This window comes from Hippopotamus amphibius, chromosome 8, assembly GCF_030028045.1.
Source record: "Hippopotamus amphibius kiboko isolate mHipAmp2 chromosome 8, mHipAmp2.hap2, whole genome shotgun sequence".
In the NCBI taxonomy this organism is placed as follows: domain Eukaryota; kingdom Metazoa; phylum Chordata; class Mammalia; order Artiodactyla; family Hippopotamidae; genus Hippopotamus; species Hippopotamus amphibius.
This window is the reverse complement of record NC_080193.1, coordinates 115,993,289-116,047,778: the sequence shown is the minus strand read 5'-3', so window position 1 is coordinate 116,047,778 and position 54,490 is coordinate 115,993,289. Positions and strand designations below refer to the sequence as shown.

The 54,490-nt window shown below is 35.3% G+C and overlaps 1 protein-coding gene and 1 non-coding gene across 2 annotated transcripts; both read right to left on the bottom strand.

Moving 5' to 3' along the window:
• Positions 1–22,531: 22,531 nt before the first annotated feature.
• LOC130859786 (U6 spliceosomal RNA) lies at positions 22,532–22,638 on the bottom strand. The gene has a single exon (XR_009055327.1). It is a non-coding gene; the product is annotated as a U6 spliceosomal RNA (small nuclear RNA).
• Positions 22,639–25,726: 3,088 nt separating this feature from the next.
• Positions 25,727–45,268, bottom strand: ZSWIM2 (zinc finger SWIM-type containing 2). Its single transcript, XM_057747222.1, has 9 exons — positions 45,104–45,268; positions 43,888–43,964; positions 42,327–42,367; positions 36,853–37,063; positions 35,556–35,807; positions 32,588–32,672; positions 31,776–31,888; positions 27,472–27,625; positions 25,727–26,539 (listed from the first exon to the last, which is right to left on the bottom strand). Exons 1-9 carry the CDS (start codon positions 45,266–45,268, stop codon positions 25,727–25,729), a joined length of 1,911 nt encoding a protein of 636 aa, XP_057603205.1.
• Positions 45,269–54,490: the final 9,222 nt, after the last annotated feature.

Here is a 54,490-nt window from a genome sequence, read left to right as displayed (position 1 = left end):
TAGCAGGGTATTTTTAAATTAAGGTATGTACTTTTTTTGACATAATGCTATCATACACTTAATAGACTACAGTAGAGTGTAAACATAACTTTAAAAAAATTTTATTGGACTATGTTGATTTACAATGTTGGGTTAGTTTTAGGTGCACAGCAAAGTGATCCAATTATATATATACATATATCTGTTCTTTTTCAGACTTTTTTCTCATATAGGTTATCCCAGAATATTGAGTAGAGTTCCTTGTGCTATACAGTAGATCCTTGTTGGTTTCCTATCATATATGTAGTAGTGTGTGTATGTTCATCCCAAGCTCCTGAGTTATCCCCACCCCCCACATTTCCCTTTTGGTAACTATAAGTTCATTTTCAATATCTGTAAGTCTGTTTCTCTCATGTAAATAAGTTCATTTGTATCATTAAAAAAATTAGATTCCACATATGAGTGATATCATATGATATTTGTCTTTTTCTGACTTACTTCACTTAGTATGATAATTTCAAGGTCTATTCATGTTGTTGCAAATGGCATTATTTTATTCTTTTTTATGGCTGAGTAATATTCCATTGTATATATGTACAACATCTTCTTTATCTATTCCTCCATCAATGGACACTTATGTTGCTTCCTTGTCTTGGCTATTATAAATAGTCCTGAAATGAACATTGGTGTGCATATATCTTTTTGAACCATGTTATTCTCCAGATATATGCCCAGGAGTGGGATTGCTTGATCATAATCATAACTTTTATATGTATTGGGAAACAAAAATATTTGTGTGATTTGCTTATTGTAATATTTGCCTTATTGCAATGATCTGGAACCAAATCTGCAATATCTCTGGGATATGCCTATATCTGATAAGGGCTTAATATCCAAAATATAAAAAGAATTTATGTAACTCAACAGCAAAAATCCCCCAAATAATCCAATTTTAAAATGGACAAAGAAGGTGAATTGATATTTTTCCAAATAAGATATACGAATGGCCAATGGATACATGAAAAGATGCTCAACATCACTTAAAATTAGGGAAATGCAAATTCAGAACCACAGTGAGATATCACCTCATGCCTGTTAGAATGGATAACATCAAAAAGGCAAGAGATAACACTGCTGGTGGGGATGGGGAAGAAAGGGACCACTTATGCCTGTTGGAGGGATTGTAAAGTGGCATAGCCACTATGGAAAGCAGCATGGAAGTTAGTTAAATTATTAAAAATAGAGCTACCATATGATCCAGCAATTCTGTTTCTGGATGTACTTGAAGGAAATAAAAACACTTTGTTGAAGAGATATCTGCACCTCCATGTTCATAGGAAAATTCTTTTCAATTTTCAAGACATGAAACCATCCTAAGTGTTTTGACAAATGAGTGGTTAAAGAGACTGTGGGGTGTGTGTGTGTGTATATATACACACACATATATAAATATATATATGGCAGAATATTAATCCAACATAAACATAAGAGAAAATCCTGGAATTTGTGACAACATGGATGAACATAGAAGGCATTATGCCAAGTGAAACAAGTCAGACAGAGAAAGACACATACGGGGTCATCTCACTTATGTGTATAATCTAAAAAAACCCAAAACCCAAACTCATAAAAAGAGATCAGACTTGTAGTTACCAGAGGTGGGAGGAAGGGGAACTGGATGAAAGGAGTCTAAAGGTATGAATTTCCAGTTATAAGATTAAAAAGTACTAGAGATGTAATGTACAACATGATGACTAAAGTTAACCCTGTTGTATGGTATATATGAAAAATGTTAAGAGAGTAAATTCTGAGTTTTCATCACAAGGCACAAAATATTTTTTCTTTTTCTTTCCTTTATTGTATCTGAGATAATGAATGTTATCAAAAGTTTTTGTGGTAATCATTTCACCATATATGTAAGTCAAATCATTTATGCTGTACACCCTAAACTTACACATTGTTGTATGTCAGTTCTATCTCAGTAAAACTGGAAAAAAGACTTACAAATTTCTCAACAAAATATTAAGAAACTGAATTCAACAGTACATTAGAAGGATCATATATCATGATCAAGTGTGTTTATTCTAGGGATGCAAGATTGGTTCAACATCCATAAAATCAATGTGATATATCACATTAACAAAATGAAAGATAAATGACACCAAAGACGAGGCAACAAAAGCAAAAATAAGCAAGTGGGATTACACCAAACTAAATGCTTCTGCACACCAAAGGAAACCATCAATAAAATGAAAAGGCAACCTATCAAAGAGGAGAAAATATTTGTAAATCACATATCTGATAAGGGGTTAATATTCAAAATATATAAAGAACTCACAAAACTCAAGAATAAAACAAAACATAGGATTAAAAATGGGCAGAGGATCTGAATAGACATTTTTCCAAAGAAAACACAGATGACCAATAGGTACATGAAAAGGGGCTCAACATCAATAATGACCAGGGAAAAGGCAAATCAATACTATAATGAGAGATCACCTCACACCTATTAGAATGGCTGTCACTAAAAAGAGAACAAGTCTTAGCAAGGATGTGGCAAAAAGGGAACCCCTATGCACTGTTTTCAGATTAAACTGGTACAGTCCCTATGGAAAACAGTTTGGAGTTTCCTCAAAAGTAATGTTATGGTGACTATAGTTGATAACACTGTATTATATAATTGAAATTTGCTGAGAGAGTAGAACTTAAATGTTTATATATATGTATGTTTATATGTATTATATATATATATATATGCTTATGTGTTTATATATATACATACATATATATGTATATAACCCTAGATGGGAGAAATCATTTCACGATGTATATGTCTGTCAAATCATCATGATGTACACTTTAAATATCATATAATTTTACTTGTTAATTATACCTCAATAAAGCTGGAAAAAATAAGAAAGTTAATCTTTAGTGAATTGTGTGGAAAATTATTAGGATTGTATAGCCAAATTCTCATCTAAAACATTAGAGACGTGTTTTTTCATATTCCTTTGATTATATTTTTCTCTAGACAACATTCTTTCCCATTAAATTATGTAATACACTCTCATTAAAGTATAGGACTCCCTGGCTTCTCAGAAATCAGATACTGTCATTTTTATACCATCCTTTAAAAATACTTAAGGTATTTGGATAGCTAGAGTATACATGTAGATATAATGCATTTCAGATTTAATTTTAAAATGTTTTAAAGATCAGATAAAATACTAATTGTCCAGAGGTAATTTGAGTGAATTTACACTGGTTACAACATAAAGTTAATATATTTTAGGGGAGGAGATTAAGATGGCAGAGTAGGAGGATGCTGAGCTCACCTTCCCCCACGACCACATCAAAAATATATCTACATGTGGAGCAATTCTTACTGAAAACAAACTGGAAACTGAGAGAAAGACTCTTACATAATCAAAGCTGTAAAGAAAGATCCACTTGGAGTCAGGTAGGAAGGGAAGAGAAATGATCACATAGGAACCTGCAACTCTAGGAGGGGACACAAAAAGGGGGGATTACACAAGCTCTGATATCCTCCTTGGGAAGTGACAGTTTGAACCTCATATGGGGTACCCAAGCCCTGGGGTTCAACACTAGGAAACTAGTTCCTTTGGCTAGTTTGAAGACCAGTGGGATTGTCAGGGGGGCTTGAGCAACATAAACTTCATTCATAAAGAGCATACACATGCTTGTTTGCTCCTGAAACAAGGTGGAGGAAGCAGACTGAGAGTGCCTGGAACTCTGGCCAGTTTCCTGGTCCCAGTGCATGCTTTTGGCCATGCTAAGTGCTCGGTCTTGCCCTTTTTGCTCTATGGTGCAGGTCTCCACTAGGGCAAAGTTTGTCATTGCTGATGAGTGTGCTCAGTTATGAGGAACAGAGCTGTCTAGGACCTGTCACGACATCTGAAGGGGGCAGGGGTGGCCATTGCTGGCATGTTAGGAGGCAGCAGATCAGGAGCAGTCTGCAATTCAGACTGGTGTGCTGGGACCACCCCAGCATGCACAGTAGCATGCACTGGGTGTCTGATCTAGCCCCTCCTTCTCCAGATGTTGCTCTCTTCTGGGGCAAAGGTGCCAATGCTGGGATGGGAGAGAGCACATACCTAGAGGGAACAGAGCCAGCTCCTGACCCTCAGGGCTTCTGCTTCAGCACCTTCGGACCTGACCTTGTCCTCAGTAGGATGGTGTCAGCCACTAAACATAGGAGAAGTCCTTACTCATGCTTGGTTCTGGCTCTAGCCCCTCCATCTCCAGCCCCACTTCCCAGCAAGGTGATAGCCACTAGCACACCCTGGGGGAAGACATCTCTTATACTCACTTCAGATCCAGCTCTCCCACCAAAGACACTGGGCACTTTCAGACTGTATAGGGATGTACCCACCTAAGGACATCCTTTTGATACTGGGATGGGTAACTGTTTCACCTAATCTCACAGAGAGAGAGAGAAGGTGGAGCAAAATGAGAAGACAAAGGAGTTTGTTTCAAATAAAAGAAAAAAAAAAAAAAAAACCCTGAAAAACAAACAATGAAACAGAGATAATCTACCAGATAAAGAGTTGAAAACATTAGTAATAAGAATGCTAACTGAACCAGGGAAAAGAATAGATAAATACAGTGAGAATTTTAATCAGGAACCAGAAAATATGTTAAAGAATCAGAGCTGAAGAACAAAATAACCAAAAATGAAAAACACACCAGAAGAAATAAACAGCAGACTAGGTGGTACAAAAAAACACATAAGTTCTCTGGAAGACAGAATAGTGGATATCACCCAATCAGAATAGCAAAAATAAAAACAAATTTAAAAGATGAGAACAGTTTAAGGGATATCTGAGACAACATCAAGCATACCAACACTTGTATTACAAGGGTTCCAGGAGAAAAGAGAGAGGAAAGGGTCAAAAATATATTTGATAAAATTCTGATTGAAAACTTCCTGAATCTGAAGAAGGAAACAGATATGCAGATACAGGAAGCAGAGAGAGATCCAAACAAGATGAAATCAAAGAGATCCATACCAAGACATTTCATAATTAAAATGGCTAAGTTAAAGTTAAAGAGAAAGAGGCAGCAAGAAAAAAACAATGAGTTACATACAAGGGAACCCCTAGAAGGCTATTGGCTGATTTTTCTGCAGAAACTTTGAAGGCCAGGAGGGAGTGGCATGATATATTTAAAGTGAAAAAGGGAAAATATTACAATCTACAATACTCACCTGGCAAGATTATCATTCAGAATTGAAGGAGAGATAAGAAAAACTTCTCAGAGAAGAGAAAACTAAGAGTTCATCAACAGTAAACAGACCCTAAAAGAAAGGTTAGAGGGTTTTACCTAAGTGGAAAAAAAAAGGCTACAACAAGAAGTAAGAAGCTATAGAAGGGGTAAAATCCCTCTAAAAAAGGCAAATATACAGCAAAGGCTGTGATCAACTACTTAAATAAGCTAGTATAAATATTAAAAGGCAAAAAATTTGAAAGTCAACTATAACTACATTAAACAGTGAAGGGACAAAGGTGAAGATGTAAAATATGACATCAAAACCACAAAATATGGGGGAAGGGAGTAAAAACATGTAGATCTTTTAGAATATGCTTGAAGTTAAATGACTACCAGTTTAAAACAAATATAGTTATATGTCAACATATATAGACCCCACATTAACCACATCAAAAAATTAAAATAGATATACCAAAACTAGAGAGAAAGGAGCAGAATCATACCACTAAAGAAAATAATCAAACCACAAGGGAAGAAACTAAAAGAAGAAGGGAAGAACAGAGAAGAACTACAAAAACAGGAGAACAAGTAAATGCTCCATTCAAAAGACATAGGGTGGCTGATTGGATAAGAGAACAAGACCCATCTATATGCTGCTTACAAGAGACTAACTTCAGAGAGAAAGACACACAGAGACTGAAAGTAAGGGGACAGAAAAATATTTTATGCAAATGAAAACAAGAAAGCAGGAATAGCAATATTCATATTAGACAAAACATACTTCAAAACAAAAGCTATGAAAAAAGACAAAGAAGGGCATTCTATAATGATAAAGTGATCAAAGAAGAGGATACAACACATTAACATATATGCACCTAATATAGGAGCACTTAAATATATAAAGCAAATGTTAACAGACATAAAGGGAGACACTGACAATAATACAACAATATAGGAAACTTTAACATCCCACTGACAATGGACAGATCATCCGGCCAGAAAATCAACAAGGAAACAGTAGTCTTAAATGACACATTAAGCCAGTTGGACTTAAAGATATCTACAGGATATTCCACTGCAAAACAACAGAATATACACTCTTCAAGTGCATATGGATCTTCCCAAGGATAGATCACATGCGAGGTCACAAAACAAGTCTCAAAAAATTTCAGAGGATAGAAATTATATCAAGCATTTTTTCCCACCCACAATGGTACGAAACTAGAAATCAGTTACAGAAAGAAAAATGGGAAAAACAAACATGTTGAGACTAAACAATATGCCACTAAAAAACTCATGGGTTAATGAAGAAATCAAAATATAATTTGAGACAATGAAAATAAAAATGCAACTTTCCAATATCTACGGTATGTGAAAAAATCAGTTCTAAGAGGGAAATTTATAATGATACAAGCCTTCCTCAAGAAATAAGAAAAATGTCAAATGAGCAACCTAACATACAATCTAACGGAATTAGAAAAAGAAGAATAAACAAAGCCCAAAGTCAGCAGAAGGACAGAAATAATAAAGATTAAAGAGGAAATGAATAAAATAAAGACCCTCCTTCCCCTCTCCCCCCCAAAAAAAAGAACAATAGAAAAGATCAATGAAACCAAGGGCTGTTTTTTAAAAAGATAAACAAAATTGATTAGCTATTAACCAGGATCATCAAGAAAAAAAGAGGCCCAAAGTAAACAAAATAGAAAAAAGAAAGAGGAGAAATAACTTATATCACAGAAATACAAAAAATTATAAGAGAATAAAACAAATAGTTATATGCCAAACAAACTGGACAGACTAGAAGACATAGACAAATTTCTAGAATATATAACCCTCCAAGAATGAATCAGGAAGAAAGAGATAATCTGAACAGACCAATCACTAGTAGTGAAATTGAATTAGTAATAAAAAATTCCCAGTAAACAGAAGTCCAGGTTTGGATGGCTTCACAGGGGAATTCTACCAAACATATAAAAAAGAGCTAATATTTACCCTTCTCAAATTATTCTAAAAAATTGAAGAGGAGGGAAGACCCCCAAATTCATTCTACAAGGCCACAATTACCCTGATACCAAAACTAGACAAAGACACTACAAAAAAAGAAAATCACAGGCAAATATCTCTGATGAATATAGATGCAAAAATCCTCAACAAAATATTAGTAAACTTAATTCAACAATATATAAAAAGGATCATACACTATATTCAAGTGGGATTTATCTCAGGGATGCAAGGATGGTTCAGTATACTCAAATCAATCAATGTGATACACCTCATTAAAAAAGGAATGATGAAGATCACATGATCCTCTCAATAGATGAAGAAAAATCATTTGACAAAATTCAACACCCATTTATGATAAAAACTGTCACCAAAGAGGGATAGAGGGAATATATCTTAACATAATAAAGGCCACGTATGGCAAATGCACAGCTAACATCATATTCTATGGTAAAAAGTTGAAAGCTTTTCCTCTTAAATCAGGAAGAAGCAAGGATGCCCACTCTTGCCACTTCTATTTAACATAGTATTGGAAGTCCTAGTCACAGCAATCAGACAAGAAAAAGAAATAAAATATATCAAAATTGGAAGGGAAGAAGTAAAACTGTCACTATTTGCAGGTGACATGATACTACATATAGAAAACCCTAATGTCTCCACCCCAAAACTAATAGAATCAATGAATTCAATAAAGTTTCAGGATACAAAATTAATATACAGAAATTTGTTGCTTTTCTATACACTAATAATGAATTATCAGACAGAGAAAGAAAAAAATCCTGTTTAAAATTGCATCGAAAAGAATAAAATACCTAGTAATAAACTTAATCAAGTAGATGAAAGGCTTATACTCCAAAAACTATAAAACATTGGTGAAGGAAACTGAAGATGATACAAAGAAATGGAAACATATTCCATACTCTTAGATTGGAAGAATATTATTAAAATGGCCACATACCCAAAGCCATCTACATATTTAATGCAATCCCTATCAAAATACCCATGACATTTTTCACAGAACTAAAACAAATAGTCCTACAATCTACATGGAACCACAAAAGGCCCCAAATTGCCAAAGCAATTTTGAGAAAAAAGGACAAAGCTGGAGGTATCATGCTCCTTGACTTCAAAGTAATCAAATCAGGATGTTACTGGCAGAAAAACTCATAAATCAGTGGAACAGAATAGACAACTCAGAAATAAACCCAGGCACTTATGGCCAATTAATCTATGATAAAGGAGGCAAGAATATATAATAGAGTAAAGACAGTCTCTTCAGCAAGTGTCGTGCAGAAAACTGGAGAGCTACATGTAAAAGGATGAAGTTAGAATATTTGTTCAATCATATAAAAAAAACCTTAAAATGGATTAAAGGCCTAAATGTAAGATTGGAAAACATAAAACTCCTAGAAGAAAACATAGGCAGAACAGTCTTTCACATAAATTGTAGCAAATTTTTTTGGATGTTTCCTAAGGTAAAGGAAACAAAAACAAAAATAAACAAATATGATCTAATTAAATTTAAAAGCTTTTGCGCAGCAAAGGGAATCATAAACAAAAAGACAACCTACAGAATGGGAAAAAATATTTGCAAACAATGCGACTAACAAGGGATTAATCTCTAAAATATACGAACAGCTCATACAGCTCTATCAAAAAAAAAAAAAAAACCCCAATCAAAAAGTGGGGAGAAGATCTAAAAAGACATTTCTCCAAAGAAGACATACAGCTGGCCAAAAGACACATGGAAGTATGCTCATTGTCACTAATTATTAGAGAAATGCAAATCAAAACTAGAATGAGGTACCACCTCACACCAGTCAGGATGGCCATCATCAAAAAGTCTACAAATAGTAAATGCTGGAAAGGATGTGGAGAAAAAGGACCCCTCCTACACTGTCGGTGGCAATGTATATTGATGCTGCTACTATGGGGAATAGTATGGAGGTTCCTTAAAAAAGTAAAAATAGAGCTAGCATATGATCCAGCAATCCTACTCCTGGGCATATATCTGTCGAAAACTGTGATGTGAAAAAAATACATGCACCTCGATGTTCATAGCAACACTATTTACAATAGCCAAGATATGGAAGCAACATAAGCATTCATCAACAGATGAATGTATAATGAAGATGTGGTGTATCTACACAATGGAATATTACTCAGCCATAAAAAAACATGAAGTAATGCCATTTGCAGTGACATGGATGGACCTAGAGATTTTCATACTAAGTGAAGTAAGCAGGCAGACAAAGACAAATATCATATGATATTGCTTATATGTAGAATTTAAAAAAAGGATACAAATAAACTTATTTACAAAACAGAAATAGACTCACAGGCACAGAAAGCAAACTAGGGTTACCAAAGGGGAGGTAGAAAGTGTTAATTTAGGAGTTTGGGATTAAAATATGCCCACAAAACAAAAAGAACAGTGAAAATCCTGGAGAGTAAAACACGCTAAAAAAATGAACAATGAATATTTGGAAATATTAAGATGTTAAACAGGAGTGGAATAAAGGCTGATTGAGAAAATGAGTGATGGGAAAGTAGGCAGAACAAGTGGCTTAAGGTCAGATTATAAAATGACAGATTATATATCATATGGTTGTGAAGAACTCACAGACATAGAAAACAAACTTATGGTTACCAAAATGGGGGGTTAAATTAGGAGTTTGGGATTAAAATACACATGCTATCTAGAAAGTAAATAATCAACAAAGGACCTACTGTATAGCACAGGAAACTACACTAAATATCTTATAATAACCTATAATGAAAAAGAATGTAAAAAAGTATATATTTACATATATTTGTATCATTGAATCACTTTACTATATACCTGAAACTAACAAAACATTATAAATCAACTATATTTCAATAAAAATTTTGAAAAAACTTTGCATGGGAAAGGAAACCATTGACAAAATGAAAAGACAATCTATTTAATGGGAGAAAAGATTTGCAAATGATATGACTGATATAGGGTTAATATCCACAATATATAAACAGATAACACAACTCAATATCAAAAAAACAATCAATCAAAATATGGGCAGAAGACCTGACTAGACACTTTTTCAAGACATATAGGTGACTAAAAGGCACATGAAAAGATGCTCAACACTGCTAATCATCAGAGAAATGCAAATCAAACGACAACGAGAGATCACTTCACACTTGTCAGAATGGCTATCATCAAGAACACGAATAACGAATGTTGGTGAAGATGTAGAGAAAAGGGAACCCTAGTACACTGTTGGCAGGAATATAAATTGGTGCAGCCACTATGGAAAATATTATGGAGATTCCTCAAAAAACTAAAAGTAGAACTACAACATAATCCAGAAATTTCACTCCTAGGTATATATATGAGTAAAATGAAAACACTAATTTGAAAAGATACATACATCCTAATATTCATAGCAGCATTATTTATAACAGCCAAGCTTAGATATGGAAACAACTTCAGTGTCCATCAACAGATGAATGGATAAAGATACACACACACTGGCACAGGTTCACAATGGAAAATTAGTCATAAAAACCAAAGAAATTTTTCCATTTGCAACAAAGTGGGTGGACCTGGAGAGTATTATGCTTAGTGAAATAAGTCAGACAGCGAAAGACACAAAAAAATACTGTATGTTATCACTTATATGTGGAATCTAAAAAACAAATGAATGAATAGAACAAGGGACAAACTCATAGACACAGAGAATGAAATGGCAGTTACCAGTGGGGAGAGGAAAACAGGGGACAGGCATGATAATGGCAGGGGATTAAGAAGTACAAATTACTAGGTATAAAATAAATAAGGTACAGGGATATATTGTATAGCACAGGGAATATAGCCAACATTTTATAACTTTAAAAGGTTTATAATTTATAAAAATATTGAATCACTCTACTGTATACCTGAAACTAATATAATATTGTAAATCAATCAACTATACTTCAAACAAAAGTAATACATTTTAAAACTCCCTATTTGCCAAAATAATCAACGGAAGGTTAAATATTAGATTTGAGAATTATCACAATCATTTTCTTGTTTTATATTTTTTTAATGCACTATCCCTTAGCAGTCTATAGTAAAATCAGAAAATTGAAAGTTTTCTTATAAACAAGTCTACAAATTAGTGCTGTTTCCATATTTTATTTTCAAAACCCATGTCACATTTATAATGGTTTTATTATTTTATTTTAAAGTAACTATGTAATTAGTACTACAAATTGAAATGATCAGGATCTAGTCATTTTAATAATTTTCATTTGTTCAAAATAACTGATTTTATGAAATTTTGCATTTGAAAATTTTGACTATTAGATTCTTACTTCTATTTTTCTTCTGTAACGAACATTTAGAATTTTAGCACTTTAAAATTACTCAATAATGAGAAAAAACTAATAAGCAAATTATATCTATTTTAATTAACCAGTGACAGGCATGTCAATTTTTGGAAAATTAACTATTATATTCTAGTATAAAAGGAACCTATTTTTTTATTTCTAGCTTGAACATATTTCTCCTAAATTTATGACTCATATGGTGGTATTTTTTGGAGAGAGGAATTTTTTTGGAGAGAGGAATACTTTGATTGATTTATTCAGATATTATTGAAATATCATTGAAACATACCTCTAGTTCATGGTTGGCATTTTTCAAATAAAAGCAACTACTTAAAAAATATTAGCATTTTATTTCTTATCTTGCTCCTTTATACTATAAGAATAATATACCAGTACATAACTACTATGTTAAAGTTGCATCTGAAGCACAATTTGATCTTTAATATTACATCTTCTAGTCCTTATTCTCAGGATTTTAATGTTTGAAGAAGTATACATCTTAGAAATGTATTTTAATTATGAAACAGATGGCTGCAAAACAGTACAATTTATTTAGAAACTGAAATCCAACTTTTAAACACTAGAGCCTTTCCAGTGATTTAAACCTCTGTGGTATGCAAGACTGTCTTTTATATGAATCAATGTTTTCTATTCAAGTTGAAAAATGCTTCCTCTACTCCAGAGAGATCAGTCACTCACCCAATGACATTTTAACTTAAAAGAAATTGGTCATCCTCTTTAGAGAGCACATTAAAAAGAACTCGTTTCACAGTAGTCATCACTTAGAAAAAAGCATTTCCATCAGTTTTTAATCCTCTAATTGCTTTTGGAAATGTTCCTGCAATCATGTGTCACCGAATATTTCATTATAATGGCTTATTTGAATAAAATATTTATTACCATATGTACAAGCAACACACTTTATATACGTAGTTATTAATCATGATAATACTCATGAAGGTATTTATTCAGTATAATATTGACTCTATAAAAGTTAACTACACCCCACTGTTAAGAACAAAATTTTGCCTTTACAAACTCCAGAAAACATTCTCTAGCCATAATAAGAAAGATAGGTTTAAAATGGGTTAATACAACACTCCCTCAATTAAAAGCTGAGAGAGACTGAAAGGGGGAGAAGGAAGGAGAGGTTGAGAGAGAGAATGTCAAATTAGGAGCAAGAAAATTGTGGATTTTTTTGGCTGTAGTTTTGGCCCCTTATTTTGGGTGAAACATTAAAGCCCGTTAAACTTCATTTTCCTCATAAAGAAAAGAGGATCTCCAAAAATTCTTTCAGCTCTTAAAATCTGTGGCTCTGACGAAAGGCTAAGGGAAATTAGGAGGCCAGAGAAAAGGGTTTGAGCCAGCTGCTGGCCTCCAGTCTCCTTGAACCCACGTCTCCCACTGTGATCCGCTCTTGGCCCTGGTTATTTTTTTTACCATCGCACAGCCCTGCTAACCACCAGCCTCCTGCTGACTTAGGCTCCTGCTGCCTCTCTATATGCTTTTCTGCCACAACACTGATAACACGATTGGGCCTCAAATTTGCCACCGAGAAACCGAGGGACAGGAGCAGACAGTGCTGAAGTTCACATCCACCTGTGGACCTCTCCACCCGGCCACACCCCAGCGCGGACTAAAACTTTTAATAATCTTGGAAATGATCTGTTCTCTCTGCCTCAAATATCCATTTCTTGGTCACTTCTCAAGTTAAGTCCCACCTTCTTTCCTTTTACTTCAGGTCACAGCTCCAGACATTCTTATAAAAATGCCAGTCTCCTTGAGGGGTTTACCATTTTTTATGTTTCTCCGTTTATATCCCCTCATCTGCAGACCTTGTAGACACTCCCTCATTGAGGATTTTTGGCAACAGGTTTACAAACTTTCTTTCCTCCCTAACTCCTGTTATCAAGAAAAATGCAGTGTCCAAGAGGCTGACCCAGTTATCACCATTGCTGCTCAGTTTCCTTCATGTTCTCACCCTTGCAGCCCTCTCTTTACCACCTCCACCAACCCACGGCCACACCTGGGACCTCATTCAAACTTGCACCGCTGAAATCTCTTCTTCAGGTGTTACCTTCGTCTGATCCAGACTTCGTATTTTTGCACCTCGTCTAAGTACTCTTCTTTGACCACTCTAATTCATTTACTCATATATTGTACCTATGGGTCAGCCTTCTTCTGCGTTCTCTTCTAATCCAGTTTAGATTTTGAGTCTCTCTTCAATCATTTCCTTGTTAAGGCCCCAAACTTTCTTATCCATTTTCCTTTAATTTCAACTGCCTACCAAAAACTGCAACCATGATGGAATGCAACTCTTCAACTTCTCCTTGCTTGCATATAGATTGCTTTGGGCAGCTAAAAATCATCCAATTAAGTCAGATTGGTAACAGTATATAAATTCATAGCCAACAAACTTAAAAGGACCTTAAAATTGCCTGAATTTCTGTCATGTGTCAGTAGTCAGTTCACTTTCTATTTCTCTGAGGAAAATAAAAGGTTCTTTAATCTTTTTCAATGACAGCAAACCTCTTTATTCTTTACTCACTCTCTGTTAGCTTAGACCACAACTTCACCACTTCCTGGCAGGAAACATCCAAATCTACCTACATCTATAATACCCTCCCCTGCTCCCTTTCTTCCTTCTGTTACAGTGGATACGTCCTTGCATCCTACCGCAGGCTATCCCACCACCTGTGCTCTAGATCCTTGTTATTATTAATTATCACCAGCTGTATCTTCTTTGACACCTAAACATGTTTGAGTCTTAGCTTTAAAAAAATCCGAGACAAACACCCTCTTCCAGCTACTTTTATCTCTTTATTCATAATGAGAGATATGTATACATCCTGTTTCTGTGTTCTCACCTGCCATTCTTTCTTCACCCCCATCCAACCTGGACTTTGCTCCCATCACTCCCTAAAATTCTCTTAGCCAAGGTCAGGAATACCCTCCTTATGGCTAAAGCAAAATTGTATCCCTCAGTTCTGTTCTTACTTGACCAGTCCCTGCTAGTTGACTACACTTTCTTTCTTTGGTTTTCTAACACCACATAGTTCTTCTTTCCCCTCCACTTGTTATCTGGCCATTTTTTAAAAATAATTCAATTGTTCAACAAATATAGAATATCCATGTATGTGAAGCACTGTATGTTGACCATGTTAACTGAACAAAACAAGGTCCTTGCCCCTAAGTACCTTATATTTTAAGGGAGGAGGGATTAAGTACTTTCATATAGTCTTCAAAAGTGCTATAAAAATAGTCGAACAGTGACATTAGATCCCATATAAGAGTATTTCTCACTCTTTTCCAGCATCCTTTGCTACAGTCTTCTCCTGAGTTTTAGATGCTGGAGCTCTCCAGAGCTCTGTGCAGTGCCCTCTGTTTCCTCTGTATTCACTCCTTAGCTGATAGTATCTACCCACACGATTTTCATCTACATGCCTATAACTCCTAAAGTCTCACCCCAGACCTTTTCTGAGCTCCAAACTTACATTTACGTGCTTACCTCAAGGAAGCAGGCTGCTGGGGGATCTGCTCTTTTCGTCGCTGTACCACCTGGAATATGTGGCTTCCCAAATTCTGTAGCTGGGGAAAAGAAACTGGATGGTGAGGGAGCTTTTCACTGTCTCTGGTTGGCAGTGACATACTTCAGTTTTTCTCACATTTCATTTGTCCTGAGCTAGTCACAGAGCCCTACCTGACTACAACAGGGCTGGGAGTGTGGTTTCCCAAATGCCTGGAAAGAAATCAGATATTGATGAGCACGGGTAATATCTACCATAAAAAGAATTATTTTAGACTTTTTTTCCCCTCCTTTCCCTTACCAATAACCTCCTACATGTGTCTTCAAGTCAGTAATTTCTCCATCTATACTTACAGTAAACAGGAGATGCAGTGCCCTGCAGGAGATCGGCCTTCAACAAAGGACTCGTTGCCTGGACTGCTGGGATTGCAATTAGAAGACAGCCTGCAGCTTTCAGCTTCTCCTACGCCTGCCTCAGCTGCAGAGCACTACCTAGGCCAAGAGTACACCCTGCTTGCAATGGCGACATCCCATGATTGACTGCGCCAGGAGTATGACCAAGGCTTTACAGTTCTACTTCTCTCTCACACAATTTTGGTTTTCTTTCCCCAGGGAAGGGACTAGGGTGAGGAAAGATGAACAAAACATCAATATTTTAAATAAAAACAGAATCGGGCTCCTCCTTTCCACAGGGGTTAATGCTTAATAAGTAGCTTGTACATCAAATTCTATTTAAGCACCTGTTTTTGGAAGAAATAACTTATGCCAGTTGGCAATGGGAGGCAGCTGAAAATTGAGATGATAAGAGGGGGGTTGGGATAGGATCACTTTCAGCCCAGCTGGCTATGAAGACCCTGTTATTGGTAAGGGGAACACAGATATGCCTGGACATAAGGGGGATGTCCAATTATTAAAGCTCTCTCCATTGGTGAATTATGATGTATACCACTGGGGGGGGGGGAGTATGCATTAGCCGGTGTACAGTATCAGACCTCTGATAAGAAATAGGAAACAAACTTTAAAAACAATGGGAATGAATGATTATTGTTAAGCCCATTGCTATCCTAGAAAAAGAACATGGAAAGGTGTGGACAATTGATCACCAAGTGTAAAGTCAATAGACCTTCCTGATAGCTTACCAAAACAGTCTTCTGCAGCAGGAAGGCAGAAGCAGCTGAGGACCAGGAGTTAATGGAGTGGTAGAGCTCCAGATAAGATATGCCCAATCAAGGTAGGTTATTTATGACAAGATCAGGGCCTGATTAGGATAAAATGAAATCCTGTATTTGTAAAGAGAACATCTGGGTGGATGATCCTGGACATTTGGAACCCCCAGACTCTTCCAAACTCTATGCAATGCAGACGTGAGCCACCCTTCCTTCCTTCGTCTTGAGGGCTAGCCTGCCACTGCCCAACCGCCCCCACCACCGCCCCTGCTTGAAGGCAGAGCAGTGTTCTCTCCCCACGCAATATCATGTGACTCCTGCCTTTCAGGATTTTCCTTTACCTTCTGTTATGGCCATTAGCATCTATAATTAGGGTTAAGTCAGCATAACTCAGCCGGTGATACATGGGTGTTAATAATGCCTAATATCTAAAGAAGAAACAAAACTTAGCCGTTGTGTATTGGCAGGTGCTAGAGGACAACCCGAGGGTCTGAATTCTGAGTGCTTAATTAAGGGAAGTAGAAAATAAGATTGGTCAAGAGAGCTTATTTACATAGGAGCTTTCTACTGATATTGGATTTAACAGCTTGGTGAGGACTCCAGCTGATGGTGCATACTCACTACCGAGATGACTCCTAGAGGCCTAGGAAAAGCAATGGCCAAAGCTAATTGAAGTTGATATACAGAATGTCATAGTGGACAGTAGAAGAGGGGATTAAAACACCCAGGGAAGCCAGCATGCTGGAAGGAATATACTTTGTAAGTCTAGGAGCCCTACCAGATGGTTATGTTCTATGGGAAGGCAATATACCATTTACCAAAGCCATAAATAATGTGTTGGTGTGGGGCACTAGAATCACTGAGTTCAGTGGTGATTCTCTTCTATAACCCAAGGCTGATGGTAGGATAGGCTCCACTATGAGGATCACTTATAGCAATGGGGATGACTGGACCCAAATAAAGGCCAGGTGGTAGCACTTAATTGCCAAAATCCAGGAGGATAAAAATATTGTAATAACTGGTAGCATCAAAGTTGTAGCCAGGAGGCCTGACCCAATAGTTGGAGATGGTTAATTCAGCAGATTAACTGTCTGTTTTGTCACTAGGGGCAAAATAGATGGGAGTCCAACAAAGGTATCCTATTCAGCTTGCAATATCATAAGAAATCAAGAATAGGGGCTTCCTAGGTGGTGCAGTGGTTAAGAATCCACCTGCCAATGTAGGGGACATGGGTTCGATCCCTGCTCCAGGAAGATCCCACATGCCATGGAGCAACAAAGCCTGTGCTTTAGAGCCCGTGAGCCACAACTATTGAGCCCATGTGCTGCAACTATTGAAGCCCTTGTGCCTAGAGCCCGTGCTCCACAACAAGAGAAGCCATGGCAATGAGGAGCCTGCGCACCACAACGAAGAGTAGCCCCCACTCACCGCAACTAAAAAGAAAGCCCGCGCACAGCAAAAAAGACCCAACACAGCCAATAAAATAAATAAATAAATAAATAAATAAAAAAGAAATCAAGAATAGATGACCAGGAGGCCAAGGGAAATTGCCTCAATTAAAAGTTACAATCCAGTGCCAAGTTTCTGGACCCGAGGTTGTTTTCAGACCCAGAACCCATTGACTGAAGAGGAGGCCAAGTCTCCAACAGGAAGGAAATTACAATAGCACAGAAAATATACTCAGTAATGATTTCCCCACTACTGCCCCCAAATTGTTTACTTGGGTGACTGTTAGAGAGACTAGTAATTACAGTTTTCCCAGAATTTAGGGGTTTCTTGGGACATGGAACTTTTTTTTTTTTTAATTGGGAAAAGTCCTGAGCAAGCTGGGATGAGTTGGTCACTCCAGTACTATATGTTGGGGAAAGGGGAATGGCCAATATTTCAAGAACTCTTGGACACGGTCTGAATTGAGAGCAATACCTGGAAGCCTGAAGCACTTCTATTAGAGTGAGGGCATATGGGGGCCAGGTAATTAATTGAGTCCTACAAACATCTGGCTTGTGATGGGTCCACTATTTCTTCAGATCTATCCAGTGGTTATTTTCCTCAGTCCCTGACAGTATAATTGAGAATAACATACTAAATAATTAGCACAAGCTCCACTTTGAGTTCTTGGTTGGTGGGATAAGGATAATTACACCCAAGTAGAGGCTTCTAAAACTGTTCCCCAAACTCAGCCAAGATCATAAAACAGAAGCAATATTACATCCCAAGGGGGATGGTGGAAATTAGTGCCACCCTTCAGAATCTAGAGGATGCAGGGGTGTTGGTCCCTATCAAATCTCCATTTAATTCACCATTTTGGCCCTTGCAAAAACTGAAAGAATTTTGGAAAGATGACAGCAGAACACTGAAAACTCAACAAAGTCATAATCCCAATTTCATGGCCATGTCAGATGTGATATTTTTGGTCAAGATCAACATGTCCTCAGGTTCATGATATAAAGCCACTGATATGGTGAATGCATCCTTTCTATTCCAGAGAGAAAAAGGATCAGAATGACTTCTCAATCACATGGAATAGACAATAATATACATTTCTTCTTTTGCCCTAGGGCTATGTTAGTTCTCTTGCCTTCTGGACCATATGAACATCCTGCAGAACATTACTAGTTGATTCACTACATCTATGCTGCTATATTATTTGAGTCAGATAAGCAAGAAGTTGCTATCATGCTTCTTGGTAAGACATATGTGTTCTAGAAGATGGGAGATAAACTCAAAGAGATTCAGGGCCTTCTCATTAGTAAAATGTTTAGGATTCCTATGGACAGAGGCATGCCAGGATATTCGCTCCAAATAAAGACAAATTATCACATCTTGCACTTCCCACAACAAAAAAAGAAGCTTAACTAACCTGGTCAGTACCTTCAAGTTATGGAGGCAGCATATTCCACTATTCCAAACCTGAGAATACTGCTCGTGGCCCATATGCTTGATGACACTAATGGCTACCAGCTTTGGTGGGACCCAGAGCAGGAAGGAGTCCTGCTGCAGGTCTAGAGTGTAATGTAGGCAGTTGTGCTGCTTGGGTCACGCAACCTCGAGGTGTTAGAGGTATTGGTGATGATACAGATGACCTGTGGAGCTTATGGCAAACCCACATGGTGGGGGATCATACGTGAGCTCCTGAGGTTTTTGGAACAAGGCCATGAAATTTGCCTTTTGGAAAACAAAACTCATGGCATGCCCTGATAGAGATGGAGCCCCTGACCATGAGATACCAATTGATTGATCATATATCCACAAATGCCAATCATGGGGTCTGTCAGATTCACCATGTCATAAAGTTGCTTAGGCCTAGCAGCAATCCAGCATAATATGGAAGTGGTACATGTAGACAGCATGAGCAGTATCAGAAGGCAAGTTTCATGATAGCGGGCCTAGACCTCCATGCTAGCCAGCAATGTTAGATAATGTTGGATCAGTGCCCCTCCTTTGGCTTATATCTATAACCAGCGGACACAGAAAAAATCTGGGCTTGGTTTCTGAATGATTTGGCTGACTATGTGGGCAGAAATTGAGAATGGAGAGCTAACTGCACTGTAGCCTTACTAGGAGCAGTTTCAAGAGACGGTGGTGAGAAAAAATTCTCACACTGGGTATTTTTGGCCCTACCTTTATATATCAGAAACAAATCAAACTTTCCATTTGTTTTTAAAAGGCTGCTTATGCTCCACTTAACTCTTAATTACTGTCTAACTACATTTTAGTAATTACTTTTTGTTTGCAATTAATCTGTTTAATCATTTCTTTAAATTCAAATGCTATTTTCAAAGAACTTTCCCTTTCTGATCTCTTTAAGATTTGTTTCCTAGAACTATGTATTCCATTACCATCATGAACAATATTATGTGAGGTTTTTTCCCTTGCTAGAGATAATAAAATCAATGAAATCATCAATGTTTTTTTAAAAATAATAAGATGAAAAAAGCCACTGAGCCATAGAATTTAAAAATGAAAAATATAATCTAAGGCTTATACTTTTCAAATGAACATTTTGAAATAATGGTTAATTATTTTGGAAATAGAGCCAGTTTAAAAAAAAAACAGATCCTTTAATAGTGATTGTATAACAAGAAACTTTGAGGGGGGAGTATCAAGATGGCAGACTAAGAGGACATGGAACTCACCTTCTCTGACAAACACATCAAAAATACATCTACATGTGGAAAAATTCTCATGGAAAACTAACTGGAAACTGGCACAAGAACTCCTATACAACCAAGATTGCAAGAAAGATTCCCACGTAATCGTGTAGAATGGGAAGAAAAGCATTGGGTCAGGACCTGTGTCCCTGTAAGGGGACTAAGAGGAAAAGGGGGATCACATGGGTAGACACTCACCCTGGGAGTGAGTGAGTTGAGTCCTAGTTCTGGAGTCCTATGTGGAGGAAACAAGCACCCTCAGCTGCTTGGAGAACTGCTGGGACAGAGAGAAAGGCTGGAGGAGCCTAGAGTCCCCTCGTGAGAAATGTGTGAGTACTGGCTTGCCACCAGACATGGCAGAGAGGAGAGGGGAATAAAAAATGTAGATCTCTTAGAATGTGTTTGAACTTAAATGATTATCAGTTTAAAGTTGATATTATTTATGGGTCAACATATGTGAACAACATGGTAACAACCAATCAAAAACCTATGGAAATGACAATAAAGCGGGGTTAGCAATACTCATATTAGACAAAATAGACTTTAAAACAAAAGCTATAACAAAAGACAAAGAGGGGCATTCTATAGTGATAAAGGATCAGTACAAGAAGAGGATATTATACTCATTAACATACACACACCCAACACAGGAGCACCTAAATATATGAAGCAAATACTGAGAGACAAACAGAGAATCTGACAATAATACAATAATAGTGGGGGACTTAATTTAATACTCCACTGACATCAATAACAGATCATTCAGACAGAAAATCAATAAGAGAACAGTGTTCTTAAATGACACAATAGACCAGTTCAACTTAACGGATATCTGCAGGACATTACACCCAAACAAACAAACAAAACAACCAGGATACACATTGTTTTGAAGTGTACATGGAACGTTCTTCAGGATAAGCCACATACTAGATCACAAAATCATACTCAACAAATTTAGGAGGATAGAAATTATATCAAGCATTTTTCTTAAGTATAACTGTATGAACTAGAAATCAAGTACAGAAAGAAAAATGGGAAAAAAACAAACACATGGAGACTAAACATCATGCTACTAGAAAACCAATGGATCAACAATGAAATCAAAAAGGGAATCAGAAAATACCTCAAGACAAATAAAAATGAAAACACAACTTTCCAAAATCTATGGGATGCAGCAAAATCATATAAGAGGGAAGTTCATAGTGATACAGGCCTTCCTCAAGAAACAAGAAAAATATCAAATAAACAACATACCTACCACCTAAAATAATTTAAAAAAGAACAAAGCCCAGAGTCAGCAGAAGGAAGGAAATAATAAAGATGAGAGAGGAAATAAATAAAACAGAGATAAAAAACAATAGAAAAGATCAATGAAACCAAAAGCTGTTTTTTAAAGAGATAAACAAAATCAACAAACCTTTAGCCAGGTTCATAAAGAAGAAAAGACAGAGGACCCAAATAAAAAAAATAAGATATGAAAGAGGAGAAATACTAACTGATACCACAGAGATACAAAAAATCATAAGAGAATACTATGAACAGTTACATGTTAACAAATTGAACAACCTAGAAGAAATGGACAAATTTCTAGGAAAAGGCAGCCTACCAAGACTGAGTCGAGAAGAAACAGACAATTTGAACAGACCAATCACAAGAAGTGAAATTGAATTTGTAATAAAAAAAAATCCCAGAAAACAAAAGTCTAGGACAGGACAGCTTCACAGGGGATTTGACCAAACATATAAAGAACAACTTATACCTATCCTTCTCAAACTATTCCAAAAAACTGTAGAGGGAGGAACACTCCCAGATTCATTCTGCAAGACCACCATTACCCTGATACCAGACAAAGAAACTACAAAAAAAGAAAAGTACAGGCGAATATCTCTGATGAATATGGATGCAAAAATTCTCTCCACTTCCTGGACTTGAGTGACCATTTCCTTTCTTATGTTAGGGAAGTTTTCACCTGTTATCTCTTCAAATATTTTCTCAGGCCCTTTCTCTCTCTCTTTTGCTGGAACCCTTATAATGTGAATGTTGGTGCATTTAGTGTTGTCCCAGATGTCCCTTAAATTGTCCTCATTTCTTTTCATTCTTTTTTCTTTTTTTTTTTGAGTGTACAAAAAAATATGGAATGCTTCATGAATTTGCATGTCATCCTTGCGCAGGGGCCATGCTAATCTTGTCTGTATAGTTCCAATTTTAGTATATGTGCTGCCGAAGCAAGCACTCATTGTTTTGTCTTTATTCAGTTCCGTGGCAGTCATTTCCACTATTTTGTCTTCCAGCTCATTCTTCTGCCACATTTATTCTGCTATTAATTTTAGTTATTGTATTGTTCATTTGTGTTTGTTTGTTCTTTATATCTTCTAACTCTTTGTTAAACATTTCTTGTATCTTCCTGGTCTGTGCATCATTCTTTTTCTGAGATCTTGGATAATCTTTACTATCATTGCTCTGAATTATTTTTTGGGTAGATTGCTTATCTCTACTTCACTCAGTTGTTTGTCTGAGGTTTTATCTTGTTCCTTTGTCTGGAACATATTCCTCTGTGGTCTCATTTTCTCTAACTTTCTGTGATTGTAGTTTCCATTCCACAGGCTGCAGGATTATAGTTCCTCTTGTTTCTGGTATCTGCCCCCTGGTGGGTAGAGGTTGGTCTTGCCCCTCTGGTGGGCAGGCCAGTGTCAAGGGGTGTGTTTGGAGATGGCCGTGGACTCAGGAAGATTTTAGGCAGCCTGTCGGCTGAAGGGTGGGGCTCTTTTCCCACCCTATTTGTTGTTTGGCCTGAGGTGTTCCAGCACTGGAACCTACAGGCTGTTGGGTGGGGCCAGGTCTTGGTGTCAAAATGGTAGCCTGCAGGAGAGCTCATGCCAATGAATACTCCCTGGTACCTCTGCCACCAGTCTTTGTCCCCACAGTGAGCCACAGCCGCCCACTGCCTCCCCAGGAGACCCTCCAAGATCAGCAGGTGGGTCTGGCCTGGGCTCCTATGAAGTCACTGCTTTTCCTCTGGGTTCTGGTGTGCATGAGACCTTGTGCGCACCCTCCAAGAGTGGAGGTTCTGTTTCCCCATGTCCTGTGGAGCTCTTGCAGTCAAGCCCCACTGGTCTTCAAAGCCAAATACTCTGGGGGCTGCTCCTCCCAATGCCAGACCCCCATGCTTGGGAGCCTGATATGGGGCTCAGAACACTTACTCCTATGTGAGAACCTCTGCAATAAAATTATTTTTCAGTTTGTGGGTTGTCCACCTGGTGGGTATGGGATTTGATTTTATTGCAAATGCACCCCTTCTACTGTCTTGTAGCTTCTTCTTTGTCTTTGGATGTAGAATATCTTTTTTGGTAGGTTCCAGTCATTTTTATTGATGATTATTCAGCAGTTAGTTGTGATTCTGTCGTCTTCATGAAAGGAGGTGAGCTCAAGTCTTTCTATTCCACCGTATATACTAAAAGAAAACTCAACAAATACATGTTGAACAAAAAGCAAATGTTCTCAAAGGAAAGTTTTTTACTCCAACAAAATAAAATTCATCAATCCAAGAAAAGCAACCAACCAACAAACAATTGGGACCTAACTAAACTTAAAAGCTTTTGCACAGCAAAGGAAACTGCTGACTAAATGAAAAGACAACCTAAAGAATAGGAGGAAATATTTGCAAATGATATAACCAACAAGGGGTTAATATCCAAATATATAAACAGCTCACACAACTCAATATCAAAAAACCAAAAATCCAATCAGAAAACTGGCAGAAGATTTGAATAGACATTTCTCCAAAGAAGACATACAGATGGCTACCGGACACATGAAAAGATGCTCAACATTGCTAATTATTAGAGAAATACAAATCAAAACCACAATGAAGTGTCACCTCATACCTGTCAGAATGGCTATCATCAAAAAGTCTATAAACAACAAATGTTGGAGAGGATGTGGAGGAAAGGGGACCCTTTTACACTTAGTAGGAATGTTAATCGGTGCTGCCACTGTGGAAGAGAGTCCTTAAAAAACTAAAAATAGAACTACCATATGGTCCAGCAATCCCACTTCTGGGTATATAGCCAGAAAAAATTAGAACACTAATTTGAAAAGATACATGCTTCCAAATGTTCACAGTAACACTATGTACAATAGCTAAGACATGGAAGCAGTCTAAGTGCCCATCAACGGATGACTGGATAAAGGAGATATGGTAAGTATGTGTATATATATATATATATATATACACATATATATATACACATACATATACACATATTATATGTATAAAATGCAATATTACTTAGCCATAAAAAATGAAATACTGCCATTTGCAGCAATCTGGATGGACCTAGAGAATATTATGCTCAGTGAAATGTTAGACAAAAACAAATACTACATGCTATCACATATGTGGAATCTAAAAAATAATAAAAAATATATATTCAAAATAGAAATAGACTCACAGATATACAAAACAAACTGTGGTGACCAAAGGCGAGAGGAAGCAGGGAGGGACAAATTAGGGATATAGGATTAATAGATACAAATTACTATATATAAAATAGATAAGCAACAAGGATACACTTGGAAGTTATACCCATTAGCTTGTAATCATCTATAATGGAACAGCGCAGGGAATTATACTCATTATCTTATAATAACCTCTAACAGAATATAATCTGCAAAAATACTGAATCACTATGCTGTACACCTGAAACACAATGTTATAAATCAACTATACTTTAATAAAAAAGGGAACTTGGTAGTACTTATATATTTCTCAATGAAAAAAAACCCCGGTAAAACCATTATAAATGTGGCATAGCTTATAGCATTATAAGGATATTTTTATTTCATTTCCTGTACAAGAAAACTCCTTTAAGGGAATTAAAAGAGAAAAACCACCATCTGGATTTTCCTATAGGTTTGTGGTGATTATTAGTGTAAGAAAATGTAAAAAATACCTGGAAAGAAGCCCTATATGTTACATGTCATCAAGTGAACTGTTTGAAAACAGTGACTCAATGCAAGGAAAATCTATTTCCTTAATTAAAAACAATTATTTCAATTAGTGTAAAGTCATATATAAAAGTTCTAAAAATTAATAATAATTCATAACATCCTGAGTATACTCATAAAGATACCTAATGCTTTAAATCTTATAAGGGATGAAGTCATTTCCTTTCGGTGTAGGTCATTACTCATAGACAAGCAGGCAAAATAATAACAGAGAATTTTAAATATAATTGTCAAGAGTATATAGTGTTTTTTATGTTCTACAAAAAAAAATTTTGTTTAATATTCAAACTTTTCTGATTTAATAAAATACATTTTTATAACTGAACGCCTTCCAATATTAAAGATAGCTCAGTACTTTTTGTATTTAAAGGACGAGATATAGGCCTTCTGGATAAATGACTACATTTTGGTCTAATTTTCCCCATACAATTATTATACCTCTTAGACAAACTAAGTTTAGTTGTATCCCAATTGACAATAAGATTTAAATCTTCTGGAAGCAAAGTATTTGATCTCGTGTTGTCCTCTCTTATTTTATTACCAAGAGTCTTCTTTGAATTGTGGTTAATACGTTTACAGTCTTTGTTCATCTTCTGGCTTTGACCAGCATGGTGTTTTTTATTGACACATGGGTTTTCCATTCCGGTTGAACATACAATATTCTTGTGATCAATAGAAGGAAAAAATGTTTGAGATGATATTTTTCCAAAGGGTCCAGTAGGTAAATCTTGGAGATAGCTGGGGAAGTGTTGGCTAATTTTATATTCATAGATTGCATTTCTTGACTTTGAATCATCTAATTTGATAGAATATAGATCATCTGTTGTTATATTCTGGTAAGTATCTATTGGACTTTGAGGTGTATTCAACTTTTCAGAATTACGTTGAGGTATGATAGGTAAAATTCCAAGTCTATTTTGTTTTAAGACTAATCCAGTACCAGGTATAAAAAGTTCTGGTTCTTCCTGTTTTGACAGATGAGTGATGTCTGTGTTTGAAATCAATTGATGTTCATGTCCATTCACTGCTCTGTCTTTCCAGATTAAAGGATTATAGATAACTTGTCCATCAACAGGGCATGAATTGCACTTGTGGAGTAACCAACTGTCTATACATTTCCTATGAAACTTAAAAAAAAAGTTATAAGTTAATCAGAGGTATATATTATCTTGTTTATAATGTATACTATCCATATAAAATTTCCCCAGTTTCATTATAGTGTTACTTTTAAAACTGCTTCATAAAATTGGAAGGTAATATAATTTATCAGGTTTTATGGAAATATTTTGAAGAATTTCTCTTAAAAACGTAATTGGTTATAAACTGATCTTCCTTTTCCACATTAAAAAGAAAAGCCATCCATGGATACCATTTTTGCAACCTTGTTAAAAACTCACTACTTATTCAAGCCATTAATTTCACTGTTGCTTTCTAATGAATGAAAATTATTAAGTAATAAAAATGTCATAGCCAACCAGAGTTGAAAATTGATACGATGATGGTAAGACATAACGTGACAATTACCTTCCAGGAAAGAAAACACATTATCAGTCATTTTAAGTAAGGGTGACTTTAAAGCTACAAAAGGTTCTTTATTAAAACAACTTTATCTCAGAAAAATCCTGGTTACCATTACCTAGTGATTTGGCAACATTAGACCTTGATTCCAGTGAGTTCATTTGAGATAATAATAAACTGTATCAAATTAAGCATTTCTGTTTCATCTAAAGAGTAATAAAAATACAACGGAAAGTTATTATTCTATAAGCTTTTTCCTTTCACCGATAACTAAAGTAGGTAAAAGAATCTAACTTAAAGTGCCATTTTATCTTTCCTCAAGAGTATATGCAGAAATGAATCCTAATTAATAGGAATCCATTCTTGGGGGTCAGAGCTGCCTTCTCAATAGTTTCTGCTCTAGCTTTCTACACACACCATTCAATTTGAACATCTCTGCTCATAATTCAACTAAAAAGTAAAATGAGAGACTTAAATTGCCACTTAATTTGTGAAAACTGGCCCTACAGGGAAAGTCACACTAAAATGACATGACTTTTACCTTGTGAGTGCATGGTAACAATCTTGTATGTTGACCAAGACGAAATGCCTTCAAACAAAGTCGACACTGGTAACCTGGAGCAAGCAGCTTACTATTCTTTGTGATTAGTAAGAGAGGTAATGACTTCACCACGTGTTTTGGTGTGTAAACTTGGCTAAATGAGAATAAGCAGAGATACATGAATGGTCATATGTGACTGTAGATCAGGAAGTAATCAATAGCACAAGAAACAAGCTCCAAATAAATAATGTAAATGAACCCAGTGCTTTCTAGAACCGAAGATAATAAATCTTGTACATTATAAAGTTAAAAAATCTATTATATTGATCTTGAATAAGAGGGATCCAACTTCAACATCAGCTTCATAAAGAACTAAATTTAATTTAGTTATTACAAACAAAAATACTAACCCGAAATTTTTTTATTTTAAGTTTTTAACATCAATGAAACCAGAGAAGAATTTTGGTGAGAACCACGTGCTCAATTTACTTCAGTCTGAGCCAACACACAGGCTTCTGTTTAGAAAAATACAACCCAATTCACTCCATCATCTGGTAGGAAGTAAGGTGCATGGTAAGCCACATTAAATATTCCAGGCTACTATTATAAATTGGTAGGTCATAATCTATGAGGAAACATTTCACTGGGAGTATATGCTTACTACTTCAGTATTGTTAGGTCATGTTAATGAACTCTAAAAATACTAACCCCATTTTTGTAGCAAAAGTACCAACCTACATAACTAAGATTATACAATGTACATTTGATGCCATTAACAACTGAAAACACAGAACAAACAAATACTTAAAAACAAAATCTTGGTTAAAAGGTTAGATGCATTCCTATTATTCAAAAGTCATTCAGAATAAAGTTCAAATATATTCTTTAGAAAACTTTATACTTCTCTTCAATAAGTGGTGCTGGGAAAACTGGACAGCTACATGTAAGAGAATGAAATTAGAACACTCTTTAACACCATACACAAAAATAAACTCAAAATGGATTAAAGACCTAAATGTAAGGCCAGACACTATAAAATTCCCAGAGGAAAACAGGAAGAACACTCTTCAACATAAATCACAGCGAGATCTTTTTTGATCCACCCCCTAGAGTAATGGAAATAAAAACAAAAATAAATAAGTGGGACCTAATGAAACTTTAAAGCTTCTGCACAGCAAAGGAAACTATAAGCCAGATGAAAAGACAACCCTCAGAATGGGAGAAAATATTTGCAAACAAATCAACTGACAAAGGATTAATCCCTGAAATATATAAACAGTTCATCCAGTTCAATATCTAAAAAACAAACAACCCAATCAAAAAATGGGCAGAAGACCTAAATAGGCATTTCTCCAAAGGAGATATATGGATGGCCAAGAGGCACATGAAAAGCTGCTCAACATCACTAATTATTACAGAAATGCAAATCAAAATGACAATGAGGTGTCACCTCACACCCGTGAGAATGGGCATCATTAGAAACTCTACAAACAGTAAATGCTGGAGAGGGTGTGGAGAAAAGGGAATGCTCTTGCACTGTTGGTGGGAATGTAAATTGATATAGCCACCATGGAGAACAGTATGGAGGTTCCTTGCAAAACTAAAAATAGAGTTACCATATGACCCAGCAATCCCACTGCTGGGCATATACCCAGAGAACACCATCATTCAAAAAGACACATGCACTCCAATGTTCATTGCAGCACTATTTACAATAGCCAGGACATGGAAGTCCTAAATGTCCATCAACAGATGAATGGATAAAAAAGAGGTGGTACATATATACAATGGGATATTACTCAGCTGTAAAAAGCAATGAAACTGGGACATTTGTAGAGACATGGATGGACTTGGAGACTGTCATACAGAGTGAAGTGAGTCAGAAAGAGAAAAACAAATATTGTATATTAACACATATATGCGGACTATAGAAAAATGGTACAAATCAACCGGTTTGCAAGGCAGAAATAGAGACACAGATGTAGAGAACAAACATATGGACACCAAGTGGGGAAAGCGGGGAGGGTTGGGGGGGGAATGAATTGGGAGATTGGGATACCAAATTGTACACTCTAAATATATGCAGTTCATTGTCTGTTAAAAAAAAATAACCAACAAGAACCTACTGTATAACACAGAGAACTATATTCAATATCTCGTAATAACATATAAGAGAAAAGAATTTGAAAAAGAATATGTATTTATATGTATAACTGAATCACTCTTCTGTATACCTGAAACATAAATCAACTATACCTCAATAAAAATAAAATAAAATTTAAATTAAAAAAAAAGAGAAAACTATACTTCTCATTATTCTGCAGATAAACTTTCATCATGCTACAAAAATTGCTTTTACCAAGGTCATCTGTCAACTAAAAAAGAAATCTGTGTGTTTCTATTATTTCAGGTTGTTATTTACTTTTTTTTTTTAACTTGGAGTATTATTCTTTTACACTGTTGTGGCAGTTTTTGCTGTACAACAAAGTGAATCAGTTATATTTATACAAATGTCCCCATATCCCCTCCCTCTTGAATCTCTCTCCCACCCTCCCTATCCCACCCATCTAGGTAATCACCAATCATGGAGTTGATCTCCCTGTGTTTTGCAGCAGCTTCCCACTAGCTACCTATTTTACATTTGGTAGTGTATATATGTCAATGCTACTCTCTCACCTCGTTTCAGCTTCCCCCCCACCCCCCATGTCCTCAAGTCCTTTCTCTATATCTGTATCTTTATTCTTGCCCTGCCACTGGGTTCATCAGTACCATTTTTTTTAGATTCCATATATATGCGTTAGCATACGATATTTCTTTTTCTCTTTCTGGCTTACTCCACTCTGTATGACAGACTCTAGGTCCATCTACCTCACTACAAATAACTCAATTTCATTCCTTTTTATGGCTGAGTAATATTCCATTGTATATATGTGCCACATCTTCTTTATCCATTCATCTGTTGATGGGCATTTAGGTTGCTTCCATGTCCAGGCTATTGTAAATAATGCTGCAATGATTAATCACTTTTTATAAACCTTGAGACTCTCTTCTTTTATTTATTCCATTTTCTCTGCCTACAATGTCCTTCTGCCTCTTATGTTCTCTTGTCTCCCCCTACAATATCTCCTAAACCATTAGTTATACAATTTATCATTCTAATAGGTTGAAGAGTCATACCCAGCCAGGGCCAAGGGAAATGGAGATGGAGAGCCTTTGTATAGGCTCCTTTCATACCCACAAAGCATTTTATGCTCTGCCAAAGCTGTGGTCTCTGAAGTGTGTGGAGCACCCATAGGGCATGGGCTCGATATCCCCTGGGTGGGATAGAGGTCTGTCTGTCTATCTATCTATCTATCTATCTATCTATCTATCTATCTATCTATCATCTATCTACCTATCTATCTATCTATCTACTATTCTACAATATATATATATATGTAGGATAGAAGAATAGGATAGAAATATATATATATATATATATGTACACACACATATGTGTATGAACAAGCACAATTTGTGTTTGGTTAACTCATTGAAATTGTCTTAAAAATATTTCAATTTTATCTCATCTTATTAAAACGAGCTTTATATGTGTTTTATAGTGTACCTAATATGTTAATTATACACAGTATGTTTAATTTTCTTTAATCGATAAGAAGTAGGACAAAAGGTCTAGATGACTGTCCACTAGTAAAGAGGTCAAGTCAGGGTTTTGAAATACAACCAACCCCCTCAGCACTCTCCTTCCATGGGGGTGGAGTAGAGGGGCAATGAGGAAAGAATGACTTCCTTCCCCTAGAGGCCAATTACTTCAAAGCAAATCTCAAAGCTCCCTGTATTTTTTCTCTATATAACTTATATCAGTTTTAATGTACATTTATTTAGATGATCACTTAATTACTGAGGAAACGACTATATCCCTAATACCTAGTACAATCTCTGGTAGAATTAATAATAAAAATAATAGCATTATTTGAGTATTTACTGTGTATATTAATTCATTTCACATACACAAAATTCCTATGAGGCTAGTTTTATAATTATCCCCATTTTAGAGAGAAAAATGTGGCAAGAAGAAGTGAAGTAACTAGCTCAAAAGTTGCATAGCCAACTTGTGGTTGTACCAGGATTGGATTTAAGCATTCTGACCCCTGAGCCTTGTTCTTCACTTGAATACTATGTCACCTAGTATATATAATAAATACTCAATATATGTTTATTGAGTAAAGAAATGAATAAAACTTATCTGAACTGAAAAATTATTTAAATATCCCAAGAAATGTAAATTTCATTGAGAATCTCACCCTTGTTTTTCTTGAAAATGTGGCATCTTTTCTTCTATCTCGTTTTTAATATCTATATAGTTTACTGTTTCATCTGATCTTTTTTCCAGCGATCTCCATTTTTGATTTCTCTTCTGTAGTAGGTAAAAATTGAATGTTACTTTGCAAATTGTGGAAAATTTTATCTTGTGCATTAAAATCAGAAGGCTGCATAGCAATATCATATTAATGTAAATAAATACTCATCATTTTAAAAGATAGCATTTTACCACATTAAAGAATATGCAAATTATTAGTGAGTCTAATATACTGTTGCAAAGCTACAACATTAATTTTTAAGGTAAAAATATTAATCTATTAATCAATAATGGTAATTGTGGATGTTTTATCTTGTGTACTAAGTAGAAGGCAGCATTATTATTCAGCATCAGGAAATACTTATTTACTTGTTAGACTGAAATGATAGCAATACAATTCCATGATGTAAGAAATTTTAAATTTTAATAAATGGTTGTCAGTAGTGTTATAAGTCATTTTGTAGTGTTGAGATCTTTTTTTAAAATGAATTTTCAAGCTTGATGGCTGTAATTTCATAAATTTTAAGATTTATGTATGATATCATTGTATATTTGTTATTGTATTGGATTTATAAATTACCAATGTAAGAACTGATTGCCTGTAAATCCTTATGGAAAAGAGCTCTCCAAAAATTATGGCCTTTGGTTTTTAAACAAAGTCAGCTCTATTCCAGAGTGTTTTCTATTATTAGATTTTACTTAGATTAACAATAGGAAAATGCAAACACTATATGAAATTCAAGATGGATACTGTACCTCACGAAACGTAAATGAGTGAGAAAGATGGCAGCAGCTATCAAAACAATCCTGACATAAGTGATATTCTGTACATTTGGTACACCTAAAAATGCAAAACATTAAAACATACAAGAAACAAAAATCCAATTATTTTGATGGTTTTTGGTGAAAAATTCTGACCAAGATTTCCTGGGAACTATGCAGATAAGGCAAGGCCTATCTTAAATCTCACCCCATATTAGTGTCCTCTTGCTACTGTAACAAATTACAACAAATTTAGCAGCTTAAACAACACTTTATTATCTTATAGTTTTGCAGGTCAGAAGTCTGACATGGGTCTCAATGGGTTTAAAATCAAGGGGTCCACAGACCTTCATTTCTTTTTGGAGGCTATGGAGGAGATCTGTTTCTTTGCCCTTTCTTCGAGGCTGCCCACCTTCCTTAGCTTAGCTTCTGGCCCTTTCCTCTATCTTCAAAGCAAGCAATGCAGCATCTCTCTGTGCCTTTCTTCTATAGTCACATGTCCCTTTGACTCTCTTCTTTGCCGCCCTCTTCTACTTTTAAGAACACTGTGACTACACACTGAGCCCAGGCAATCCAAGATAATCTCTTTATTTCAAGGTCAGATGATGAATAACCTAAGTTTCATCTGCAACCTTAATTCCTCTACAACATGTAACCTAACATACAGGTTCTGGGCATGAGGATGTGGGTATATTTGGGAGGGCATTATTTTGCCTACTACACATCCCTACCATGATGTCTACCTAGAATACCTTACCTTTCATTTATCTCTTTCTCTAAGTTCCTTCAGGATGGACAGCCTATTGGGTGTTCTATCATTTGATTCCCCAGTGTTTTTCTATTATTTCATGAATGCTAGAGTTATACTTGGCAGAATACCTCTTGAAAACAGGAATTGTACTATATTCCCTCTCTTTCCTCACAAAATGGAAAAAGGCATATGTACAAAAAGTTTGTAATAAAAACTATTGATATACTAAAAAACTTCAATTTCCACAAAGCTAAACATGTATCACTTATAATAATTTCGTCACAAGCAGAGAATTTTAATTTACTTGCAGCAATATTCACCCAAAAATAACATTTCAAGCAAATAAAGTTATTTTCTTACTCAAGTTATCAAACAGTTAGAAGACTATTTCCAAGCGAAATCTGGGAAAATATATCCTTCAGACATCTTAGAAGCAGCAAGTATTAATTTATTCATTATTATTGGTTATACATAAAGGGAACATTCTTAATAATTAACATCCACCAATCAACACAATGGTGCAGTTTATTCAATACATCAAATTATGCTGGGCTAGAAAAAGTTAAGCATCTCTATATTTTAATACATCTATATGATAGTTTTGGAATTAACTTCTTAAAAGATAAGTAGCTATAGTGTGAAACTTTAATGAAGAAGGAACTGAAAAACTTTCTAGTTTATTTTGTCTCCTGCTCAATCCATTACTAAAACTACCGGAAATAGTTTTTTCAGGCTAAAGGCTGTGGAAGGAGCTATGGGTGTGAATAATTGTGAACCAAATGCATAGAGAAGTTGTTCTGAAAGGAGAGTGCAGAGCAGCAGGCAGGAGCAGAACAGTGGAGAATACCTGTCTTGAGGAGTAGCAGGAAGAATCACCCATGGGGACAGAAAGAGCAGTCAGAGTGACAGAAGAGAGCACTGTCATTAAAAAAATACTGAAAAGATTTGAGATGATTTACCAAAGCCACCCACCCATTAATAATTTGAAGAATACATCACTATAAAAACTGAAAATTTTACACTGTGGCCTTCGTGTGTCCTTGTCCCCTCCAGCTGTTCCTCCCAACCCATCTTTCTACAAGTTACCTTAGCCCCTTATTTTTCTTACCCACTGCTTTTGAAAAAATTCAGATTGCCCAAACAATGGCTGCTAATGCCAAATATCAATTCTTTCCTTTTTCTAGAATTCTCTTTAATCAACATTCCTGAAACTAGCTGAATGCCTCCTGCTAAGCTTTATAAAAATCCTGCCCTTCTTCCTCAAGTGAAAATGTTCCTTTGGCGCTTTCTCAGGCTAACTGCTTTCCAATAAAGACTTTTGCTAATGGTGTTCTGATTGATTTACTTCTATGGGTCACATTGAGAAAACAAAGGACTAAAACAGTTCAAAGGAGGAAGGTATCATTCACCATTAGGGGTGATAAAAACTGTTTTATGGTTTTAATGAGAGGGTTTTAAAAAATATGTTAATTGGACTCATCATAATGTAATTCCAAGAAGACTGAAAAGTAAACTGAGGCATTTTAGAAAAAATTTTAACAAAGACTGAAACCAAAGATTTCCTTCTTAACATACTGTTAACTTAAGATTTTAATTAAGAAAGCACAATTTCCAAAGCATAGCGATTAATTGATATTTTATTGTGGAAATTGTGGGAAAGTTTGAGGATTACTCAAAAAGTGATGAAAATTTTTCTCTAACAAGTATCTTGTTGTTGCTTTTAAGGTATAAGATGTAAAAGAAAACAAAACATGCATCATTGCAATTTGGAGTTGGGGGAACTTGAGTTCAGCTGATCTAGTCAATATCCCTCTGGCTCAGTCCTAGGAGTTTTTGGCAATGATCTCACTGGTGGTTCAAAGAAAGTTACAGGGGGTGAGAGGTCTATCTAGCAGGGCTCTGAGCTTGGAAACTCATTTAGGCGAAACTGCAAAGCCTGTGTTCAGAGCTTCCAAGAAAGGATTCTACTTCAGACTCTCAATCTAGACTGGAATGCAAAGCCAGTACTCTGTGTGAGTAAAGAAAATAAAACAACTGAAGTTCTTGAGGCACTGGGCTGACAGATCACTAGTCTGAAAAACCTAAATAAGGCAAACACACTATATAAAGGAGGAAAAGAAAAAGGATAAATGACTAGCACTCTAATGTTCAAAGTTTCCTAAAATTAAAAAAAGTTAGACTACAAGTTTATAGTAACTGATCGATACTTACTTATAACACTTTCCCTCAATTGGAAATTGCTGACAGTTATTACAGGGAATTCCAAGGTGTTTGTCTAGTCGCTCTTTCTCAGCTGTAGTCACAAGTTTGCTAGAGTTTTTGAATTCCTCTAAAATTAGTTTTAATGTTGCAAAGTCTTTCCTACACAGAGGACATTTCAACATGGAAGTGTGCGATATTATATCCTGATAATTAGCTAAGATCTTCATGCATTTTATATGAACACTATTGCCACAGCCAAACCTGTTGGAAATAAAATCCAAGTTTATCATCTGTATACAGCAAAGTTAAATAAAACGTTCTGTGCTACCATCTTTATTTTCCCACAAAAATAGATTCTGAACTGACTATCCAGATACAGCGTGATTACACACATAAACACTATTTTATCTATTAGTCTATCATATTTAATTTAGTATATCAGAATTCCAAACAAAATCTCCCCCATTTCAATGAAATGGTGGTAAAAGATTTTGCATCATTATAATTTCATTTTTAAAGTGAGAACACATATAGTCTTAGCAAAGAAAAAAATTATAACAATGATTATTTTTAAATAAAAAACATCACTGAGAGCAGGGCTGTCACCTTATTTTTCTGGAAATCACACAATATGAATGTGGTAGTACCCAATAAATATCTGCTGAGAGAAATAATATTTTGGGAAATAGTAACTTTAAAATATGCAAAAGAAGCAGCTATGTGAAAAAAATACAATGCAGATGAAAATTTTGGTAAATAATTAGAAAAAAAAAAGAATTAAAAAGTTCAATACCAAATGATTGCCCAAATTTTCCAAGTCCAACTTTACAGTGCCTTGAAGAATAGTTGAGTACAACACTCTCAATAAAACATTTATGTATAAGTGAAACTTTGAATTATTTAGGTTTAAAGATGAAATTTAGAAAAGCTGAAGAGAATTGTCATTTTAAAGTAAAATAATCTTTACTTTCAGAAAACTCTTTGTAACTACTCTAAGCCATGGCATTTTTTCATGTGTATAAAACAAAAACATGAAAATTATCTACTTTAATAACAAAATGGAAAAAGAAATAAAGTGGAGTTATTTTTTAAATTTCACTCTTTTAAATGTAGCCCAGAAATATTTAGAGTAAGAACAGGACCTCTCACAACATATATGTTAGGAAATAAAAGAAGGCCCATTAAGTATAACTGTTTAAATATGTATTGGTTTTCTATCAACACGTTTCATAACACAATATATTACAAATATATTAAGTTAGAATTTTTTCCTAAGTTTTTGGAATCCAAAGAAAAATCATGTCACCTGCAAAAGGTGACAGGAAGCTTTTTCTCTAAAAGTACTTCTTGACAAATAGAGCAGATATCATCTGAACCAATTTCCTTCTGTTTAATGTAACCATCTTCTTCAATCTGTGCATTTTCATTGTTCATTCCTTGTTGGGGAGTTTGAACTCGATGTATTCCCCGAAGCAAGTCACTGATTTCTCTTTCCACAAGACCCAACTGCAAAGCAGCTAGTGATAAATTCCAAAGTATTAAAATTCAGTAGCAAATTGGAGATACAGAAACAACTTAGGCTGAAAGTTAGCACTTTTTTCCCAAATATCAGAAAGACAGTCTTGCTTGAATTATTACACTGACATTTACCACTTTTTGTATCACTTTCAGAGCTAAAAGGTCAGAAAAGAGTCATTTATAAAAAGAATAGAAGTTATCTCTTATTTTCTTGTTACTGAAAAGAGTCAGTGCAACCAGTGCATTATAAAGGTTTCAGATTAATTATATGACAGTGTCCATCCTTGGATTGGTGCCATAATCATTGCCTACATTTTGATTTGTTCTCTTGTTAATAAACAAATATTTATCAACATACAGGAACATTAAAAGAAATGGGCACAAATACAGAAAGGGGAGGAGATATTTGAGTAGTTAGTGTAATTAATATTTGTTAGATGAATTAATTAGTAAATAGATAATGAGAAAGCAAGACTCAGTTGTTCCTGTTCTCCTGTCTTAGTTTTACTTCTCTACAAGAGTGTCTCAGTAACCACGTTCTTCACAGATTTGGCCAGTACTCCTCAGGACAATCTATTAGGAACTATATTGCCTAGACACTTGGGATGTACAGTCTTTGAATTCTGAATTTTCTCCATTCTGCTGTCCTGCTAAGAATGGTGTATTAAGTGCATACAGTTTTGATCAAGATGTCCTAGATTCCCTTCTTCTCTGGCTCACTCCCATGCTCCTCCTTCTTTCCCTCTCCTTAGCATGCCATAATTTAAATGCCAGTTGCTGTTGGCCCCCCTGAGTTCTGTTCATTTTATACTTTTTTTAATACATAGAGATAAAAAATCATTTTCAAGATAATGAAAAGCTCCATTTTCCCTAAAAAGATTGCCAATTGAACACTAAAAATACTGAAAACATCATAGTTACATTTCAATACAGAAATCTCCACCCCTTGTCTGAGGTAGGGTGGCAGGTGGAATGTGGGAGGGTATCATACTTTAATTAACCGTTACTTTGGAGGATGAGGGCTATTTGTCACAGAGACACAGCAACATCTGCTCCTTAAAAAAATGAGGAGGAAAATGAAGAACAGAAGATTGTGCTTTGGGCGGTAAAGATTCTCCAGAGCAGCAGAAATACTAAAACGTAAAATTTCATAAGAGGAGCTGCCTACAAACTGTTCTGTGTGGTATAACATGAATTGGAGAATAAAAGGGAGAAATAAACGCTTCTGAAATTAATTTGGAAAAATTAATGTATTAGACTATGAAAGAATATCCTTTTATAAAGAAGAGCAAGACAGCTAACCTTATCAGATATCACAATGTATTATAAAAAACAATATAAAAATATGTAAAAACTCACTAAATAATAAAAATTATGAAACAAGGATGAAAAGAAGCACTATTTAATAGCCGTTATTGAGATAAGTAGGTAGAAATATGGAGAAAATTTAATTAATTCAAACCAAATACTAACCTCCAATTTGTACCAATACAGCTACACATGGATGCCATAAAGAAGAATAAAAATAAAATAGAAAAGCTAGCAGAAAAAAAATTCTCTAAAATATTATGGAAGAAAGACAACTTTCAAAGTATCAAAACAATATACGTGAAAAGTAAAAATGGTCAGATTTAGCAACACAAAAATCCATATATATATATAATGAAATTTAATGAAACCATATAAAAAAAGAATTATGACATTAGGAAAACATTTGTAAAGAGGGGTAAATCCCTATGTTTAGGAAGAGTGTGTAGTTTTGTCCCAATAAATAAATAGCCAAAGTTCAATTTATACATGTAGTACAAATATTAAAGTTAACAGATGTTCAATTTCATTAAAATCAAAGAAAAGTGAGTTAAAAACAAAATGAGGGGCAGACACAGAATAAAATATAAATAAAAAGTAATAAATAAATAGGATGTTATGTTTTGTTTGCCTTATGTTATTTTCTCTTTTTATTTGAAAAAGTTATTTCAGGGCATTTTAAATTCTAAGAGTATGTTAGATGTATGGAAGAATGAAAATCATTTTCTTACTTAATTTACTATGAATAAATAGATTATTATGAACTTTGTTATTTTTTCCCACTTTGTGTGACTTAGTCTTTTTTTTTCTAATATTATAGAAATATTATTAGCTTTTCAAAATATTTCCATGTATCTTTATTTCCTTTGGAGACTTAAATATGCTGTTAATGTCTTTCATTTTATGCTCAAGTAATATGGTTAAATATGCCTAAAACATGAATCCAAAAAGCAGAGCTAGCATAAAATTGATATATTGCTGAAATCATAAATTGGCAAAAGTATTGCTATAAAGCAATACCTATAGGTGACAGACATAAAAATATTAATACTTAAAAAAGGAAAAAAAGACTCCAACTCATAGATACAGAGAACAGATTGATGGTTGCCAGAAGTTGGGGGGGGGAGGCGGCTAGGAGGTAGGAGAAATGGCTGAAGGTAGTCAAAGAGTACAAACTTCCACTTACAGAATAAACAAGTCATGGGGACATAATGTACAGTTTGGTGACTACAGTTAATAATACTCTGTTGCATATTTGAAAGCTGCTAAGAGAATAAATCTTAAAATTCTTACCACAAGAAAAAAAATTGTAACTGTGTGGTAATGGAGGTAAACTAGATTAATTGTGGTGATCATTTTGCTATATATATATACATACATTGAATCATTATGTTATACACCCAAAACTAATATAATGTTACATGTCAATTTTATAACAACAAAAAAATAGTACTTTTACTCCAAGATCCAGTTAATGAGACTTTAGGCTAAAGAAATTGAGAGAAGAAAAAGTTTCATGTACAAAGAATATAACAGGTAGTCAGAAATAAATTAAATGCCTAACAATGGAAGAATGTTAAATAAATTATGATATACCATACTCTAACATGGTATCAATTTATCATAACTTATTTAACCTTCACTGATGAATTAGAGAGACTACATAGCATTGAAAATATTTATAAAGTAACAGTGCATGATAAAAGCAGAACACAGAATTCCCACAGACTATTAGGTATACATAAATACAAAGTCAAAACAGAAAATAGAAAATAAAAAGTTTATTATCTCTTTGTGGTGGGAATTTAAAAAATTTTCCTTAAATGTGGTTTTTAGTTTATCCATAAATATTTAATTACAAAAAGGAACAAATGGCCTTTACTAGACATTGTATTTAGAAAAACCATTAGGTAATAAAGCGAGGTTTTGCTGGGAAACATTTGTTGGGTGATGGGAAAGAATATTCAGTATTCAAACCCTGATATTTTTATAAAAAATTCCTATGTAATCATCTTTGTACGTTTTCAAAAACAGAGTCTCAGGTTTCTGGTATGCAACACTAGGGTGCAAATAATTGTTTCCAGATTTGTTTTAGAAAAGAATCTATGAATGATGTTCAAAACGCTTCTGCTTCATTACTAGTAACCTTCTTCTCTACACTTATGTACATACTTTACATAATATTAATGAAATTGTTTATAGGTTTCTTTGAACTACTTTAATTTTCATGTATGTTTGTTCTAGCTTTCACTTAAAAGATAAATTTCAACATTGAGATATACTTTCTTTGAATATTTGTGCACAAAGGATTTTCTTAATGTTGAGTAGCTAAAATGTCTTTTAATAAGATACAAAAAATATCTTATTTTAGTAGGAAATATAATTTTTCAAAATTAATATATAGGATCAAATTTAAACATTTAAAAAATTTCCTACTATAGGGAATTTATAAAAAGAATAAGACATTGTTTCTGCCTTCAAGATCATAAAGGATAATATGATACAAAGTACTAGACTGATCCACAAGAAACTGCTATTTTTTGTAGATGAAAAAATACTGGCAATTTATATGATTCAATTTATAAAAATATCACCTAGCAGAGCTCCGAATATGCAGTACAATAAATATTTGTTGAATGTAATTGGGTAGAGCTGCACTGTTCAATATGGTAGCCATTAGCCATATGTGGCTACCGAGCACTTGAAATGTAGACAGAGTGACTGAAAAATTAAATTTTAAATTTTGTTTTATTTAAATTTAAATGGAAAATGGATAATCTATAGTTTCCTGTTTATGCGAGTGAAAAGAGGATGAGAAAGGAAAAATCAAGGAGAATGCCAAGGTTTCTAGCTTTGGAGACTAAAGAAAAAGGAGAGGCAATATGTGAGGTAGGGAGTACAACAAGGGAGCACATCTGGGGGGAATTTAGTATTCAAAATGCCTGCGGGACCTCCAAAACTGTGCTGCTCAGAAGGCAGCTGGAAATACTGGTCTGCTGATAAGATGTGGAAATCACTGTTATAGAGGTAACAGGTGGAGACAGAAAATATGAGCCATTTCTAAGAAAATGTGCAGAGAGAAGAGTACAAAAGAAAAATGCCTGTGAAACAACAATATTAATTTATTATCTAGTAGAACTTTTAAATGTCTAGTGTAATTGTACTTATATAATAGTTGGGGGGAATGAACTTACCTAACTAGAACCAACACCCTGAATTGAAAAAAAGCTGAAAACTGATTATCACTTTGTTTATGAATATTATAAACATTTATTAATGAATTTTAAATGCCTTTGCAGTTCTTAGATGAATCTAGTATAGGTTAAATAAATCTTTGCAGGAAACACTTCCATAATGACAGCATCTTTATTATAAAATGTACAAATCTAAATAACCCATAATAGAATTATTTTTTTCTTTTCTTTTTGAGGACTCTAGAATTTAATTTTAAATTATAAATTGAAAATTATAAAAAATTTCATATGCCTGACTTTAAACTCAATTTAGGTACTGACATAAAAACTATTTACCTCTTATATATATATATATTTTTGCATAAAAACTTGTCAGTAAACATTTTTAAATGAAATTGTGTATCATGTCAACTATTTCTGGGGTCTTAAAAATTACATTTGTTATTTTTTATATTAAAATAAATTTAGATACAGAAACTACTGTGAATCCTTGCTTAGAATACATGAGGGAAAGTTTTTCTACTGAAAACCTCACCATTATTTCACCTCATTTTTTATTAAGTGCTTTTTAATTTGAAATGGCACACAAAGTTACTTTTTTTTTTTTTTGTTAAATAGGAAGAAAAATGTTCCAACTGTCTTAAATGTAACAAACTGTGTTGAAGTTTTCAAACTATCTAGAAAAATAATTGTCTAAATAAAAAATTATTAAATTCATTAACTTCAAGTTAGTAAAAACACACACACAAACACAACTTACATTCATGATTCCTTGGAAGCCTGAATTTTTTCAACAAGACCCTAATATTCAAAAGTGGAAAAATAAAACATTTATTTCTGACATAATCTCAAAAGGTATTATTAATTTTAGAATAGGAATGGCATTACAGAATTTATATTGTCGAAAGTGTTAGGGATAAACTTAAAATTCTCATCAGTTTTCTGTGACGAGAGTCGTTCAATTTATATTTTAAAATAAGCATATGTGAAAAAAGTATGAAACATGGAAACAAAAGACATTTGTATTAAAGAGATTTGTCGGAGAGACTCCAGGTATTTCTTTATGTCATAGAGTAACTCACAAAGAGAGGTTAGTGAGGGAATCTAAATATTCACAGTACTCCTTTTAAACTTCCCTGGAAGTTTCCTACTCCTGGAAGTGGAGGAGTTTTCTGGATAGAGTAACAAATGACTGTTTTCCTATACATACCACTTTAATGTATGACAGAAAAATATTTTCAAACATCACCAATTAAAATGAAATATGACTTTTAAAACAGTGGGAAATATATATTAAATTCTTACTTTAGTATATTAAACACTTGGATTCTATTTCCATTAAGTCTATGATAAATATACTGTAAAAAAGAAGTTACATTACAAGAAAATCAGAACACAATGCCCTTACCCTGAGGAAGCTGGCATACAATAAAAATGGAAAAAACCTATTTTATGTATAAAAATAAAACCAAATTGCAAGTTATGACGGGACTATATTTTAATTTTTATGCTAGCTAGAGCAAATAACTTGCGTTAGCAGATACTCAATAAAAACTGATCAAAGCAACAAAAAACTTGTAAATAAAAGCATTAAAGATAACAGATATATGTATTTATACTGTTTTTAACCTATAAAGAAAAGCATTAGAAATATGATACACACTTTTCTTAATTTCTTGTTTGATTTTTTCTCTTCAAATATCAATTACAAATTTTCTATAATAATATAATTAGTGATTTGTTGATATAAGTAGAGTAGGTAAACAAATGAGTTGAGTTGGGTTTAAATCAAATGGAAGGAATTTTTTTGTTTTTCATTTCTGGCATCCACTACAAACAGGTTCTGACTCTTGAGGAAAAATTTTAGACTTGACAGAAATATTCTTCAGTAGAGACCTACTTCTATCTTGAAAGATTCACAGTGAAATGCTTACTGAAAAGGAAAATAATAAAATTAAAAAAAATCATTATCAAACATAATTATCATCAGTCATGTCAACTGGGGAGATTTTTTTTTTCTGTTTTATTGTTAGGTTTCACTCTGTACATAATGAAAATCTAAACATTGATTTTTTTTTCTTATTAAAAGCAGTAACATTCCAAGTATGTAGAGGTGGTAGTATGTTTTTCAATTTAAACCTCACTTAATATGGGGGATGAAATAAAATACTCAAACTATATTGACAAGCTATGACCATTTTACCCTTATATTCTCCCAACAGCAAATTTCTTTAATCTTGCAGTACTCAAACCATGAAAGAGACAAAACATGTAAGATACTAAGATGTTCCTTTGTGGCAGATCTTCATTACATCACTTACCAGCATATATGCTTACAAAGTTCCCCTCGTTTCAGAAATGTGGAACAATTACAAACATGAGGATTTCCTAGAGAAACCTTCAAAAGAAAAATGTATACTTAAAAAAAAACCAAAGAAACTCCAGTAAATTTTTAGAGTTATAGAGTAAAATCAACTTAATAGATAATTGTTTTAAAAGAGATTTCAAGAGATATTTTAGTTTAGGTGACTCCAAAACGTTGAACAGAGTCTATTGGGACATCTTAATTCTTAACACCAGTCTAATTTTTCACTTCCATATTCTTTGCCTTGCTCAACAAATTGCATTGTCAGTTAAGACTGTGTTTAAGAGACCTACATTCAGGCAAGTGAAAAGAAATCTAATTTAAAAGCTTGAAAAAAAAATCTATAAATTTTTACCTGAAAGGAAATTCTACTTTGCAGTGGAGCTAAAGACTTTTTGTAAAGTAGTTCTTCTGGGGTTTTTGTTTTGTGCATTTCAATTGGTGAGTTTATTCACTTTTTTCCAAGAAAACTAATTTTATTCACCAAGTCTATACTGGCTTAAACTATTTATTAACTGCCCTAGGTGTTGTAAAGTTTAAAAGGGATGTCTGAGATAAGCAGCATGACACTAAATTAAAAATTTCCAAGTCAACTCCTGGGAGGTAGAGTGGTGGCTGATCTTTGAGTGGTGAGAGTAGGATATGCAAATATGAAATATCTGCGATCTTTCAGCAAAATTAAAAATAATTTTTATTCATGAAGACCTTTCCAAGGAATCACCATTTAAGCCATACTTTAAAAGGGTCTTGTTATAGCTTCAGATTGACTAAAAAGTAAAGAAAACACGATTTTATTTATTTAGCAAATATATACGGTTTGTAAACATTGCACGAGTTTCATTTCATTTGAGTTATAGGGCTAGTGACTGCTAACGGATCCGAGAATGCATGTAAATGCAAACCATATATTCAGATAAAACGTCTCACGTTTTCAAGCCCAAAGATCAAAGACCATCCAGCATCTTAGTAGAGCTGGATGCAATTTGGAGTCCTAAACTGCAATAATGGAACTTTTCTAACAAATACTATTTCGCTCTGCAATATGCACATCTTTAGAGTCTGGAACACTCGCAGGTGGGGTTCGGCAGCGAGCAGCTACAGACAAGGTGGGCCTGGGGGGCCTGACGGGTCTGCCTGGCAGAGAGCCAAGGCGGGTTGGGGGCGGTAGTTACTCGGAAATTCCTGTTTTCCGGTTCTTCCTCTCTCAGCAGAAAGGCGGTGGGGCCCATCTCTCGTAGGAGGTAGATACTGCTGCTCAGCGCTCGGTCTTGTTGCCAGCTGAGGCGGTCGCTCAAATGTCTTCGCCTTTCAGAGGCCTTATAGCCTCCGCGAAGCATCTTGCTTGGGTAGGGGCGAAGGCGGCCCCTCAGCGAGGCTTTCGGAATCGCCCTACGGTCTCCATGACAACCGCGTGCCCGCCGGTTGCCTTGGTGACGGTGGTTGAAACCCGCAGTGTCCCGGCGTGCCTTGCGCGGAGGTGTTGCTTCCGCATCTCACACCCGCCTCCAGACCTTCTTGAAGCGACAGTCCTAACTGTGGAGTGTTTCTAATAGCCAACTGGCTGATTTAAAAGCTGGCGGCCGAAGACATCGCTGTCAAATCTCTTGCTTTCCTTCTGCTGGTTCCTCGCAGGCAGGGACTAGTGAATTCTGTGTTAGGACAGTCGCACAACCCGGTTACAGTTTGGGCTCTGGATGCTGAAGTTATCCTGTGATGATTCATCTCCACCCCCCCCCCCCCGGACCCCCCACGAAAGCCCAGAGTGATGTGACTGCTGACGTTCAACAATGTTCCGCAAACATTTCCCGATTGCTCATTAGGTGCATAATCTGAATGAATCCTGGGGGAAGATCAATGCTGTGGAAGACAGGATTTTAACCTGGGAAGTTGGACTCTTAAGTAGGGATGTGTATGTTGGTGGGGGAATGGTCTTTAAATGAGGGGAACATCTTTAAATTGCATTGTTTGGGTAGGGAATGGGTGTTTGGGGAATGGTGCGGAATCCATTGCCTCTATGCCCTCTAAATTTACAAATCCCTATTTAGGGAATAAGGTATGCAATGTTGACTCAGTAGTTCAAATTGTCTATGAGCTTCCTTACTACGTTCTAGGCGGAGAGCTGTAATAAAGTATGAGACAAGTAAAGAAGCCATATTACTGGAACCTCTAAGAAACTGAAATCAGGAAATAGCCAGTTGGTGGCCCAAGCATAAAGATGGGGGATATTTGTCCCCTTTTATCATGGGAGGAACTCAAAACTAGATTATGTAAAAAGCAGGAAGCAGAAAATGGCCAAAGGCCCCGACATGAAAGAAAATGAGGGAAACGGTTGCTTCCATATGTGAGACATCTGGATAAACAGCATCCAATCCTAGGTCTAAGGTTTTAACTTAACTAAATTTTATCTCTCCTCTTCAATTCTGACTAATAACAACTAACATACATACTACCATACTCCCAATTTTACCATCAATTTAATGGTGCTAGATGTTAAAGTTAAATGTTATACATTAAGAGAATACCTCACGTTGAGACCAAAATAATTTATAAATTGAATTAACTTAGTTTATTAATACTTATAATTAAAGACTCAAAATAAATAACAGTCTACACTTTATGATGAGTAAAGTTTCAGAGTGAAGGCACTTTATTCAACAACCATTTCCCCTTCTCTCCATGTACCATACATACATACATACATACATACATATCTCCATATATATTATGTATATAGTTATTTAAGAATTACCTTGAAGGAAACTTTAAAAAACAAACAATAGCAAATAATCATTAAAATTATCTTTGTAAATAAATAGATAAAATTGTTTTACTTATTATAATTAGATAATACTTGCTACATGTGTAAGTGATAAACACCATTATCAAAAAGATCACATCTTTAAGACAATTATCATTATGTCAACTGAATATTGGTTCATGAATTCTACTTTGGATAAAAGTAACTATTCATATTTTTATGGAAATTAAAAAGAAAGCACAGATTGCTAGACAGAACTTTAGTCTAGCTGGAAAACATTTGTTTTCGTATCTGTCAGTTAAGACTTTAAAAACATTTTTATAGCCAGGTGACTATCCCATATGTTTGCTTCATCTCTTAAGAGTGTGTGACAGTGGTAATATTTTGCAAATATTAAATAAGGGAATTGTTCCCCTCCAAGTTCCCTTTTGAAGCATGTTGCCCTAGGAAAGAGGGAAGTGGTTAACGTGCTAGAAAGTCATTGATAAGTTCTGAATTACATAAACTAAGATTTAGGCCCTTTAGCAATACATTTGGTTATAAAAGATAGAAATCAAAAAATTACTATAGCTACAGATTAAGATATAAAAAACTAGGCCTAGAGTATTGAGCCTGGGAATTGTATGAAAGAGAATGCCCTGAGGGGCTGCGAAGAAGAACAACAGAAGTCAGTGGGAAAAGGCAGCTGCCAATCTCAACATGGATGGGTATGTGTGTGTTGAGGTAAGGGTGGGAGCAGGCGGAGGGATGGCTTGAAACGAGCTGGGTTTGGGAAGACCGAGAACACCTAGGGTGCGTGTGTGTGTGCGTGCGTGCAGTATGCATACTTCTGGGATAGCGTTAGGGATGTACAGGCTAGTAGGAAACTTGGGCTTCTGGCTTAGTGCCCTAACACACAATAAACAATATACAGAGGTGCCAGTGGAAGACGGGTAAATGAACTGGATGTAATGCCCTGGTTCTCAAGGGGTAAAGATATAGAGTGAATATAGGAATTTGTGTTTACATCTAGAGAATGGTCACAAAAGAAAGGCAGAATACTGGTGGATACAGAGAGGATGCAGAACTCAATGACTTCAAGACTGGACACACATAGAACCAAGGACTCTAGTGGCAGGTATCAACATGCTACCTTCCATTAAAAAAAAATCAAATAGGTCCAGCACAACTCAGGGATTACCAACAGGTGATCAACAGTGGTCACACTGCAGAAGTGACCAGCAAGAACCCAGGGGACATTGTATGGATTCAGGGTCTCCATCTTTTGTCATCAGACACAAGGTTACATCAGCTTCACTTTCTTCAAACACTCATATACATTTGTGGAGAGAAGTAGGGGATGGGTAGAAAACTGAAAGGCTAAGCATTTTGTCCTTACTAGTGACCAAGGTAGCCTTATCATTCCTCTCAGCTTGACTAAACTTTAGATAGATTTCTTCCAGACTTTAAGTCCCTGACCTCCCTTCTCACAGAGCATTTACTCTAGAAAACTTTCAATTGTAAATTCTTTCACTGCCCCACTGAGATGTAGATTTTCTCACAGAATCTTGCCAGTTTTACAACCTAGTAATATCTTCCTCAAGAAACTGCCAGCTATCCCTTTGAAATAGAATCAAGACAGATGCCCCTATCTCCCAGTTTTTGTGGCAGTGTGGAGCCTAACTTTGATAATCACCAAATAGCAAACATAAATGCCCTAATCACAGTGACCAATGTCACCCTGAAGGTCCTCTAGTACTTTTCAACTAGCTCACCAAAGGCTTCAAAACTCCCACCTTTTGTTTAAGTATAGTTGAGGCCAATCTCTCTCCCCTGCTATAATGTCTTGAATAGACTTCTTTGCCTGTTTACTCTTCCAGTGCAATATTTCTTTGGCAATAGATACCATTTATCTAAAAGACTTTATTAAGTCAGACTAAATGAGTTTACGAAGTTGTGTTTCCTTCTCACGCCCCACCCCGTGGTTAGGGGGGTAATGGCTAGCAAAGGTGACTGGATCATCTACAGAGAAAACATACTTCAGTATTCAGCACATCCAGGTCTAATATACATAAATTTGCAACCAACTATGGGTGTGACTGATAGTTTTAGTTTAAGATGCAAGACTGAGTAGTTAATGTCAGATTCTTTTCAATCTGAAGAGTTTATGAAAATAGTAAAAAAATTAAAAAGTTTTCAACCTCTGATATTAAAGCAAACTAGAGAGGACTGAGATGGGCAGAATTATAAGAATGACCCCAATGACATTTGCCCTTGCATAATTCATTCTCTTGTGAATATGTCATGTTATATGGCAAAAGAGATTTTGCACATGTAATTCAGGTTACTAATTAGTTGACTGACTTACTCAAAAGGAGATAATTTGGGTCATCCTAATCTAATCTCACAAGTCCTTTAAAAGCAGAGTTTTCTTTGGCTGGTGGCAGAAGGAGAGGCCAGAATTGAAATATGATTCTCTTGCTGGCCTTGAAGATGGAGTGGGCCATGTGATAAGGCGGGGGTGGGGAACACTGCAAGAAGACAGCAGCCTCTGACTGATAGCCACAAAGGAAATGCGGACCTTACACCTACAGCAGCAGGAACTGTTTTGCCAGCAACCTTAATGATGTTGAAATCAGATTCTTCCCCAGAGCTTCCAGATAAGACTACAGCTTAGCTGACACCTTGATTTTGGTTTTGTAATATCCTGAGCAGAGAACCTCATCAGGCCTGCCTCAACTTCAGAACCTAGTCAGACCTGTAAACTAATAAATGGGTGTTGTTTTAAGCCACTAAGTTTGTGGTAATTTTTTATACAGCAATGGAAATTGAATTGGCAAATTTCAACAAACTACCAGGACATATGTGGATAGAAAGTACTGACTGATGAAAAGGGGGATTAGTGAAGGTATGAACATGGAACAGTTTACTCCCTGTTATCTGCCAGCACTAGGTTGGACAATGGAGTCACTTTGGCTGAGTATAAAGTATAACCAAATTTATTATAGCATATAAGTCAGCTTACAGAATATTTAGAAAGGCCACAGAATCAAGGTTTGATCCCACACTAAAGTGAAGCACTCAGGAAAACTGTTCACTCCATGAGATGTTCCTGTGGAAATCCCTCTCAGGCACTCCAGAAGCTAGGGATTAGATATCAGTACCTCCACTGTTATTACTACAGAAAAGCCAAAAGACTTTTTAACTGTGATTGCTAGCTGGGCTGTGTGGTCTCAAAAGCTTCACTTCTGCCTTTCAAATCTTGGCAGAAGCTAGTCATGTGTTTACAATCTAGAGGCCAAAAGAAAAAAAATCTCAGAAATATGGAAAGGGGGTATTAATAAATTAGAAAGCTACCAAAATGAGTAAGAGCTGAGCATATAAGTCATCTTATAGAATATTTAGAAAGGCCACAGAATCAAGGTTTGATCCCACACTAAAGTGAAGCACTCAGGAAAGCTGTTCACTCCATGACTGTTTGGCCAGTCAAAAGGAACATTCAGAGAATAAGAAAGAGCTTTTCAGTTTTAAAAATGATTGTCAAATAAAAAAATTTAATAGAAGTTTTGAAAGATGAAGTCAATGATCCATAATAAAAAGCAGAAAGGAAGCAAGATGATAAATATTAAAAAGAAAGAAAGAAAGAGGATTAATCTAAGATGGGCAAATTCAGACTACTAAGATTTCCAAAGGGCAGAATGAAGGTGAGAAAATTATCAAAGAGATGATAAAAGATATTTCCTAAAACAAAGGGGGAGAACTTACCTTCAAGTGGAAAGACCTTATCAAGTGCTGAGTAGGATGAATGAATAATGATTTATATCCATACGTAGATATGTGGCTAATAAAGTTCAGAACATTGAAGAGAATGAGAAAAACCTAACTGTTTACGCAATCGGAAAAATAGATACAAAAAGGCAAAAATTAGATAAGCATCGAATTTTTCATTCACATCAGGGAATGCTAAAAGATTGGGAGGAGTTCTGAGGGAAAATGGCACCAACACCAGAATTTTATATCTAGCTAAGTTATCAAACAAACGTAAGGACACATAGGGTTTAGAAAGCTTATCTCCCATGCATGATTAATGAATAAGGCACTAGAGGATGTTTATCAGATAAACCAGGGTTATTTAAATTTGTATTTATGTATCATTATTTTTTGTTGTTTAATTTTATGTTTAAATGGTTCCTATTAATCAATACCTGTCCTTTTATATCCCAGGTTATTGTGTGATTCACCAATTACTCGGCACAATAAACCTTCTTGCCTGAATTAGCTTGAGTGAGTCTCTGCTTTTCTGTTACCAAATGAGGTAACTTTTTTGTAATGAAAATGAGGCTCTTCATTAACTTAGTGGTTGTAGAGATATAGAAGGAAGAACGGGTCTCAGGCGTAGAATCAGAATGCCTTAGAAACCAATGAGATACGGATGATAGAAAGAGGGAAGAGTTGAAAGTGAGTCCCAAACCCTTGGGATAGGTAACACAGAAGAAAGAATAGAGTTGGGCAGAAAGATCTTGAGTCCAGATTTAAACATGTCAAGTACAGGTTTAAACATGTTAAGATTGTAGTGCCTGTGGGGCATTCAATGAAGATGCATATTAAAAAGTTGGATACATTAGTTTGCAATATTAATGCAATATTCTTTTCCCCCCAGAAATACGACTAATTGTCATGAAACTTTTTTATATTGAATTATGTATAACTAAGGATTTTGACAATGATTTGATTGGCAAATTGACATAGTCAGAGTATATCAAACTAACATAGCAACATACCATTATTAATTAAGCTTTCATTCTTTTAAAATAATTGCATCATTTTAATACATTCTATTTGGCCTTCTGTACTTTGAGCACAGAATTGCTGTTCATAAAACTTGAATATTTTATTCATTTGATAGTATATTTCTTGCTATAAGTCAATAAATTATAATCATTTTTTTAATACAGGAGTCCTTTGTGAATTTTTTTGTTAGTGTGAGCTAGTTGCCAAAGGACTGAGCAATTCTGAGCCACCAATAAAATTATGTTTCTGGAGGCACAAACTTGAGGAATTAGTTATGAGCTTATGATGCCTCCAAGCTGATTTAGGTGTAGATGTGGACAGCTGGACTCTGTAGATATCATCTCTAGTTCTGTTGCACTGAAACACTTATAAACTGATATCTGTAGTATATTTTGGCTTTCCTTCTCAGTGCCCTAAGTGGCAAAAAAAAAAAAAAAAAAAAAAAAGCTGAATAGACTACAAGGTTTCTGCTTGGTAAATAAAACATATGACTCTAATTAATTTTGTCTTCCAAAACCCCAGTGAAGTTACAGTAAATGTATGTTTTAAAAGGAATGAACCCACAAGTACAAAAGGATGAGCATAGACACAACAGCAACATAATTTTGGAAAATGGTGGGTGTCATAGCAAACTGGTGATAGCTGTATGTTGAACCTGTGTTGCAAAAAGTGAGAATCAGTCCAGTTTACCTTGAAGAATTCCAAAAGAGCCTAAGGATTAATGGGATTGACTATCTCTGGCAATTGGAAGGTGCAGTGGGATGATATTCTAAAGTAAGAAAAATTCATTAAAAGCTGCTTAGGAAGGAATTATATCCCCAGTTTTCCTTCCTCATTCTGAACATTTAGATAACTTCCTCCATCAGGTAAATCAGCAGAGATTTATTCTCTGCAGGAGGTAAAACAGAAGGGATCTACATTGGAGGACCCCAAGAATAATCAGGGATGGTGGTATCATACTGAAAACAAAGGTATTAAGTAAGCATATATGTATTAGAGGCTAAATCCCAGGCCTTTACTCTATCCACAACTAGTAAATGTCGGACATTAACTTTCCAAGAAGAAGGAAGGAAGAGTCTTCTCTAGTGAATTTTTCCCAAGATGAAAGACCTAAACATTGACCAAAGGGGCTCCCCAGTGATGATAACATAGCCTGGCCAGATCACTTGCAGTGCTGATTACAGTCAGCAAGCCGCACCTGCACACTCAGAGTTTCAAACTGGGGTTTTCCATCACCCATTCTTACATATGAGCTGGTAACTAAGGATTAGAAACAGAAGGGAGACTTTTAATATAAAAGATAGAGATCAAATAAGCAAAAAGCAAAAAACTTTGAGGAAGAAACAGAGACTCAGCAGGGAGAAGAAAACATGAAAATTTCTGCATAATCTTTTCAGAGAAATAAGTCTATCAAAACCTTAAAAAAAGAACAAAATGTTATCCTGAAGAAAATGTAAGAGAACAACAAAACAGCTTTTAGCAATTTAAAATATGACACAAGAAAGCTCAAGAGGATTGTAAGAACTGAGGAAATCTTCCCGAAGAAAACAAACATAACAAAACAACAATAAAACCCAACTAGCCACTACCACAACAAAAAACAAAGAGAATTTAAGTGAGAAAATAATACTGTAAGACAGTACAAAAGGTGTAATACCTAATAAATAGAAATTCCAGAAGAAGATCAAAGAAAGAAGAAAACATTAAAGAAACAATTCAAAAAATTTGCTGGAACTGAAAGGCATGCATTAACCGACTGAAGAGGGCTTATAAAGTATAAAAGCACATCTGCTGAGCTGGGTATATAGGTTGGGCATTGAGTCACCCTATGCAGGCACCCTATATGCATAAGTGGAATTGTGCAATGCTGATGTGTGCGCTGTATATGGTGGCCCTGATGCCTAGTATCAAGGCCCATGAACGTAAAATTTCATAATTGTGGAGACAGAGAGAAGATTTTACACTGTGTGTGTGCATGCGCATGAGAGAGAGAGAGAGAGAGAGAGGAAATATTAAGAGAGAGAGAGCACGTCTGACTAAAGAATCTAGAATCGGAATTTTACTTTTCATCAACAACATGGAAACTATAAGACATGGACTTCAAATTTATAAAGAAAAGTGATTTCACACCTAGAGATGTGTATCTAGCCATACTTAACAGTGTGTAGAGAGGATAAAAACATTTTCAGACACTCCAGGTTTTAGAATGTTTACCTTCCATCAACCTTTCCCCCCTCAGGAAGCTACTGGAGCACATGCTATATCAAAGCAGAGAAGTAAACTAATAAAGAGAAAGACCCAGGCTACTGGACACAGGAAAGCTAACAGAAGATATACATAGAGGGAATCCCCAGGATAATAACTGCACAAGGAGTAGAAGAAAACAGTCCAGACTGGAGCAGTTGGGAAAATGCCAGGAGACATTTTTCCAAAAAGATAAAATTGATAGAATATATCATAGAATGTGCAATGTGTCTAAAAGTTTTGAGAGGATTTTTTTTTTTTTGGTACAATCTTCGGAGTTTCTGGTTAAATCAGTGATAGGAACAGAAAATTAAGGATAAACTTTATCAGACCACTTATGTGCCATCTCAGGTTATCTTGGTCACAGATCTTTTGATGGCTTTTGGGTAACTGTTTCCTTATGTGGATCCAACCTCACAGCACCTCATCTCCAGCCTTGGATTTCTCAGTCTGACCTGTGGCTATTAGGTATGAGATGCCGTTCAGGTGACCAACTGTCCTGATTTGCCCAGATCTGAAATGGGGCGCCCAGGAAGCAGGACTTTCAACTTTAAACTGGGTAAAACCATGGGCAAGCCAGTATGACTGGGGCTTGGGAATGCTGTGAATTTAACATCCCTGGGGAGACTAATGGGAGACAGGAACTGGTGGATAAGTTGCTTCCCTGCCCTTGCTCCAAACTCTCCTGAAATAGACTCTGAAGATGGTCCTGAAAGATGGCGCAATCATCTGTGCTTGACATCAAGCAGAGATCAGTTTCAATAATTCACTCCCTCATATTTGCTTA

Coding starts and splice junctions, on each gene's coding strand:
- ZSWIM2 (XM_057747222.1), bottom strand. CDS start 45,268: ATGCTTCGCGGAGGCTATAAGGCCTCTGAAAGGCGAAGACATTTGAGC. Junction 35,808..36,852: donor CTTCCTGTCACCTTTTGCAG/GTGACATGATTT, acceptor TATTTCCAACAG/GTTTGGCTGTGGCAATAGTG. Junction 31,889..32,587: donor ACTCATTTACGTTTCGTGAG/GTACAGTATCCA, acceptor TACCTACTACAG/AAGAGAAATCAAAAATGGAG.